Raw genomic sequence first — 62,310 nt, forward strand, 5'->3', positions numbered from 1 at the left:
TCGCATCACTATCTATCCAAAGTACCTGTATCCCAGGTGTCCAATTTCGTCTTGGATGGCAGCGATTGCATCGCAGATGGCCAAGTACCCCATCAAGTATGTCGTGTTCGAATCAGGCATGAATCGTGTTGCCAGGAAGTTGAACAAGTTCCCCACGAGCCCAAACAACGTGATTACCAAAAAGTTTAAAAAGTTTCTTTCACTAGAGAGAAATTTATACGTAAAAAAATAATAGAAATTAGGGTTTCAGGGAAGAATGTATAAAGGAAATCAAATTGTTGATTCGAAATGGGAAAAGAAGAGACTTCAAAAACGCTAGTATTTATACTTGATAGTGACAGAGCTATTACTGTCAACTTATTTGTCTTTTACGTCTCTTCTATTGTGACAATTTGTACAATAGGAAAGCACTATTGATCTTGACAATTAAGTATTTCAAGTTCACTTTCATCATTCCAAGAATCGTTTTGTCAATTGTATAGGTAAGTTAAATAATCCTACCTTTTAGGATTTAGGTGTTTAAATCTATGATCTTTTTCTCAACAATGCCAATGCTCGTTCTCGAGTGAATCTCCCGTCATGGAAATTGACTCGAACCGCTGAACTGTTGATATAGTGATTTCTCCTCTGTAATGAGTTGATGTTAATAATGAGACTGATAAGTCAGTACGCCCTTAACACAGCAGAGGGTCAAGGTTTTAGGCTTTACAACAGAAGTTGTTCTAATCACTGACCAATATTTGAACCTCTGGCAGGGAGGTAATATTTAGTTTTACCAGATTTTTGAATTTTAATGAGTTTTAAGGAAGGCATTGATGTGCATGCTCTGCTAGTGGGCAGCAGATTTTACCAATTTCAGAGACTTGCTCTTGTTGTTGGTAGATACGTCGCTGTTATCACAAGTCCTAGCTCAGTTAGAAGTCTATTTGTGCAAGCCTCTAAAGTTTTTCCCCTTCCGATTGTTTTGAAGAAATACAGATTGATTGCCTTTCACTTAAACCTGGTTTCAAAACAGCTAAAACTGGTTCACCTAAAACTGGTTCACTTAAAACTGGTTCAAAATTTGCCGATTTTTGTTAAATTCTGGCGTTATAAAATATAATTGAACAAGATCAATTGATAATTGGATAAAATTTTGATGAATGTATTTTTGAGCAAAAAATTTTTCTGTTAAATTATATTGTATATTGAATCTCAACCATTAATTTAATTCAAGGGTCTATTTTAAATTGTCTTTTGCGCCTTAATTTGATTTTGTTAATCTGTTCGTGAACCAATGTTTCATGAATTTCCTTTAGATTTTTACAATTCAAAGAATTTGAATTGTATTGGGGCGCTGTCTTTTTTTTAAGATCTGTTCACATTTTCATGATTTTTGAAGTCAAATTGGAGTAGTGATTCTGGTCACGCCGAAACAGGAAGTGGAGCGAAAAAGGAATTGGTTTTGCGTAGTGCGAAAATGGTGTTTGAACAAAAATTCGGTTTCTCGGTAGTGGTTTTTTGTTCACATGCGGCAATTTCACTATTTCACGATTTTTTGGATCGCTTTTTTTCTAAATGGTTTTCCCAATCCATTCACAGCTCATTCTAGGCCTAGTTATTTGTTTGAATTAAATTTTGATTTCTCGCTAGTGGTTTTTTGTTCACATGTGGCATTTTGACATTGTTTTTTTGTTTTTTTTTCTTATTTTTTGATCTGATTTTTTAAAATGGTTTTCTCAATTCACTCATAATCCATTCTAGGTCTAGTTGTTTGTTTAGTTAATGAAAATTCTTTGAATAGTACGTCAGGACTTGTCCTGCTATGTTTTTTTAGTTCGCGTAGCTCCACGCGTTTGTTAATAACCTCGAGGTTGAACTATGCTTTTAATGGTCTTTATGATTACAAATTTAACCTTGTTTAGACCTTTTGTTTTTATGCACTTAACAACTATTTGAGGTAAAGTCTGTTTGATGTAATGCTGAAACTGCCCCATTTGTGGATCGCTCTTATTTTTTAATGCTTTTTACAGATTTTTTCGAATTTTATATTTTCATTTGTTGCTCTAAATTGTTGCTTTTATATCTGTAAGTGCCTAAGCTGTTCAAAAAAAGTTGATTAAGTTTATCGATGCAATGATAGTTAGGAAGAATGTATTGGCAGTATTTGATTTTTCTGTTGAAATTATAACGAAATATCAAAATATTAATATTTTTATTTTAACAGCAGAGCGCTCATATCAACTTGTAAGAGTTAATTTTCTTGTGAGTTGAAATAAATTTCATCACGCCGAGCCTGCATGTTGCTATTTTGCGGAATTGTCCACTTAACATGACTATCGGTAACGTAATTTGGCGATAAGAAACTTCTAATTCTTTTCCCGGATAGTTATCACTGTCAAAGATTTTCCGCGTCAAAAACAGAAATTAATATTGGAAGATCTTATAGGTTTACCTTTTTTGCAAGAATCTTTTAAGATCTTAGAAGATTAACATCTGTTTTCGACTAGGGTTAGCAAACAATTCTTACTAAGTACGAAATTAAACTTTAATAAATTCAACGATTTTCTTTCGCATACTTTAGAGCGGTTCCTGACATGTCTTACAATGTTTTTGGATTTTTAGAACAATATTGGGATTCGAATCATTTCTATGTGCCGGGAATCAAAATTGCATTCATAAAGTTGGATTAAGAGAAATTTTTCAGTAAGACGATGCTGACTGAAAAACTTTCCGACGTAGAGTGGTTGAAACAAAGGTAGATTATGAGATTTAAACTATTTTCATACAAATTGATTAAAGGTACAACTATTTTTTTCCTTGCTGAAACACGCTTAAAGATAAATAAAAAACTTTAAAAAAATCAGAGAAAGTCCTCCATGTGCATAAAAAAATCAGAGAAATGGGCTGAAGTTCTCAATTTCAGTTTTTTTCTAAAATCTCTGCGTTATTTTGGTCTGTCACTGCTCCTCACTACTCTTTCTACAATTATTAATAATAAGAAACAAAGAGAATAAAGTGGTAGTAAGCATATTGATTTTTATTTGCATATGTAATCTACATTCGTTTCATGAAATTTTTGAATTCATCACTTTTTTATGACTATGAGAAGAGACTATTGGGACGATGTCCGTTTTCATCGTCTAAGCAAAAATGCACATTGACTGATTAAAAAAAATGAAGAGTAGCTTGAATTCAATCAGATTCCATGAAAAAAACAGGCCAAACTCCTAACTAAGTCGTCCTTACGTATCAAATAATTAATAAAAATTGTTTACATCTGCAGTTACTGGACTTTTTTGTTTTGGAATTATAATTGTCTAATTCTGAGTGCCAACTTTTTGAGATAACTTTGACGCCTCAAACGCACTTGTAAAATCGGGCCACTTTTTAGTTAAACGTTTTACAGCCGTCTTTTGACTACGGTCGTTTCAGCACACTTCAAGTTCGTCTATTTTTTGCAAAATAGATTTGTTCCGAAGAATAAACTTAACCGACTAACATCTGGCAACTTGCTCTCAAACGACCGGCGAGCGGTTGGTTTGTGGTAACCAGCTGTGACTTAGGGGTGCTAGATTGGGGCCCCAATTGGGGGCGGGGGATAGGTGAGCGGAGTTGGGGTCTCAGTGAGAGCCAAGATTTGAGGGTTTAAAGCCAAGGGAGTTGGGTTCGGAGGACTGGACGTCCAAGTCGCCAGGTGGAGGAGTGACGAAATTCTAGATTATAAGGTATAAGACTTGAAGAGATATGCTCAGTCACCCAGTGCTGCGCAAAGATTAGCGGTTGCGGAAATAAACCCCCACGGAAAAAAACCCCACTTCATTTTAGATAGGAAATAAACCCCCACGGAAATAAACCCCCACGGAAATAAACCCCCACGGAAAAAAACCCCACTTCATTTTAGATAGGAAGTAAACCCCCACGGAAATAAACCCCTTGTTTACTATTAAAGAGCTGCGCATTTAGCGCGTTTGGCCATGCCTCGCGGGCCATGGCCATGCCTCAGCGGCCCGTGGGACTTGATATGAAACTATCACAACCGAACAACCGAAACTCGATTTTAAAATGGGGTTTATTTCCTTGGGGGTTTATTTCCGTGGGGGTTTTTTTCCTATCTAAAGTTATAAGTGGGGTTTTTCTTCCGTGGGGGTTTATTTCCTAGGCCCAAGGGTTAGACGACAATCGGTCAAGCGAAAAATTGCATACAAAATAAAAGAGCGCAGGACTATTATAAATGCTACAAACTTTATTTGAGAGAAACTGATTATACTGTCCTCTTCAAAATCTGCTAAATTGCTCATGGGTTTCTCAGTTTTTTTAAACATTTGCTGCAGATGAACGCTTCTTTTGAGTTGTGTTCAATTTGCATGGATTGTTTTTATTTAATCGATATTTTCTTCAAAAAGTTAGTAAAAGCTTCATTTTGATCGCAATTTCTAGCGTGAAGCAAAGTATTGTTTGTCGACGAGTCAATTAAGATTGCTTCGATCACATGACCAGCTGTTGACTGCGGCTGCTTTTCTTATGATTTTGATCAAAGCATTCTGGCCATAGTAGTGTTCTCTTTATCTCTTTCTCTCGTCGTCTCTCTACAGCCTATGTAGACACCCTGTAGCCTATGCTATTATGTCCAGACTAACCAGACCAATTTTCACGTCCGGCGCAGTTTTATCTCAGTGTTTTCAATTCGTGGATTTGCTGTAATGCTGCTAGCCCACATGTCATGAATGTCTCCACTGATCTTAAGACTTCAAGCATCGAAATAAAGGGGAGTTGCATTCATTTTCTCCTCACTTAATGAGAGGGGAGGTGAATAACTCGTCTTCAATTTAGATTCGCCCAAAAGCGGGGAGCACTGCAATGATTTGTGGCGTCTCAGTTAGATTGCACTCACCCAAGAAGAGGGGAATTTGAAATGAGCGTCTGGTTAATTAACTGGGCTGCCAATGTTGGTTGATGTAGTTATCGGTCGAGGTTAATCTTAACCATGACATTATTTATTCAAATTTTATATCCCTAAAAAATTTGTGTCGTAATCAGATAATTAAGAGCCCTCATTAAATTATCCAGTCACTCCGGTTGGCCACTTGATTGAATTTTCCAGAGCCCAGAAACGATGTAGGAACTCAGTGGGGCAAAACTCACAAATGTTATATTTTGAATTTTTACACTTAAAAGTCTGTTAAAATATGGTTGTTGGAAAAGATAAATTAGGACAGTTTAAATGAGCACTCGGTTTCTTCAAGGCAACTTTTCGTTTCGTCCGCACCACAAGAATTACTATGTGGGTTTGGGACTATATGCATGAGCAATCACATTCAAGTTCTATAGCATCAAGTTTCTCGTAACCAGTTGCCAATTTTAGTCAAAGTTGTGCGACTCGATCTCAAAGTCCGCGTGTGGAACTGAAAGGGGCGGGTCATCGTTCGTAGAGTAAGAGCCGTGCCTCTGAGATGCTCGGGGGGTTGGCTGTGGTGGGTTGGGGTCCTCCGAGTAATCAAATCGAGTTGACTTCTCTGGACCCATGTAAGCAGAGTAGTCATTGTCCTGCACAAACTCGGAAGTCAGTGGAGGCGGTGGTGGAACGTAGTTGTCCATATCGTATTTGCTGCTGCCTTTGTCTTCATTCAATCGGTAACTGTGTCCGCTGCAATCACTTTCGCTTTTTAGTAAAAACAAGTCAGTCATTATTTGCCAAAATTGTTTTAAAAAAATGTTGCCCTAAACTGCAACATAAGAGAATATGGCAGCAACAATGGTAATATTCCTTGTATGACAACTAAGATTCATAAAAATCATATGCGTCTTACTATGCTCACAAAGAAGAAAAAAAATTATGTCCTCTTTTCGACCAGCATAAATTTCTCAGTTTTCGTGATTATTCAAATTTTATAGTAACCATACGAAGACCTTTCGTATGGTTACTATGGTTCGTGATTATTCAAATTTTATAGTAACCATACGAAGACCTTTCGTATGGTTACTATGGTTCGTGATTATTCAAATTTTATAGTAACCATACGAAGGCTTCATAGTAACCATACGAAGACCTTTCATGGTCTTCGTATGGTTACTATGAAGCCATAATCACATATATCGTTGAGTATAATTAATATGATGTGTTTATGGTGTTCAACCCGGGATGATAATTTTTAAGGGTCCCATGTAACAATTAAAACCCACTCTTTCCTCTAAATAATTTTAATACTACTTCCTCTTTTTAGTTTTCCTAATTCCGCGATCCTTTTTGCATGTTTCACAGGGGCCGAGAATTTTCGTTTCTTATTTCAGTAATGAGGTTTTTCCGTTTCCGTTAACCCCAAATCGTTTTGTAAAAGTTATGGCACATGCGTTTCCTGGGCGCAAATAAAATGCACTCACTAAGCTGGGGAGGTTGGTTGTTTTTTTGAGAAATAACAACTCATGTTAAGCTGTCCGATAAAATTATGTTGCTCTCATGACACTCAGCAGTTACCCAACCATCATAACCACAGCCACAAAAATTAGATAATGAAATAAAAATGACGGCCTTGTGTAAAGATAAATTGTGATTGAGTCCAATGTGTGCAGTATATTGATATACATATCGGGTGAAAAAGTTATAGACTTTTAAACCAATCTGATTAGCCACCTTTGTAACATTATGGGCCGCCGGATAAAACTCGGCTCTGTTATGATACTAAACATTTAACCGACACTCAGCATTGTCTAAACTTTTGAAAAAACCTTTAATGCATTTGGCGGTGTCTCGAGGGTCACGGCCATACCTCGGCGAAACGTGGGACGTGATATGAAACTATCACAACTGACAGTGGGATTAACACTCACATAAAATACATTTGTCTCTCTTCAACAATTACCCCCTTCGGTACCTAGTAGAGAATCGCCACATTCTGTGCTATACTTTGCCACAATATTACGTGGCCTACAATTTAGGTAGCCAAATGTTAGTCAGCGCAATTGTGGTCCGCTATTCACCACTATGCCTCCCATGCGTTGTGGCATGTAAACCGGAAATCGCGGGTCGGTTATCGTGGCGAAGCCGCATGACGCGCAAAGCTCGCCCACCTACTCGTCATTCGGATTTTTTTTTCGTTTGGTATTCCAATTCGTCTAACTGCCATAGCGTGACATATTTTATTCAAATTTGTTTAACATAGTATGCGCATACGTAGAAAATTATTATAAATCTCTGATTGGTTAATAAGTCGCTCGCTTCAAGTCTATTCAAGACTTGCCCTCCCTTTGCAAAAGGGGGAAATTGTTGAAAACATTCATATATTTTTATTTTCTTTTCCATTGTCGTGACTTTTAAGCATATTTGTGGTAACTTGCAAATGATATCCTAAAACAAGTAGATTTCAGTGAGCAATTTTAAGCACCCAGTCAATAATCAGAAGCAAAAACTGTATTTTCCCTCTCTCTGATGGGCTATTCCGAAAAATTTAAAATTTGGCTAGTCTGTTTTTTCATTAGCGTCAGATATTTTATTGTTCAAAAGCGTTCATTATTGCGCTTTTTACAGTTTGTATTAACATATGGCGACGTATGTGGATATGGCAATATAAGCAATCAGATTGCACTACTGTGCTTGCATCCTAGGTCAACATTTTTGAGAGCATTAATTTGAGCTGTGGTATCACTCTTGATCTCTGCGCGAATGCAATCAATTCGCTTGCATTTCAAACCCAGCAGCAGAAAAATAGCGGTCCTAACTATCATTTAGTTGATTTCAACGGGGCGGCCAAAACTTTGCCTAATTAATTGAGATATCAATACATACAATTATTTACTTATGTAACTGAGCTAATAGCTTTATTAATATACTTTACTCCAAACGTTGCTCTGAAAGTTGCTTCTCTAGAACAGTTTAAAAAATCTATGAAGCGAAAGTGGAAGCAGGAGTATTCCTCTGTTTAGGGTCATCCCCACTGATGTAGTATGCACTGCCATTTTCACTCGTTTCCCAGTCATACTTGTAGCAACAGTAGCAGATAACCAACAATACTATGATCAGCAGAATTGTCGTAAAAACTGCATACACTATCAGAAATATCATCCACTTCCCTGAAACACTATCAATATGAACTTATTTGGCACTTCCTATCACCATGTCCCAGGATAAGGTCGCCGACGCAAGAGAGGTCTGCACCAGACGGACTTGGGTCTCGAACAGGGGTCCAGTGCGACCCAGCTCAGGGACTGGACCTAGTTGCGGTGGCGCCGCCCCCATACTTGCCTGTTCTATCTGGCGCACACCGAATTTCGGTCTGTTTGATCTGGCCCTTGTTCAGACTTTGCATGGTTATACCTCAACCATAAAAAGACACCAGGGACCTAAAAAAGACCGCGGGTAGCAAGTTCATTATTGTCTAAAAGCACATAATTGAGCATCCTAGTTGAAGTCAAGCAAAAGCTTTCGAGTATAACAGCCTATTTATCACCAATTACGGGAAGAGCATGGTCTTTTCATTTCCCAGTCAGCGATAAAAGAAACCAGTATTTAACCTATAATGCTCAAGCATGAAAACAGAAATACAAATGATAAAAAAGGAATCAAAGCCTATTTAAAATATTTACTATGACTAATGTAATTGTCACTGACCACTGCTCAATCGAATGCAATTTAAAAGAGAGTTAAGAGTGTTCTTGGAGTCCGAACCGTTAATGAAGTTCAAATATTACTGCTATCCTTACGTTTGGATCTTTAGAATACTTGAACTGAATCTAAATCTCCCCATATGTAGAGGGCAAACCCAGCTGTTTTGGTTGTTTAATTCATTGTTATTATTGTTATTAATTACAGCATAATAAAGGTGGCTCCTAGAGCCACATAGAGTATCTTTCTCTCTCAGATCACAGCGAGCACTTTCAATCAAGTAAAATTAATCCAGCCTAAAGACAGCTTGGCACTTAATTCAATCAAAAAGTGATTGCTCTAAAAGCGAACAAGAGCTCTTCAACAGAAAATAGACATCTGCTTGATTAGTTAATGCCATCACATTTACTTTAAGATTTCATTCAATTGGCTGGCTAACCATTGATAGAAGTAAATGTCATTTATTTCTGCAGTCACCATGCTAAAATATGCCATTGTTTCTTTGTACAAAGTAATTTATATAATTTGAAGAAATTTATGAACTAATCACGAGCCCCAATTATTCTACAGCGCAAATGTAGACGGAATTCTGTAAGCTTGACATGTGGCTCTTTAAAATTAATGAAGCTTTAAACTCAAATTTCAGAAAATTGCATATTGGATATTTGCATTTGGAAAGATTCCAAGAGAAAACTGTCAGTTTCGTCCAAAAATTGGAATAATAATATCAAATTATTTGAACAAAAAGTAGCTGTTTTTTTTTATAAAACTTTAATGATTTTTCTAAATAAATTTAGGCTAGGAAAAAATAGTAGAAGTAAGAATTTTTCAAACAAAAGAACTGAACATTTCTTCAACTCGATATAAAAGTTCAACAAGGCGGATTGACACGAGCTGTGCTTTGCACAGGAAGTGTTCCAACCTAATAAATAACCTTTCCTTAGAACGGCTGTGAGTGAAGAGACATGACCAACGGGTAAAAATTTGAAATCCAAGTACAGCACAGAAAAAAAGTTTATCGTTCCTTTCGCAACTACCAGCAAAGAATGAAAAAAAAAATCTTTTGCTCTCTATTTTCTCCAAAACATCCTTGACAAAAAGCAGTCTTCCGAAAAAAAAGACAGAATGGAATTGCAAAAATAAAGAATCCTATCATTCTCAAAACCTTTCATCTGAAATTATTGTCTTTCAGTGTCTTTCAGGATTAATGTCTTTCAGTTTTTGAGATTGTTTTTTAAACTATTATGTTTAACTTTTTATAGCTGCAAAGCTGTCAGCTGACAACTACAAAGCTGTCAGCTATAGTATAGTACTGCTGATTTTTGCTTTTGCTTAGTTGTCCCACACTTCTTTTATTGTACATTATTTCACACCGCATTTCTGAAAATATGGGTTTTAATCCTTGAGCTGCATTTTTGTACTTGACGATTAGAAAATTGCCTTAAATTGAGTTATTTTAAACGGATTGCAGGATTCTTTGTTGTTCATGGATGATTAACCTTAACCTCTAATTGAATTATTATTTAAATTAGCACGGTTTAAGTTTTCTATCAGGGTAAAAAGGACTGTTACGTAACCTAGCCAGCACGAGTAAAATCAAATGAGTACCTTTAATTTTTCTTGAAGCAACTATTTAAAAGAAATTTAAATGGGCTTTGTATATACATTGAATCAGTAACTTCGTCAGTTCATATTTCATCTGTTTTTTTTTTTCTATATTCTAGAGCATGTAAGTTTAATTTGAAATTTATTCTTCAGTCTGCGGGCTATGTTCTCTTGAAGCTCATTAACCGTCAGACAAAGAGCTAAAAAAATTCAAGTCAGCCAACGACATTTTCTGCTGGTCATTTTCTAGCACAACCACAGCTTCGAAAAGGTTTCTGAAATCAATGTTAAGAAAATTTTCTTACTAATGGAATTTGATAGAAGCTCTAGTATCGCAACATTCAGCAATGTTTGTTCACAAATAAGAATTATCAGCATTTATTAAACTAAAATGAGTTTCAGCAATTAAAATTGAATAAAATTCAAGTCTCCAAATGAGAAATCTATGCAAAAGCTTGCTGAAAATAAAAAGTTTTTTAAGTGGTGCTACAAAATTATTAAATTCTTTCTATAAATCACAATCTTAAAATTAACAAAAATAGAAAATTAATTTTACAAATTAGAAGGAAAATATATAAATATTATCGATGGTAAAAACTACTTTGGTTTGCATTCAGTCATCGTGTCATCATATCAAAAAATAAAAAATAAGCAGTTCTATGAAACATTTTCTTGCTTATCGGAATATACTGATCTAAGAGGTGAGGCAATTTGTCAACTGAAAGTCGCCGAAAAAGAGGAAAAAACAGAACAATTATTTTACAGTTCTACAGGTTTATTCAAGACAACTCATTAGCTGTTTCGTTGAGAATTTTAGGTGTATATATACAGCTTTTGAGAAACTCGTCACGAGCCCCAAACTCCAAAAAAATGCTTTTTTACAAAAAGAGCTTTGCCCGAATGGAAAAATAGAACATTGGTAGCCAACAGACAATTCACGGATTATTTTCAAAGCGAATTATTCAAAGAGCTATCAATGATAATTTCGGTTCCCCGAAATTCTAATTAAAATAAATTTCGCGTGATATTAGTTGAATCTTGAAAACTGCTAGATTATAATTGGTTGCTTTGAAAATAATTTTTGTTTTCTGTATTTGCAACTTAAGCGAGAAAAATAGTAATACAAAGGAAGCCTTTTGACAAGTTTTGGATTTAACGAACTAAAAATTTTCCACATTAAACTTAAAAAATGCAGTATTTTGAGTAATCTGGCCAATACTTATGCCGGCAGTTTCAAAGAGTTTAAAGTTTTTCTTAATACAAAAACTTTCAATTCAATGTTTGATTTTCTGTCATTGCATAAAAAATCTGAAAAGAAATAATCTGAGAAGTCATTGCACTGTTGAATAGACCTAAGTTCGCTCATACAGTTTCATCCATGATCAGGAAAAACAACGCTGAAAACGAGAAAGAGTCTTGAATGAAGCCTTCTAGAAACATTTTCTCCTGTTTATAATAATTAGATATCAAATCCTCTCTGAATGAAACCAGTTAATTGCAACTCAACCACATGGTTCACTTCAACTCATTTTTGTGGTTAATAGTTGTATATAAAACTGACGCAACTAAAAAAATGAAGAAATTCTCAACAGCATTCTCAACATTTAATCTGTGTTGTTTTCGTTTTTTTTTTCAATTTAATTGAAAATATTATATTTCGTACAATGGCACAATTAGCCGGCAAAATTTATCAACTGGGTAATTTGACCTAATTTTTTGTGTTTTAAACGTACAATTACAATTATAAAAAGGGAAAATAAACAGAAGCAATCATTGGAACATTAAGTTTATCGAAATCATACAGTTCTTTAATTTATTTTAAGGCAAGACGGCTAGTTCGAGACTGTCCGTAGCACAAAATCCTCCAACATACGAGTCAAAAGTATGAATAGTTTTTTTGTCCGGAGAGGAAACGCTCTTTTAACTGTCATTATTGCAAAACTCAAATTGAAACAAGTTTTGGAGCAACTCTCACTGCAATTTTTTGAAATGAAACGTCAGAACAAATAGCACACGACTTTTGATTTGATTATAAACCACATCATTTTTTGCAGCTCCTGGAAGCTTAAAGTTCAGCAAGAGCATTTAGATGCAAAGAAAATTTACCTTAGAAAACGCAGATAGAATTTTGCGAAATTTGAAAGGAAGTGATCCGTTTCCAGTGCTAGAAGTGCCAAACAATTAAAGTGCGGATTTTTTTCTCATTTTTTTAGTGAAAATAAGTCACAATCTCATCAGGTTTGTCAATTAGTTCAACTCAATATCTAACTGATTTTTTTTTCATATAGGCCACAGAAAGCCTATAGATTATTTAAAATTAGAGATGTTGATGTCAATTCAACAAAGTTGTTATCAAAAACACAATATTTGTGTTTTTGATAACAATTTTGTTGAAAGTTATTTTCGTTTGCCCTATTTTCTTACGATTTCTCATTTCAAACAGTTTATGTCCATTAACTCAAAAAAGATCTATTCAATTTTCGGGCGAAAATTTGAAGAAAGGTCTAAAATTAAAGCTTCTGTTACATTATTCGTGAAGAGATACTGAAATGTATCATAGTTTTAGTACCTCACTCAGATGGATTCTAAGTTCTGGCCATTAAACCAAATTTTAGTGAACTGGAGAAAGTACGTTTTATAGTCAACTAAGCATAAGTTTGACAAGAGTTTTTCAATGTTGACAAATATAACAAATTTATATATTTTTTTCACATGACTGTTTTTATTCTTTTGTTCTAATTCCCATACAAAAACAGTTGGTTAATCAATAATCTTACAGCACTTTTGATTAACTGGCGGACTTGCTTCTGGCCGGAAATGTGCAGCAATGAACATAGGTTTGAACAAAAACTGAAGTTTCCTTCTGTCACACCACGTTTTTTTTGTTGTTCTGGTTTTAAATGTTCGGTCTTCAGAAGATTCTATGAAAATGAATCAAATAAATACGCAAGTTCATCTTAGTTGTTGTTTTTTATGTTTAGCGCAGGTGTCCAGAGGAAGTCTCAGAAAAAGGGTTATTTTCATTAGGAGAGTCTATGAACTTTCGATATGTTTCTATCTTAACTCTACAAAATTCGTTTAATTTACCAATCTTTTGTTGTTGATTTCAATCGTTTCTGATTAGAGATCTCAATTAGCACTCTAAAAAATTGGTTCGACAGGGCAAGAAAAACCAGCAGAAAGGTAACTAAAATATTTCAATTTTGTTTGGTTGTTTCTTTTTCCTATAGAAATAATGTTTTCTAGCTTTCTTTTACATAAGGCGGCTCACATAAGCTTAATCATTTGGACGGTTTTTTGTCAAATTTTAGACAAATTGCTTGTACGGCAACAGATAGGTTTGAAATTTCAGCTCAGATTTGAGCGATTAAATAAATTACATGTTTTTTTTTAAATTTTTTAAAATCATCTGTTCAATTTTCAATTCCCATTTTCTTTAAATTTTTCCGTTTTGATTTACTTGAACATTACTTGATAATGAAGTGAACAGCAAAAAGTTCTAAGTACAGCTCTAATTAGGATAAAGTTTTTTTTTGTTTTCTCTAATGGAACATGTTTATGAGGAAATCTCTTTGTTTTGTTTTCAAATAAATTTGTATATCCAACCTATTTATAGTTATATAATTCAATGACACATTTTCACTCAAATTGATAATTTCCTCAAAACCCAGTTCAAAACTTTTCCCCTCATTTTCTCAAACCAGCTCCCCTTTTCTTGGCTACAATATATTTTGTAGATTTTAAAAACAAAATCAAAGCTAGCATCTAAGGCCTACAAAATGATGTTTTTTTCTATGATACAAAAACAAAAAGAAAAAATGACAGAAGCAAAAAGCCAATGTCGCAAGGATATTCCTTGATTTCCAAAAAGAGTTGGAAAAATATAGCATTTGCTCTAGCTGAAACAAAATCAATTGTTTGCAACAACTTGATTTCTTCTGTTGATATCCTGCAACTAAATTTATAGCTGTTTTACAGTCCTAAATAGCCAGCATTAACATTTTGCTAAACATTTTTTTTTGCTTCCTGCAGTTGTAGTTGTATAGTGACAAGATTTAAATTATAGGGCAAAATTTCAAAATTCATTTTTAAATTTCAAGAAAACCAACTAGCTTTTACAGATTGAGCGTCATCATAAACTTTTAATTTATTTATTACAACTTAGGTTTGTCATTAATTGAAAGCATGATTGCAATGAATAAAAGTTGCCGCAATTTCATGTTTTATAAATGAAATTCAGTTTATCTAGCAGAACATGGTACCATTATCCCTCATCGTAATCGAAAAAGACTCAACAATCAGTTTTTAGTGCAAGGCAGGGCAATGTTTTATGAAATACGGAGAAAATTAGCTGAAATGGCTGCTTTGGCTTCTTTAATTTGAAGAAAAGGGTAGAAGAAAATGTCAGGTCAAACGGTTCCGCAATCTATCTTCATCTCTTAAACTAAATGCAAATTGACTCTGCTTGAACTTTTTATTTTTAACAAAAAGGAGGAAAATCTGAGCAAAAAATACGGAAAGTAAACAAAAATAGTGAAAATTTATAGATGAGTGGACATCTTTTTTGAAAGGTTTGTTGGGGGGTTTGTAGGGTTGCTTACCATGTTTTCCATCATTCCAGTCGTCTTGCTCAGCTACTGCGCATACTGGGCATGGTATTTCATACACAAGAGAGTCATTATGAGTGCTGCGATGGGATTTGAAGGTGGCCCATACTGTGAAATCGTACCTTTTTCCATGTATGAGAGCTTCTACCACAGCAGATTTTGTTGTTGTTTCCCTGCACAAAAGAGAGAACAAAAAAAATAAATCCAGTGTTGCGTGCAGAAATTTTTGCAATTTAAGAGACACAAGATTGATAAATAAACATATATGGTGACAGCAAAAGCAGTTCAACTGTGTTCTACTAACAAAACTCAATTACACCTTCGCCCTCAAAATTTATTTAAAATATTTTTTAAGTCCAGGCTGCTTGGGGAGACGGTGGGGGGGGGGGGGGGACGGTGGGGGGGGGGGGGGGACGGCTTGTAAGAAAAGACACAGCTCTACAGGTATCATCCTTTTTTTACTCCGTTAGGTAGGTAAGTGCGTGCTACAACACTAGAATGAGAATAAAAAAGGATATTTAATAAGCCACCTTATCTATAGGTTAATATAAGTCTCACTGACTTAATTTTATTTACTCTGATTTCTGAACAAAAACAATTAGGAATGTTTTAAGGAAAGTTTGAGACGGATAGACCACAATTGAAGGGTGTTTTCCTCTATTTTAATTTTTTTGGGGTCTAATGTTTAGTTTTACAAATAATCCATGTTCTTGTAGGATGATTCTGAACTTGTTATGCCTTAGTTAGATTTAAAAAATAGCAGACTAAATACGCTGCTGAGTTTCTGATTCAATGGAGGAGAGAAGATATTGCTGCTTATAGCAATTGGGGTCATTTTTGGAGCCGGCGAAAATTAGTCTTTCGGCTAAAATTAGTCTTTAGTCATCTTTTTCTGGCTTAAGTATCCTTTCCTCAGTTTGCATATCAATAGGAGCAGTGAAAAAAAAGCAAATCATTATGGCCTTAGAGTAATTTACTCTTTTCGTCTAACGTAAGGCAGCGCAGATCTCATTTTATTCTCGTCAGATATAGACTGGGTCTAAAGTATTGGGACGGCTAAATAAGTCTAATTGGCCTGATATTTATTAGTCTTTGGGTGGAATTGATACTTGCAGCGGCATTTATCTTTTTTGGCAAACTACAGCTCAGCTCATTGCAATTAAAAGAAACATTGTCCTCAATAAAGCATAGTTTACAATTAAGGTTTAAAAATCATTAAGAAAAACATTCCACAAAATGTTTTGAGTCCAATTTAAAAGTTAATAAGGTAAATACCGAATAAATTAGAATGCCAGTGTCATTAAGACTGTCAGTAAATATCTAAGATGACAGACAAAATGCATACAATGAGTGCATTTGAGTTTGAATCATTTTACTTACAAAAAAAGCACCGTGCTAAATGTCGAAACAAACCGCTGCAGGCAACCTTAAAAGCTACAACTACAAACGTCAAACAAACGAAAAAACTATAACTGGGGGTATAAAAGTTCCTCTGGTTTTAAAAAGTTACAAAACATTATCGAAGTTAGGATTTTAAAAAGACAAAAATGCCAAACTGTTTTCAAAAAGAGAAACTAACTGATTGCTGGGAGTAGAAGCGTATCAATAAATTCATAGTTTGTGCAAGCATGTGAGGTTGACCTCTGACAATCACTTTTTTAGAAGGATTCAAGAGTTGACGATGTAGCTTCCCTTTTCTGTGACTAGTTATTTTTTACACGAAATCCTTCTAGTTGGCCCCTTTTGTCTAGAGGTTTATCAGTGTATTCTCTAACCCCCGATAATATTTTTAGGATTCAGAGTTTTGATAACCATCTGATTAGCTCTGCTTGGTATTTTCTTATTTTTGTTGCTGAAGAGGTTTAGGAAAGTATTGATATACTCGGAATGTAACATAGAACAAGCACTAAGATTATATTGAAAAATTCGCACTCGATAACCTTGACTGCTGATTTCTTTGGATCAAACTCTTCGTTAACATGTTAACATGTGGACACCCAAAAATGAGATATACGTTTCGTCCACTGTTACATAAACAATTCTCGCACCAAAAAAGTATTGAAAGACAATCCTATTCTTTTAAAGCTACCAACAGTTTAGTACTTGGACAGTTAAAAAATCAAACTTTTCAGTATAATGCTAAATAGTTTTCGCAGGTGTTGAAAAATAACAAAAAAGGGAAAACCAAAAGTAGAAGAGCTAAACCTGAAAAAGATCTGAATAATAATAATAGCGAAATTTATTGAATTTAAACAAAAAAGTTTCTAGAGGTTTGCAAGAGACATCTTTACTTGTGTCGGATTTAAAAGTCAAAATTGTGTTTCAAATCTGCTGGTTCTCACTAAGCTGCCTCATCAACCCGTGCCAATCAGTAATTATCATATTTGAATCTGGAGTGGTAGATGAGGATCAGTAGCGCTTCAATGAGAAGGACAATCAGTATCATAACCCAAAATAGCAAGAAGGGTTACATGACAATTTACCCAATTCCATTTTACCCAATGCCATTTTACCCTACGCCATTTTACCCAATACCAACTTACCCAATGCTCTTTGATCTTTTCGATCAATTATCCGATTACAAATTAGCAGTCGCAATTAGAAAGATGATTTAAAACATTTGTGGACAATATAATCCCTCGTTCGGTTGTGATAGTTTCATATCACGTCCCACAGGCCATTTATTTTATAGTCGGCTAAATTCGTTCTGGTTAATTTAGCAATGGGGTAAATTGGGTAAGTTGGCATTGGGTAAAATGGCAGGTTGGGTAAAATGGCATTAGGTATAATGGCATTGGGTAAAATGGAATTGGGTAAATTGTCCTGACACCAGCAAGAAGTATGTAAACAGAAATGAACGGGGATTCATTTTGTGAATTGGTGTACCAAATAATAGAGTTGTAAAAAAAGTGAGAAATAGCGCAAGATATTGATGGAGGATTGAACACAGCTCTTTTCTTCTTTGCAGCGAAAAAATAAACGAAACTACTAACCCGCTAAAATTGTGTATACTTTTCTGAGGCATAGAAGGGCATTGCGGTCCGAGGAAGGCAGAAACAGATTTTTGCTACATTAAGTGCAAACTAAGTGATTGGTCCTCAATTTTGAGTGGGATGTGATTTCTTAAAGAAACAAATGGAAAAAATTTAAAAAACAGGATTTTAATTACGGTATCCACAAAAAATGAGCTTTATGACGCAAGTAATAAGACAAATTGACCAAACGATTAAACAAATGCCCTCATAGGATCAAGCAGAAGCTTAGGTTGTGTCGTTTTCGAGTGTAGTTGTTACTATAATGTTAAAAACTTTCAAATTTCAGATTGTCGATTTCTCTACTATAAGAAAAAAATTACAATTCCTAGATAATGGGGCAATTGTTATAGAAATAAATTAATTCAAGGAAAGAATGAAAATCAGTCGATGGTTGTCACTTTCCACAAAGGAACGGTGAATATTTGAGAGAAAGGTTAAATATTTAAATCATTTTGTTGTTTTTTGATGAGTCCTTTTGCAACTTCTGAGGACTATCTGCTCAGATTTAAAAGCACTTTAGTTAACGGTTGTGGCGATGACTTATATTTGGATTTTTTTTCGGGCGCCAGCGCCTCTTAAATTACTCAAAAGCATAGCCTGTTGTGTTGACGCACTTTACAAGACGTTGTCTCAGTACTACAAAGTGTTCAATCGAAACCAAAAACATCTTTGACAGAAGCGCTACGCAAATTTTTGTAGTGTGCATTTAAAAAAAAAATGAATAAAGTGAGACATTTTCAAAAAACTGCGTATGAATGGTTATCGAAAAGTGAATTAGATGACAATGGTGGTTCTGAATATAAAATTAAGATACAGTTTTTAGTTTCAGAAAAGCCAAAAACTTTGCCGACTACGTGGTAAAATTTTGAAAAAAACGCTGTTTATTTTATTTTAATTACCTCTTTTTTGGACAAACCAATGGTCAAAGGGTCACGACTCTGTTGTAATAGGTGTAAAAATGAGATCCAGTAAGGCGATAATACTACAATTATAACAGTGCAATCTTCTCAAAATTCGACACAATCAAAAAATTTTTCTATTGCTTTCGTTTCTTAATAGGGTGAACTGAATAGTGAAAGAGTTGCGCATCTGATAGTGAATAAGTAAATTACCTTCGTAACAAAAACCCATTCTTGTCATTCTTGTCATGTTCGTGCAGTTCAAAATGTTTGCTATGTTTGAGGAAAAATGAGGAATCAAAAATGCTTCGGGAAAAAAGAAGAATTTTTAATGAACGAAACTAGACGCAACAAGTGAATAGATATTCATACAAAACGTACAAAAGGTGACAAAATAAAAAAAACATAGCAGGACAAGTCCTGACGTACAGTTCAACGAATTTTCATTGACTAAACAAAAAACTAGACCTAGAACGGACTATGAATGGATTGGCAAAACCATATGGAAAAAATTAAAAAAAAAACAGTAAAAATTAAAGTGAAATTGCCGCATGTGAACATAAAACCAATAGCGAGAAATCGAATTTTTGTTCAAACACCATTTTCTCACTCTACTTTAAATTTCGAGCGAATAAATTTTACGCCGCAAAACCACTCGCTTTTTCGCTCCGCTTCCTGTTTCGGCGTGACCAAAATCACTACTCCAATTTGACTTCAAAAATCATGAAAATGTGTGAACAGATCTTAAAAACATAGCTAGAAGAATTCCGGAAGCGACTCGAAGCGTCAGAACTTCAAATAAAAAACCGTAAATGCAGCGGCAGCAATTACCATTTGTATTGAACCATTCATTACACTCGTTACCTCCCAGGGTCTTTTCTGAAAATTGGTGTCTTAAACCACTGTCACCAAGAGAAACTGCAGCAAAACTTTATATTGAAAACGTTTGGTCACGTTAAAAAAGTCCGAAATAATTAACATGGTCAAAATACTGATAGGCTGAAAAAACTGACAGGTCTATCAATTGCCCTCAAATAATTCATGATTCTAATCTCAAAGATCACTAAAGCAAACGGCAGATAATAATCTTAGAAACTAAGTTGAATCTTTTCAAAAAAGAGTGCTCAAATTAAAGAATCAGATAACCACTACAATACACTCCTAATCACTGAAATTAAGACAAAAAACAACACATACTTCTTCCTTGTAGTACATATGCTAGACAACATGATTTCAAACTGATTCAAAAATTAAATTGATCATAAAAAAACATAAGCAGAAGAAGAATACTTAAAGGCAAAAAATCGGTTAAATTAAAACCAAGAGCGGACGAAATTTGCAATAACCAAGAATAAGAAGAAATTTTGGAGAAGGCTTGCTAGCAGACTCTCAGTACTGCCTTATGTCGAATGAAATCAATTGCAAACCAAAGAAATGACGAAAATCTAAGAAAAAGCTGAAATGATTCGAATTTTTAACAACTGAAAAAATCAAAATATCGAAAATAAATGTAGCTGCCAGCACAAACCTAGAATGACACTAACTAGAATATAAAAAATATGGACACAATGTAAGGAACACCGTAACAAAAAGACAATCTTGATTTTTTGAAAGTTAAAAATCAAATTAAAAAAAATCAAGAAACACGAATGCTTTTCTTGTTCAGCATTTGAGACATAGAAAAGATAACGAGGCATCCAACACGAAGATCTATCCTCTTGAAGAGAACAAAGAAATTGTAAAATAATGAAAAATACGAAACATCGTAACATTTTGCAAAAAAATGGTCAAAAAAAATTTTAAGACTGCATTGTTGAAAAAGTTTCAATTATTTTTCAAAAACTTAACGCCAAAAAATGATTGACTTTTTATTGAAACGAAATTTTAGTACCTCATGGGCTATTTCTAGTAAGTAAATCCAAAATACAAAAAAAAATTGACAAAAATCGGAAAAAACTACCAAAATGGGATTCTCATATGTACAATTTTATAAACCAAAATTACATCTAGGTAGAAAGAGGCGTTTAGTATATGAATTATCAAAAAAATTTGCCATATATACTGATTTTTGACAGAAAGACGGTTAAAAGATCCAAAAATGAAGAAATTAATAGAAAAAAAAAGCCAAAAGTTAACTAAAAATCAAAAAATTTGTGCCAATTTTGAACTTGAAACGCATATTCAGGCTCTGCAAAACACTGCGGTATCAATTTCTGAGGTTGACATTCCAATAGAGCATCGAATAAAAGTTAATTCCACAAAAAACCAAATTACAAGCAAAAAAGGTTATCTATATGTGCCATTCAAGTCAAAAACTACTTTCACAGTCCAAAAGTCATTCACTAAACGCGGCGCATGATCAAAAAACTTCTCTCGCTCAGAAAAAATTAGTTCACGCGGCAATTTTACTCACTTTCGCTTATAGGTCAAAACAGCGTCTGAACGAATAGTACTTCCGGTGAATAAAAAACCTTGAGAAAACCAATACTCCTCTTCGAGTCGTAAAAAAAAGAACATAGCCGGAAGAATTCCGGAAACGACTCGAAGTGAAAATCCATTTAACGCCATCCAATTCTCACCAAACTAAACATGCCGTCACTAATTTATGATTATCTTGAAACAAAACCATGAAACAAAAAAAGTAAAAACAATAAAATCAAATCTGTTAAAATATGATAAAAAATCTGATCAAACTTTGTTATAAATTGAGATCCCATTAAAACTATCTCTGCCAAAATAACTTCATCAAAACAACTAGTACTTACAAAAACCACTTATGTGAATTTTGAAAAAAAAATACTTTAGGCTAAATTATAGAAAAAAAGCTCTTTAAAAACAACTTTCACTGAAAAACTGGAAAAAGTTACTAAATTTGTTAATATTTCAAAAGCATATAAATCCAAAGAAAAATTCCCTTCAGTCAATAGGGTATCCAGATGCTAGCAAAACAATAGCCAAGTTATAATAGGCTAAGAAACTTTGGCTAAAACAAAATAATCGTCGAAAAAACGCAAAAATTAGCCCGAAAATCAGCAAAATACATTAAAAATCTCCGAATTATCATAAAATTCATATGAATTTCCAAAAAACTTCAAACCACTACCGAAACAAGCCTAAAATTAAAACAAAATCATAAACAAACCTCTTAACCAAAATAAATGAACAAAAAAACTGCTTCAAAATGCCGCACGTGAACAAAAAAATTTCGCTCGCTTAGAGAAAATTTTTTCACACATCAATTTCTTGCTCTCTCAAAGCGGTATGAACAAAAACCACTCTCTTTTTGCTCCACTCTTCACTTTTGTTCAGCACCAAAATCACTCCAAATTTTTTCATGCGTTTCATTTCCCGCTTCAAAAATCACTCCAATAAAATTGATTAAAAAAAAGGACTTCTCCAATACTCCTCTTCGAGTCGTAAAAAAGACAGCGCCCCAATACATTTCAAATTCTTTGAATTGTAATAAGGTTCAAGGAAATGAAAATCTGCTTTAAGAAACACGCTTAACTCAAAGTCTAACACAAGACTTGAATATGAGTTGAAACCGTTTATCATATTTCCGACGTCTTGGCTGACCTGATTACAAGAGTAGTTTTTAAGATAACTGAACCTAAGCATCTAATGATAAAAATTAGCCTTCTTGAGCATGAATTTCTACAGGCTTGTGAAACAGGTCACCGCCAAGTAGATATATGTCATAAACTGAGATGACAATTACAAATTTAACCAGATATTGGGAATTTAAAACGGCGCACTTCTAAACGCCATTATACATTTCAGAGAAACAAATCTTAAAAAATATTTTAAAAAGCAGAGACCGCGATTAATGAAACTAAATGGGATTAAAATAAAGAAATCTTTAAACATAAGTTGATTGTTTTTACGAAGTTTCTAAATAAGTTTCTTTTTTGCATTTTTGTGCTTTACACAGCCAGTTCGTTTTAAATAAACTTTTTTTGCAAGTTTAGATGCCAAAATTTTAATGGTTTAAATTACGAAAACGTTTTGGAGGCTTTATCTATATAACTGTAAATGATCTCAAGCAAAAACTGAAGCATCATACAATAGGTGTATATCATTGGTTTCAAACGACATTCATTCAAATACTCATTACATGTTATTGAAAGCCCTGCAGGCTTTACGGTATAAAATTACCGATCAAGTAAACAAATGCACACTTATTTTTTGTCTGATTTGTTTCTCTCATGGCTCACATAAACAACCCGGCAAAACCCCTCCAAATTCCTGTGATTTGTTTGCAGTAAAATGTCGTCTCGTTGACTCCAATTTAATTAAAGGAGATGAAATGAAGGCATACTGCTGAAATTAACATGATGATAATCAAAATATTAAGAAACAAAACAAGCAAATTAAAGAAAGCAGAACTGTTTCACGAAATACCAACCAAAGCTTCTGGCGTTGTCAAATTGACGGGTAAATGAATTCCGGAGCACTCATAAATTTGAGCTCCCTAAGAAAGTACACATTAAAGCTAAAACTTCAGTGTAATTTCAAATTTTTAGATTTCATTTTTGAAGAAAAAAGTTGACCATTGTTGCTGGTGAGTATTAGAGGTGCAGATAGTTTGTTTATTATCAGAACATTTAATGTCTGGTTGATCTTCAAGAAACAAACCCATTTAGAAAACCCCTTCAGTGGCCCGTTCTGGATTCATCAAGCTATGTCTAGTTTTGCTCCTCATTGATGTTAAATATTACTCACTGAGTAAACGAAGAACTGCCAGGATCATCCAAGTTGGTAACTTCAAGTAAGAAATTATCAAAGTTGCCTATATGTGACCAAGTCAACTCCACATTCCCTTCATCTCTGTACCTAATGTCAAGGTTAAAAGGTGAGTTTGGGAGAGTGAAAGACTGGTTGTACAATGCTGTGCTCTCGATTCCGTTTGCAATTGCAATGATCCACACATCATACTCAGTCGCGGGTTCCAAGTTGTCGAGGGTTTGGGTATCTGAAGGCGTTGACGTTGTAACCTTTCCTGGAGTGCTGCTGGATTGATCAGCACCCAATTTTTGAAATGCTAAAGCACATAACAGATCTTTTGTCGTCAAGAACATGTTTGATAGACGGTAGAAAGAACAACCACATACAAATTGTGCATAAAATAAGTCTCGGGCAGCTCATTTTAGAGGTTAAAATTTATTAAAAAAATAAACTTGGCTTGATCAGCTGATGATTTGAGGAGCCACAAAACCAAAAAAAAACCTGTCTAAAGAGTCATCCAAGTGCAGGAACTTAGAGGCAGTTTGGGTAATGGTGTAGCACATTAGAATTTCGAGTTAAAATTTCTGGTTATCCTAACCCCCCCCCCCCCCCTAACACATTTCTGCTAGTCCTCGAATGAATAGGTCGAATGGGACCCATTGATGACATGTAAATGTTAAGTGGGTTGCTTTTCTTGTGATGAATAGTTTGTTCAGAATAATAGTTGCGTACCTGAAAACAGTTTACTGTTAATTATTATTATTATCATTCTTTCGAATCCAGCTGCGATTCATTTGTTGCACCTGCTTAGAAACCCGATAGATAGTATTCATTTTATAAACACGGAATAATCAATTATAAAAATAATGTTCGAAGAGCGTAGCTTTTGTTCGTCAGACCTTTTAAACAAAATTGTTTTTTTCACAAAAGCGGAAAAGCTGATATAATAATAATAATAATAAATTGTTTACGGATTACGCAAGTAGTGTGTGTTTCTCCGTTTGACTCCACGACGCAAGGACGCATTGGCCGTCCAACCTGGAGTGAGAGTTCATCGCTCGCTCACTACTTCGTAGCTCACCGTTCGTGCTTCGCACTCACTCTCGCTCAGAATTCCCACAACAACTTGAACAACCTCACCGTCCTCACCCCATGAAGTCAATGCGAAGAAACACACACTACTTGCCTCGCCGGCGGGCCAGCTACGCATATTGTAAAAATTAGAATTATTATTGATTAAATATATTCATATGCTGATAAAAATAATTGAATAAATATGTTCACATAATGATAAAAAATAATTCGAATGCCTGTGTATCCGCACTTTGGCAAGCATATAATTTCTGCTATACTATGATAGATACCCCCTTATTCGTAATCAAGATTCTCGTCATTACATTCAATTAATAAGGTTGATAGATATTCTTTAATCTTGAAAAGGTTTGATATTATATAATCTCTAGGAAACAAATTATTCAAATAACTTTTTCATACTGTTTAATTCTTCAATCATATTTCTAATAGAGTCAGGATTTAATTTATAATAACATGCAGTTTCATAGATTAAATGATTTATCAAAATCTTATCACTAAAATGTAATATAATACTAGGAGTAGTTTTCACAGCTGCAAGAACGACTGTCTCATCTTGTTGTAGTCTACTACTAGCATAGTCTATAAACATACAACTATGTTCAACCGCTTTCAAAACAACTTCCTTATTATCTTTTAATTCATCACTTGCAAATTCAAACCATGCACAATTTCTATCAATTAATTTCAACATTAAATCTTTATCAAAAATTATATCTTCTTCATCATCGTTCTCATTCATATTTAAATAATAATTAATTATTGTTTCTTCTTTTGAATATGTAAAATTACTTCGTTCATATGGTTCTTCAATATCATCACAATATTCATTCAAACATTTTTCAGATATTTCACACACATTAACAAATTCAATAAATTTTCGATTTATAGGTGAAGTAGAATTCGAATCAAGCCATTCAACTAAACATTTCTCTTCATACATATAACCATCACTACACATAACAGGATTTCTGATTCCAATACTATTGATAGGACACTTCGGTATCATTTATATATACACAATTATTTGAATTAAATATAGTTGAGAGTAAAATTGAAATAATTATATTAGAAATTGATAAAAATACTAATAATACAGATATTAAATACATAGCCAATCTAAAATTATAAAATTCATTATCAGTTTGAATCATCATTTATAATTAAATAAATTATCCAAATATCAATGAAAACGAAATTATATCCAAAATCTCCAGTACGAGTAGTAATATCAGGTCCATCAGGCTGTGGAAAAACCTGTTTATTAACAAAATTAATAACTGAAATAATTAATGATTATAATGAAATATATATTTATTCTCCATCAATCTATCAAGAAACATATTCAAAATTGATAGAATGTTTCGAAAAAAAATACCACCAAAATCAATTCCCAAAGTATTGAAAAATAATAAATCTATTGATGACATTATTAGTGATGAAAAATTTGAACCTTCTGAAATCCATATATTTCCCTATCAAAACATTGATGAATTAAAATATCCAGAAGAATACGAAACCGAATCAACTGCTATTTTATTTGACGATCTCAATCAAAAAGAAATGGAAGATTCAAGAGTAGCAGCACAATTCAAAAGATCACGAAATAAAAATATTTCTGTTTTCATTATTAGTCAAGATTATTATGAACTACCAAAAAGAACAATAAGAGAAAACAGTAATGTTTTTCACTTATTCAGACCAAATAATAGTAGGAATGTTCAAAGTCTATATCAAGATAAAGCCAGTATGGATATGATTATTGATGAATTTAAATACTTATGCAATAGCTGTTGGCAAACTAAATTTCAACCATTGACAATCGATATGTCGAAAGATAAATATTGTGGAAGATATAGAGTAGGATTAGATACTATTTTTGTTCCTAATTCTGATCCGTTGTTTTGAAATTATAAATGACGTTTTATTCTCCTAAGAATGATGAAGAGTTAGAAAAAATCAAAACAATTATCGAACAGAAAAAAAATATCAAAAAAATGAATCTCAATAAGAAAATACAGAAACAAACACTAAATTATGATTTAGCTGAGCAATATGCTCCCATTACAAATCTCCAGAAAAAAACAACTGAAGATATTAAGAAGGGTCAACAGGAACAAAAACTAGCTATTGAAGACCAAACAAAAGCAATTAGAGATCAAACAAAAATAATGACTAATATGCTTCCAGAATTACCAGAAGAAATGCCAGCAATACCAGATAACGAAGTACAAATAAACGCTATTGATGGTGGTATTTCCGATAAACTTAATCGTATAACAAACAATGGTAGCTATGCTAAATTTAATTTTATAAAAAATGATTTAAATAATTATTCTATTAATGAAAAACCTTTTCAAATCGTTGACAAAAAATAAAAATTTGATAATAAAGAATATGAAACATCCCCAAATTTCTTCGAATTATTTAGGCCTAACAATAAAATAACTGCTAATAATTTATCAATAATAGAAAGAGAAGCTCTCCTAGGTTTTGTAGAATATGCGGGTGGGTTAGGTAGAGATGTGAAATCTAAATTATATCAAGCTATTAAATTAACAGAAGCATCAAATGAAGATTCAGATTTCGATGGAAATGCAGAAAATTTTGCTGATATAGAATTACAACGCGAGGAAAATGCTTTCAATAGAGCACTTGAAGGTAGAGGTGTTACTAACTATGTATTCTTATCATCAAATCCCGACTCTCTAGTTGAAAGATTAGAAGTCCTTGTAGGTGAACATTTTGCAGGTAATAAAAATGCATACAGAGAAGCTTCAGCAATTTTACATGAACTCTTAAGAATGGGTGAACTTTCAAAAATTGAATATGAGAACGGAATGAATATTTTCATTGAATAAATGAATGAACTTCTACCAGTTTTAGATTCTTTTGAAAAAAATACTCGCCCTTTACCACAAATTACTAATGAAGTTAGTTTCAAGACTGATTATTTTAAATTAACTTTTCAAGATAGTATTGACGTTTCAGATGGTGATTATATTATGGGAGTTACTTCTTTTAATACTTATAATTCTATATTCATCGTAAATTCTAAAAATAATAAAACTGTTTATCATGATGGAGTCGAATGGAGAGAGATAATTTTTCCCTATGGAGCTTATGAGATTGAACAGATTAATGATGAAGTTAGTAGACAACTTTCTCTCAAACTTGAATTTGAAGAAAGCCCCATAATTATTGAAGCTAACACTGCCACACTTCATTCTATTATTCATCTTAGTGATAATTACAAAATTGATTTCACACAACCTAATACTCTTCGAAATCTTCTAGGATTTGAACCAAAAATCATATCAAATACATTTAATTATTCTAAGAATAAAGTTAATATTATCGATATACATCGTATTCATTTGTGTTGTGATTGTATAGTGGGATCTCTGCAAAATGGTCAACCCTCAAATATTTCATTCACAATTATTTTAAATGAAGTTCCTGGTGCAAAAATTGTTCGTGAACCTAATCTTGTTCTTTATAAACATATATATAAAGATAAGATAGACAATATAGGATTTTGGTTTGAAGACAACAATGGAAATCGAGTTGAAATGCATGGAGAATCAATAGAATTTACTCTTCATATGAAAAAGAATTCTTAATATATAAATGACTCTAAATCCAAATCCAAAGTCAAAAACAAAACCTATAATCCAACCGAAACCAATAAAAAAGACTAAGCTCACTAATGAAAATTATACTAAACTCAGGAAACTATCGGGAGGTGGTTTTGTTCGAACTTATAAACAATGATTTTGTCAATATAAATGGCTGAAAATTTTGTACAAATTACTACATCAGAAAACTACCAGTTGGATAGACCTGAAATAATCGATAAAACGAAATATAAATCAGATTTTGTTGCATATCGCCCGACTTCAATGGTGGCTGTTAATGGAACTTCCCCTTTCAATATTGTTATTCCTAGAGAAGATGTCTATTCAGATCCAAGAGATTCATATATAGATTTAGAAGTAGAAATTGTTAAAAATGCACCACCCGTACCACCTGCAACTGATCGGTATGCAGATGGAGACAATATACAACCGAATAATTTGTTTGGTATTAGTTTATTCAGAGAGATGTCATTAAAGTCATTTGGTTCAAAAGCATTAGAAACTATTGATAATGTTTATATTGCTAGTCTGATGTACAAACTTTTATCTGATAATGAAGAAGATATGATGATTATCTATAGGAAAGATTCGGGTGATGGAACAGCAATTGATGAAACAAAACATGATAGATTAATCAACGATACACCAGAAAAAGGTACAATTTTTACTAGAATCTATTTGAAAGATGTTTTTGGTTATATAGCTCATCTCGATAAAGTAAATTATGGTCTGGGATATACTCTAACAATGAAACGAGCAGATATTGGCCAAAGTATATATAATACAATCGCTGGTGATGCTGCTGCTAGTAATGCTAAAATAGAAATTAAAGATATTGTTTGTTATGTTAGACATGATACCCCGTCATTTGATAATATCTCTCTTGTTAATGAACATATTCTAGCAAAAAAGAACACAGAATATTCATATGCAGCAAGAACGGTATCATCAAAACAAGTGAATTCAAATAATAAATGGAGAATGGAAATTGGATCTTTATCTGGTATTAATATTCCGATATATGTTATTGTAGGATTTCAATCTCAAGCAAGATTAGGTCCCAATCAACGACAAAATAATGCAATATTTGATAGGCTAGATGTTATTGAAGCTTCTTGTAATATTGTTTAAGTTAGGTATCCTTAACATGAATATCAAGTAGATTTTGATCGCAATATGTATAACGAACCCTACAATGAAATTCGAAGATTTTACAAAGACTATATTAAAGGTGAAGGATCACCAAACATTTCATTTAAAGATTTTAAGAAACTTTATAACCTTTGGGTATTTGATCTCAGAAACCAAAAAGATAATCCTTCATCACAACCAATTTCAGTTGATTTCAAATTTAGAGTAGGATATGATGCGGTAGGTGCAGATTATCAAGCAACAGCTTTAATACTATCACAAAAGATTATTTCAGTATCAAGCGATGGTCAACGACAATTTGATATTATCTAAATGAATAATTTTATGAAACAACACAATCTACAAAATAAGTCAACATCAGCAAAAAAAATAATTGAAGTTGCTAATAATATAGGTTTAACAGACTTCAGAATATATATTAGAACAGATAAATTAAAAACAAATCAAGGTATTATAAATTTAACAGAAAACCCCAATAAAGGAACTCACTGGGTTGCTTTCTATGTCTCACCATTAAAAGAAGCAGTTTATTTCGATAGTTTTTGTGTTGAGATTCCAAAAAGTATAGCTAATCAACTAATTGAAAAAAATGGGAAATGGTGTGAGTCTTATGTTAGTTCCAACTCAATACAAAATATTAATGAATATAATTGTGCTAGTTATTGTTTATATTTCCTATATTTAATGAATAGTGGTCAAAGTTTCAAAAAGGCTATTATGACGATAATAAATGACTGATAAATTTGGAAGACCAGTTTATAAGGGAAATAGTAATAATGCAAATGGTGTTACTAAGAGTTATGTTCGAGCGAATTATATTGAATCTGAATTGGAAGAAGATATTGATATGAAACAGAAATTTAAAATTAAAAACTTAGTTGAGCCCAGTGATGCAAATGATGCTGCTAACAAAGCATATGTTGATAAAATATTAATGAAAGTACATTACTAAGAATTCCAATATATGAACCACTAACAAATGATTATGTATCCCTAAAAAATACAATGTCAGATAAGGTAGTTGAATTAGCTACTACAATTTATGTCAAAGACGATATCTCAATTAAAAATTATAACAAAAACAAATGATACAATAGATTCAATTGATATTGCTAATCATGATTTTACTCCGGAAATAGTAACTCTACCAACAAAACAACACATGGATGAAAAAATTGATGAAAGATCACTACTACGAATTCCGTATTATGAAAATTTTCAAAACGATTATATTCATCTTGTAAATGGGTTAACTGAAGTTAACTTTGCAACCACTGAATATGTTGATTCTAAGTTAAAGAGAACTAGGAGATCAATAAATGAACATCCTGACATACTGCGTAAAGATTTGGAACACACATTTGGAAGTAAATTTGTATATAATAATTTTTATGAAATTTATTCAACTGGTAGAACTAACGCTAGTAGTGAGATTTCTCCAGATCACAGTTTTCTTGGAATACCATATACTATTTTCACAGTTACAGGACCAAATGCAAAAGTAGCACAAATTCATATTTCTAATCTTAATGTGAATATTGGCTCTCAATACACACTACGATTTTTAATTAGATCACAATCACTGAAAAATATTAAATTTGGATTCTCAAATCAAAGTAGTACTGATCATGCTTTAACTTATGATTTTCAACTTATTGAGTCAACTGCAACTCACACTAATTCTAATGAGTTCAATGTATTTATTGATTTGGCTTCGTTTTCTGTCGGTGAAACAGTAGAAATAGCTGCGTTATATATTGAAGCATTAAACACTTCAGATCAAATAAATGCAGATATAGATTTAAAATTTCAACATAAAGTTATAAATAGTGATGATCCAACAGGTGAATATGATCTAGTTACTAAGCGATATATAGACTCACATAGTAATATTGTTTATAATAACAAAATAAACAACTTTAACAACAATAGACTAACAAATATTGCAACCCCAGTTAACACTAATGATGCTGCTACGAAAAACTATATCGATAATGATAACACAATTGTTAGAAATAACAAAAATAACAATTTCAATAATAATATAATTAGTAATATTGGAAACCCAGTTAATACTAATGATGCTGCAAATAAGAATTACATAGATAACCATAATAATATAGTATATAATAACAAAGAAAATAGTTTCAATAACAACAAAATTACAGATATTGGAAATCCTGTAAATGCAAATGATGCTGTCAATAAAGCATATATCGATAGTGATACAACAATTGTTAGAAATAACAAAAATAACAATTTCAATAATAACAGAATTATAAATATTGGATATCCAGTTGATGATAAGGATGCTGTTACTAAAAGTTATATTGATGATAATGTAAAAGCAGCTATCTCAACACATCCATATGTTCTGAAATATCAATTAGAGAAAATCTTTGCATCACCACACATTTTTGATAAATTTTATAGGTTAAAATATAATGAATTTCCTTTCAATGGTGGTAATAATACAACAAGTTACACTGTTAATGATTTATCATTCTTAGGTGAAAAATACGAACGATATAAGTGCATAGGAGGTAATAGTTTTACAATGCATATTCCAAAAAATAATCTACCAGAATTAATACAAAACAAAACTTATAAGATGACATTTATTATGCGTGGTGTTAATAATAGTATTGGTAAGACAGTTGGGTTAGGAATTTGGAAAGAAGGGGGTATGCAATCTGAAAAAAATTCAATATTGAAGGAATCTTGGTCTTTTGCAGAAAGTGAAGAAGTTATTAATAATGCTAATAAATTCAATTTCTTCTTACGGTTAAATGGAGAAAGTGCTAATCTCGGTATAAACGATGAAGTAGATGTTGCTGCTTTATATATTAAAGAAATTGGTACAATCAACAATTTCAACGACACAAGAATAACCAATGTAAAAAATCCTGTTGCAATGTTGCAACTAAACAATATGTAGATAATCGCAATCGAGTTATCGAAATTAAATCAAAAACTATTATGCTATCTAGTGGAAGAATAATTCGTGCAGGTTTAAGTGGTTCATTTAATACTACTATGACTCAAAATATTATAATTAACGGATCAAGCGTAACAAGTTTTACCAAACCTTCAAATGAAGATAGATCTATAACAGTATTTCAAAATCCTATTGAATTATCAAGTGGTGATGAATTAACTTTCCATTCTAGTAATAGTGTTGATGTTTTTGCAATTTGGGTTGAAGTTGACCTGTAATTTGCTTAGATAAATGGATAACTATTATGTAATTTTCAGAAATGGTAAAATGATCGATTATCAATTGGTAAAAAATGGTGTGTTAAATGCAAATGAAAATGATACAGTTATTGAGTTTAAATTCGATCCAAATCTAACAAAATTATCACTCGACGAAAATAACAATATTGTTCAAACAAATATTATATCGAATGATAAGAGGATATTACAACTAATAATGAAATATTTGCTAACTAATAATATTTTCAAATATGCTAATAAAGTTAACACTGGAGAATTAGATTATGACAAATTTATAAAATATATAGAAAATAGTCTAGATTTTAAACTATTAAATGACTAATACCTATAAAGACTTAAACAAAGATATTGAAGCAGATCTCATCTCAGTTAGAAAGAAAGATAATGATATCCGAGATTTACAATATAATTACCTAAAAATTAATTATGAAGGGGTGATTAAGAAGTTAATTGATGATGAAGAGAAATTCAAGAAAAAATACAAAGCCCTAAACACAAAGAAAGGCATCTCAATCATAGCAGGAATAATTAGTGGAATTTTAGGTGTTAGCTCTGGAATAACACTAACAGCAACAGGTGTAGGTGCGATCGCGGGTGTTCCAGTAATAGCTACTAGTGGTCTATTAATTTCGATCGCAGTTACAGCTATTAACGAATATATTTCTAAATTAAAAGAACGCTATATCAGATTAAGAACTTTTGTTAATAAAATAAGAGTTGATTATGAAAAAGTATTGAAGAAATCGATGGCTGACAAAGTTATTGATGAGAAAGAAGGTTTAGAACTGAAGAAAATATATGAATTTTACTTGAATAATCAGAAGAAAATTATGAGTGAAACTAGAGTTAGTGTTGAAGATATTTTTGGTAATAGGGTTGAGAATGTTATTAGTAATGAACAATTACAGAAATTGAGTAGTTTTTTAGCAACAATGAAGTAAGCATATCGATTAGGAAGTCATTATTCAAGAAAACTATAGATATTAGCTTAAAACCTATTGATAAGTCAGAGCCATCTGCGCCCGAATTACCACTATATGATGAAATTGTTTGAAATTTAAATTATTATATAAAATGATTGAAAAACACTGTAGTAAATGCAATGTTGTGAAATCTATTAATGAATTCTGTTCTGATCAATCAAAACGAGATGGATTTTATTCATCCTGTAAAAAATGTCACAATAATGAATCATTGAGATGGATGAAGGATAATAGGATTCGATTTAATGAAAGTAAAAGAATTCGTGATAAAAACAGATATGCTAACGATATTAATTTTAAACTCGCAACCAACTTGAGAAACAGATTAAGAAAAGCACTATTAAATCAAGTAGCATCAAAAAACGATAAAACTGAAGATTTATTGGGGATAAGTTATTCAGAATTTAAAGATTATATTGAATTCCTAATGACTTCAGATATGGGTTGGAAAAATATTGAATTAGACCATGTTAGACCACTATCTTCATTCGATTTAAAAGATTGCGAACAACTGAAAGAAGCTGCACACTACTCTAATATTCAACATTTGTTAGCAAAGGATAATCGATTAAAAAGCAATCGCATTCACGAATATGATCTATGGTCACAATCAGAAAAACTATATGATTATGAAACATTTAAGTATTATTCTCAGCTACTAAATGAGTGAAACATATTGTGTGGGCGCCACTATTCACCAACAATTAACGAAATAAAAACTGAAAAAGTTAATCCAAAAACTAATAAACTTATCGTAGTCATAAGAGGAAAATGTTCCATCTGCAACAGAAACAAATCTATGATTTTAACCAGATAAATGACTCGTGGTGAAAATTTTCAGAAACGTGGAAAATGTAGAAATGGGCATTGTAGTACCTTATCAGGGGTAGCTTGGACTGATTTGAACAAAAATGGAACAATTCTAAAACTTCGCGACATATGTCCAAATAAAAATTGCAAATGTCAAAAGCAGATAACATTTACTCCTAGGCAATTTGAATTAGAAGGTTTGGGTTTTAAGAATTTCATGAAAAAAGTATTTAAGGGTAGTAAGACAGCATGGAACCGCTTTCTAAAACCTGTTGTTAACGAGGTTGCACCTGTATTTGGTACGATGGTCGCTGCAAAATTGAAAAACCCAAAAGCTGGTCAAACAACTACATAAATATTAAAATCTATTTCAGGTGGTGAAATTTTAACACTAACAGATAATTATGGGGGCGAAGGAGTGAAAATTGGAGATCTAACAACTGGTGGTGCTTTATATCTTTATCGCTGATTAAATGAAAAAGGACTCAATTAAAATTTTCGTTGATGAAATTTATGATAATCCACCTAAAAAGATTTACCCAACTAATAAAACTATTGTTAAAAGTATAGATGATACTTGGTCAGCAGACCTTCTTGATCTCGTAGATTATGGTGTTAAAAATAATAGAGGTTATTGTTATATTTTAGTAGTTATACACAATTTTTCAAAGTATGGATGGACAATTCCACTGACGAATAAATATGCAACTACTATCAAAGAAGCATTTGAACAAATAATAACAACTTCAAAAAGAAAACCAAACTTAATTGAAACCGATGATGGAAAAGAATTCGCTAACAAAATCTTCGAATCTTACCTAAAATCTCAAAACATTAAAAGATATTCTAGATATACATCGAAAGGAGCAGTTTTCGCAGAAAGATTTAACAGAACTATAAGGAATCTTTTGAAAAAACCAGTATTTGAAAATGGTGACGCTAACTGGATTGATACTCTTGACTCAATAATCAACAAATATAATAGCACAATTCACAGTTCAACAAAAATGACACCAATTCAAGCTTCTAAAATTATTAATCAAAAGAAAGTATTAAATAACTTGCAAGATAAGCGGAAAAAACAAAAACCGAAATTTAAATTAGGAGACTTAGTTAGAACCGCTGACATTGATAAAACTTTCTCCAAAGGTGATACTACAAATTGGAGTAATAAGCTATATATGATAACAAAAGTAATTCATGAGACTATACCGAGTTACCATATTGATTTTTTGCCTGAAAGATATAATCAATCAATATTGAAGAAGTCAAAATTAACACTAAGCGAAAATGATCAAGTTATGTCAAAACTAAAAATAATTTGAATAAATTTAACTATAATAAATGAAATACATTAACGGAAATTTTTATAGAGAACTTGAGAATGAAAAATATATAATTCATGATGGTAAAATTATGTTTGAAAGAAAAATACCAAAATCTTTGAAAACGAGATATGAAATTATGTTTGATACAAAACTTACAAAAACACAAACAGTAGTAGAATTAGACGATGGGACACTACAGCTGATGGAATCACAGAATCAAAAAAACTTACCGAAGATGAAATAATTATGAAATATGCTACTATGTGTGTGAGCTGCAACTGAAGATATTTTATTGAATTTCCATATGAATATAGATGTTTAATCTGTAACGCTAAAGCAATAAAACCAAAACGAAAACTAACAAAATTACAAAGAAAAAGACGAGCTAATTTCAGTAATAGATTTAAATTTGCAGAGTTGAAAATATCAGTTATTTGTATGGATGTTATGCAGCTCTATCGTGAGTCAAATCCAAATTTAATTGCAGCAATTTTATTATTACTGAAGAAATCGAAATTAAATTTTAATGATACTTTATTTGAAAAATATTGTAATATGCTTGATAATTTAGGCTCTAGTGTGGTTTTAGATGCAAAAGGTGTGTGGGTGTATGGAGATGAAGCATTAAGGCTCGTTAAATGGTTACAACTCGATAAATATTATGATAACATTAATTATTTTGATTTAATTTACACTATAATGAATAAAGACAAAAACATAATAATAACTTTAGAAGTTTTTGATAGTATAAATGAGCTTACCAAGTGATAGTGATGGAGAGACTATATATAGTGATAGTGAAATAAGCAGTGATGAATCTATACACGATTCTGATTTTGATTTTATTGATGATTCAAGTAGTGATGAATCAGATAGTAGTGATAACTCTGACGATGAAATTTTGAATGATAAATGTACTATTTTCAAGTCTACAGTAATAGTTCGCTAATATATTACTCGAACAAGTTTGACAGCTTTGTTGAGCTTGTAAATAATACTAATTTTGATTTTGATTATGTAGATAAATTCGGCTACCAAGTATACTTATTCAAAGATTCAAAACTATCAAATATTTTACTTTGAAAAATTTATTTGAATAAATTATTTCCTAATAAATGGAGACGCGAAAATGTGATATCTGTAATGTTGAAGTTCAAAGAGCTTCGTATGCAAAACACTTACGGAGTAAAATGCATGAAGATAATCAAAGAATAATTCCTTCTAATTTCTTTAAAGAGAGTGAAGTGAAGCCTAAAACTGTTGTTAGAAAAAAAGTACCAACTTTGAAAGAACTATCAATGAAAAAATTATTAACTATACAAAAGCCTAGTGAAATTGATTCTCAGTTAGCTCAGAAAATGATTAATCCTTATTATTTTTCTCAAAGATTAAATTTAGCCTACAAAATCGAACTTGATTCTCATAACATAAACCATCTCAATAGTAAAATTACAGTTCGAAGCAAATATGATCTCAGAATTGAAGATAGAGATATCAATAATATTTTTAAAGAAATGGCATTAATCTATGCAAGATTGATAGGACAATATAAATTTAAATATCAAGTTGTATTTTCAGCTCTATTTGAGAAAATGAATGATTTTGGTTACATTGAAAATAAAACTGAAATGTACATTAGTTTGAAATTAAATCACGTACTAACTTTAAGTGATTTGGATAACTTAACTATCAATTCTCAAGTTGAATCACAAATCGAAAATAAACAAATGAAAGAATCTGGTTGGGTATTCGACAAATTAGTTTCAATGACTATCTATTTTTATAAAACTAATGAATTAAATGGGTCTTCATATGTAAAATTACCTTTGAAAACTCAAGCATTATTAAATATACAGAATAAAGATAAACTTTGCTTTTTATGGAGTATACTAGCTCACTTACACCCCTGTAAGAATGAACATCCTGAGAGAACTTCTAGTTATGTAGAATATTTCAATGAATTAAATATTGATGGATTCGATTTTACAAATGGATTCAAAACTTCAGATGTTAAGAGATTTGAAACAGCTAACAATCTCTCAATTAATATTTTCGGATTAAAATTTAACTTGGAAGGCAAACATAAATTAGTACCTATTGAGCTTTCAAAAAATGAACATGAAACCACAATTGACTTATTAATTTATAAAAATCACTATGTTCTAATTAAGAAATTGCACCCATTTATAGGTAATTCAAAATGTAAATTTTTTTGTAGAAGATGCTTGAGTTGCTTTGAACATGAACATGTGCTGAAAAAACATAAAGATAGATGTGATCAACAGGATTTCACTGCAATTAAACTCCCACTCGATAATCAATTAAATTGGAAAAAGCATTATCAAAAAATACCACTATATTTTAGAATATATGCAGATTTTGAGTGTAATAACTCACCTGTAGAGTCGAATGTGGGACTTCACACTACTAATATAAATAAACAGAATCCAGTTTGTAATGGTTACTATATTGTAAGCGATTTACCCTCAGTATTACAAAGTGGTTATGTGTCAAATTTTGGTCCTAATAATGTAGATTGGTTTGTAGATGAAATTATTAAATTAGAAAACAAAATGAATTTCTATTTTAAACATACTAATGTTGAACTGAATATGCTTCCTGAAGATGAATATAATTTTGAAAAAAGTGATAAATGCTGGTTTTTTGAGTTACCTTTTGAATCAGCTAAAGTTAGAGATCATTGTCATTTGACTGGTAAATATCGAGGTGCTGCTCATGAAAGTTGTAACATCAATGTTAAGAAACAACAAAGCAATTTTATTCCAGTAATGTTTCATAATTTTAGTAAATATGATTGCCATCTGTTTTTTAAAACTTTATTGAGTAAGTAAAAATCACAGAAATTAAAAGTAATCCCAAAAACAAATGCAGAATACATTTCATTTAATTTTGGTTGTATAAGGTTCATAGATAGTTATAGATTTTTGCAATCATCACATGACTCATTAGTAAAGTCCCTACAAGAAAATGACTTAGTATTACTCAAAAAAGAATTTCCTGAAGATATAGATCTCCTCAACAAAAAATTAGCATATCCATATGAATATTTCAAATCATTTGAAGATTATGAGATTTCATTTGATAATTTACCAAGGGAGAGTTACTATAGTAAGCTTACAAATGGATATCCAAAAGAAGAAGAAATTGAACGTACAAATAAAATAATTGAGGTATTTGGAGTCAAAAATGGTAGAGAATTGACTGAATTATATTTGAAAACTGATGTAATTTTGTTAGCAGATGTTTTTGAAAAGTTTATTAAGGTATCTGTGGTACCAAGGTACCTATCTCCGAATGGAGACGAGAAACTAGTAACCATGCACCTACAAGTATTAGCTATAAACTCTCTTAAACTATACGATAAGTTTATATATTATAATCAAGTGTAGTACTTGATCATAGTGAAGCCACATTACTTTATGTTCATCCTTACTGATAGTTATGAAGTGTTAAGAAGTGTTAACATGATTCTGACAGGTATCTGTCTAGCACCTGACATAGTGCAAATGCATAACAATGCAAAAGCGCAGTTCTGCCTTATTGTGAGTAACGTATAGTATTATTCTCATTCCAAGTGGAATTTACGATTGAATCGAAAAGCAGTTTTCTCGCTCACCACATGGCGCAGTCAACACTAAAATCTCCGATGGGAGTCCCGTTATTCTGGGAAACAGGAGCAAACCCGAATCAAGAATGGGCCCAATGGTTCTCAACATTTAAGCTAGCCGTAATGGCAAAAGAAAATCTAAAAGTGGACAAATTGTTGAGAACAAAACCAACACCAGCCGACTTATTCTATCCGGCAAAGCCAAGTCTAGAAGAACAACGACCAAACGAAACAAAGGAAGAGTTAAGAAAGAGAGATATAAGGAATCAGAGAAGAAAAATTGATTGGGAGAATGAATGTAAGACGATAGAATTTAGAGGACCATATGTGGATAGATACCCATGGGACGAGGCGGACACGAAGATCAAAAAATTATTATATCTATCAATAGGCCAAGAAGGGACACGACAATACCATCAAAATAATCCACACACGAACATAGACACATGTAGCACGTATGAATTTGCACACGAATTAGCCATCACTTTCACAAAGCCCAGAAACACGACCTACGACAGATTCCAAATCATCAACGCACGACAAGAGCCACATGAATCATTAGAAACATTCTATAGTAGACTTCGAGAACTGGGAGCAAAGGCAGCATTTGGGGTTGTAGAACAGGACCTAGTGAAAGACTTCTTCATCGGCAAAATGAATAATACAGCCATACAAATGGAACTCCTTTCGGAGATGAGAACACCTGCACAAGCACTCAACTATGCACTAGCAAGAGAACGAGGACAACAAAACCAAAAAGAAATATTGAGAGGAAATAACTCCACATGGAACACCACGGTTGCACACTTATCAGCACGCAAAACAAAATCAGCAATTCTTCCAACACCACAAAACACAAAACAATATCCACAATGTTGGAGATGCGGAGGATCGTTCACACCAAACCACAACAACAACAGTCCAGCAAGAATCTCACAATGCAATATATGCAAAAAACAAGGACACTTCGCAAAAATGTGTCGTTCACAGATACCATCACTACCCAAAAACAGAGGACGGTACCAACAACGACAATTTCAACAAACAAGAAATGTCAAAAACATCATCGAGGAAGAGGAAGAAACTATTGCACCACCACTAGAAGAAGAGGAAGAGGAAGAAACAATTGACCCAGAACAAACAATGTATATAACAGAACTCATGGAGGATTGGAATAAAATTAATCTGATAGAAAGAGATTTTAAAGAAACAAAAAACTGTGACATAAACAACCGAACTCCACATGGAGAAATTCTCATTCAAACAACCATAAACAAAACACACAAATTAGACTGGCTCGCAGATACAGGATCCCCACGGAGCTTCATTTAAATCAAAACAGCTAATGAAATCTTACAAAACAACAACAAGATGAACATGGAACCATACAGCGGACAAACGAAATTCAAATGTTTTAACAACCAAGACATACCAATCATAGGACAAATCCACATGGAACTACATTCAGGATCCTGGACAGCAAAAAAACTGCAACATACTAGTGGTAAAACACGGCTCACAAAACCTGATGGGAAGGGACATCCTTGCAAAACTGGGACTAACTCTAACACAACAACAAAATGAAGGTAAGAAAATTCTTAACATCAACGAAAACATTATCGAACAAAACATAACAAAATGGATATTCAAAAAATATCCACACCTTTGCACAAGACTCGGTAGAAGTAAAAATCACATCGCAAAATCCATCATGAAACAAGAAAAACACCAACACAACACAAGGGAAGAAGAGTACCACTACATCTAGTCCAAAAAGTGGAAAATGAACTACAAAAACTAATAGAAGACAAACAGATTATCCGTCTGGAGAAATGCCCAGATGATTTACACATAAGTCCAGTAGTAATAACAGTAAAAAAGGACAAGTCAATAAAAATAGCACTAGACTCAAAAGAGCTAAACAAAGCAATTCACAAAAATAAATACCAAATGCAAAGTATTGATCACCTAACTGACTCATTGGCAATGCAAATAGCATCAAACAAAAACAATGAAGGACCATGGTGGTTTAGTAAAATCGACCTAAAATACGCTTACAGTCAAAAACCATTAGACGATAGCATCGCTGAACACTGCAACTTCAACATCCTAGGAGGGAAAGCAACAGGAACATACAGGTTCATAAACGGCTTCTACGGATTAACAGATATGCCGGCTACATTCCAAAAAACTATAGATAAGACGCTAGAAGGTTGCAAAAACTACTTCGCATTCCTAGATGACATACTAATCGCATCAAAAGGAAAGCTAAAAGAACACGAAGAAACATTAGATATAATACTAGACCGACTAAACAAAGAAGGACTAGCAATTAGCTTACAAAAGTGCGAGTTTGCAAAACAAGAATATGAATGGCTCGGATTCAAAATAACTCCACATGGAGTAACACCATTAATAACCAAAACGGAAGCACTACAAAAACTCGATATACCGAAAACTCTCAAACAACTGAGATCATTTATGGGTAGCATTCACCACCTAATTAAATTTATTCCACACCTAGCCAAAATATCAGAACCATTACGCCCATTATTAAAAAAGGAAAACGTCACAGCATCAAATAAATTAAAATGGGAAGAAAAACATACAAAAACATTCGAAAACATCAAAACACAATTAGCAAAAATCGTAGAAAACAAACATTTTGATGTTGACAAAGACACAAGAGTTAAATGCGATGCAAGTAAATTAGGACTAGGGGCAACACTAGAGCAGAAAACAGACAATATATGGCACACCATCGCTTTCGCTAGCCGATTCCTGAATACAGTAGAACAAAGATATAGTACAAACGAATTAGAACTACTAGCAGTAGTCTGGTCTCTCGAACATTTCAAACATTACCTACAAGGATCGGAGTTCACACTCCAAACGGATCACCAGGCATTACTGACAGCACTAAAAGAAAACAGAGGAAACAAAACCTACCAAAGTAGGCTTACTCGCTGGGTTGACAGATTACTACCATTTAATTTTAATATAGAACATATCCCAGGTAAACAAATGGGATTCGCAGTTTATTTTAGTCGAAATCTAAATGGAATAGCAATCCCACCATCCGTAGAAGATACACATTTCATAATAAATCAGATAAACGACTTTAAATTTACACTAATTAAGAACACATTACGCAACAATACCAGCAATGCACATAACAACGATGACGTCATTAATCGTTCTCAACACAAGCACCGTACAAAACACGCTTTTTGCCATTCTCGCCTTAGAAAACAGTCGCCAAATTTAACACGCTATTCAAATACACAATTTCTCCAAACGGAACACATTAACTCAGTCAAATTAAAACATAATCAAATTAGCTCCTTATCTATTCCTTTAAAAAACTTTATAAATACATCTACAAATTTTCATTATACAAACCAATTTATTAACGCAATCACTAGAAATAGACCACATATTGAAACGGCGAATAGACCCATTATTAGAAGAAACAGAGCACCCAACAAAAGAAAAACAACAACACAGAAGATGGACAACCTAACAACCAGACCACCCCTAATTACAATTAGTACCCAAACGGAGGACATTGACAACACAGGCAAAGGACGGGACCCAAAACAACCAGAACTTCACCCAAAAATCTTTCCCCTCAGCAATAGTGAAACAATACCCAACTATAGAAAACATCTTTCACAAGTATTTGGAGAAGAATTCCTCGCGGAGGCAACGCGACAGGACAGAACATTAACACCCATCATGAAAATGATTAAGGAGAAAGATTGGGAGGCACTAAGAAAATCCAACAAGTATTTTTACTCACTGCGAAAAGACCTCTCCATAACAACATCAGGATGCATGCTATACGACAACAAATTAGTAATACCACGAAGTCTAAAACAATTTCTCATCGACGCAATACACCAAACGCACCCGGGTCAAGCAGGAATGCTAAGTTTAGGAAATTTAATTTGGTTCCCTTGCATACATCACAGCCTAACCTCGAAAGCCCAAGCATGCGAAGAGTGTACAAGACAAGGTAAAAATCTAAAACCTATAATACCTAAGCAAAAGTAGGGAAAACTCCCACATTTGGAAAAACCAAATGAAGAACTCCAAATGGATTTCGCAGGCCCCTTCCCTTTTAGAAATCACACAGACAACTATTATATTTTAGTATCAGTGGATAGATACTCTAGATTCCCAACTGACCAAGTCTTTAAAAACTGCGACGCATCAACAGCAATAGAATATTTAGAAGAATACTGTAAGTTCCACGGTATACCACGGTCATTAAGGTGCGACCAAGCACAAGCATTTAAATCTAGAGACTTTAACGTACATTGCAAGAACAATAACATAAAACTCATCCTAGCTCCAGCTGGAGATCATAGAGCAACGGGCATGGTCGAACGCCTTATCCAAACAATAAAACGAAAATTAGGTGTAATGGCTATAGATCCATTATGGTCATCAGAAGATATCACAACAATTGTATCAAATATTATTCAAAATATCAGACTAATTCCAAACAGAATAACAAAAATAACCCCATTCGAAGCACACTTCGGTAGGAAACCAAACACTGCATTATCAAATATAGTAACAAAACCAAACAAACAAAATTTATCATATAAAATGATAAAACATTTCGCTTCAGATCGCAAACTACTCAAGCAACCAGTCCTGTCTCCTGCGACAATCTGGAACATGGATCAGGACTCGGAGCCAGAACTGAACACACAGTATAGAGAAGATGCGAAGAAAGGAACAAGACCAGAGGTAAACATCGCATCAGAAACCGACGACTCCGAGAATGCGCCGCTGCTTAGCCCCACGCGCACCCCGGGTAAGATAATACCTTCTAAACTTGAAGTCACATTCGGAGACAAAACTACAACACTAATATACGGTAAAAAAAAACAAGTAGCACGAAAATCTATAGCACGAAAAGCACCTGAACCACGGGGAACACTAAAACCACAATGGAACATAATTGAAAATGGCACAATCACAAATTACTCACCACACACAATCACACTGGACACTAACAATAGAAAAAACACAGTTATTAGAAAGAGTGACTTAGCAATAGTAACACAACCACTGACACCACATCAAAGACAACCATCACCACCGAAAAGATTAATACACATGGTAGCATGCAAATCACTAAGAGAATACAATAATAACAAAGAAAAAATTAAACAATTTTGTTTAGAAGAAAAGAGACAAATGAAGCAAAGACAGGAACAATTGAAACAGGGAACAAGCACCGCAACAACTTCGGCTCCAAGCGGAGAAAATCTTTACAGCCACGAACAAATAGTCTCGATTGCGAAAAAGAACCAAAGGACACAACAGCAGAAGAGAAGAACCAATAAGGCACAAGAGACGCCTGCAAGGAAACAACAACCACAAAAACAGCATGAAAAACATCAATTCACACCGCGTAGAAACAAAAGACACGTGATGCCCCAGAAAGAAAAACGAAAGAATAAACCAAGCTCAAGCGATACGTTCCGAACGAAATCAAGAGCAGCAGCATTACATCAATCAAAACTCCATATGGAGAAACAAAATCGATCTTTTATGAAAGTCAACGAACAAGAATTATTAAAATCCCCAACAATTGAATGCATAACCATCTCGGACTCCACTGAAAATAGCCCAATAAAGGTGTTTACATCAGATAACAAATACGACTTTATAATTACATCACCGGACAGCCCCGAAATACCCCCACAATTCGAGTCAAGAATTTCAACTCCAAAGTTGGACAAAGCGGTCGGAAAAATACAAAAACTGAAGGCATCCCCTAAGTTCAGCAGCTCGCCAATCCTAAACATAACAACTCCCCATGGAGGCACATCGGAAAAGGAGAAACAAAGCAGCTCAAAAGCCATCACCAATCCAGTTGAGGCATCAATGAAAGACAAAATAGAAAAAGCACAGGACTCAGCACCGGCACCGAAGAACAACCAACAAGAGAATGAAGAAAATAAGCCTACAACTGAAGGTATCTTGGTAAACGAACGTAACGAAGACCATTACACTGCATCACCATCGCCAGCAAAGAGCATATCAAACCAAGCGACTTCTACGAGGAAGAATTACACAAGTGAAATTCTTCACAGTGGCCGGGGGAGTGTGGTACCAAGGTACCTATCTCCGAATGGAGACGAGAAACTAGTAACCAAGCACCTACAAGTATTAGCTATAAACTCTCTTAAACTATACGATAAGTTTATATATTATAATCAAGTGTAGTACTTGATCATAGTGAAGCCACATTACTTTATGTTCATCCTTACTGATAGTTATGAAGTGTTACGAAGTGTTAACATGATTCTGACAGGTATCTGTCTAGCACCTCACATAGTGCAAATGCATAACAATGCAAAAGCGCAGTTCTGCCTTATTGTGTGTAACGTATAGTATTATTCTCATTCCAAGTGGAATTTATGATTGAATCGAAAAACAGTTTTCTCGCTCACCACAGTATCCATAAAGGAATTTGGTATAAATCCACTATACAGCGTGAGTTTACCTGGTTATACTTGGCAATGTGGGTTGAAATATACTAGTATTAAATTAGATACCTTACAAGATAAAGATATGATATTATTGCTTGAAAACAATATTAGAGGTGGAATAAGTAGTGTTATGGGTGATAGATATGTGAAATCTGATGATTACAAGAAAATATTATATATTGATGCTAATAATTTATATGGATATGCAATGTCTCAATCATTGCCTTATCAAGATCTAAAATTTGATTCTATTGATATTGAAACTATACCTTCAACTCCTGATGATTCTGAAATTGATTATTTTGTAGAAGTTGATTTGAAATACCCAGATGAAATTAAAGACAAAACAAAGAACTTCCCATTTTGTCCAGAGAATAAATTTTCATCTACTGATAATTTTACAGATTATATGGATCTCAATAAACCTGAAAGTTATGTTAAATGTAAGAAACTAATTTGTGATTGGACTGATAAGCAAAAATATCTTGTACACTACCGATTGCTCAAATTTTTTGTGAAACATGGTATGGAAATTACGAAAGTTCACGAAGTTATATCATTTAAGCAGTCCTGCTGGTTGGAAAAATATATTGATTATAATACCCAAAAACGAAATAAGACTAATGATGATTTTGAAAAAGACTTCTATAGATTATTGAATAATGAATTTTATGGTAAAACTATGGAAAATGTTAGGAATAGAATCAGAGTTGAATTTCTAAAGAATAATGAAAATGAAAAAATTTTGAAATGGCAATCTAAATTATCATTCAATGGCATTCATAAGACTTATGAAGAGTATAGTTCTTTCACTTTCAAACAAACAGAAGTTCTGATGGATAAACCTATTTATTTAGGATTTGCAGTACTAGATTTGAGTAAATTGCTAATGTATGAAACTTATTATGAAAAACTACAACCATATTTTGGTTTAGAAAATATTCAAAATCACTATACTGATTGTGATAGTATGGTTTTAAGTATTAAGACTGATAATATTATTAACGATTTGAACAATCTTGAAGATTTATTTGATTTTAGCAATTTGAATACTAATAATGAATTATTCAGTAACAAAAATAAAAAAGTACTTGGTAAATTTAAAATTGAAACACCTGAAAGTATTTGGATAGATGAATTTATAGCTTTGAGAAGTAAAGCATATGCATTCAAATGTAATAACAAATCAACTAATAAATTAAAAGGAATTACTAGAGCACAAGCAAAAAATATTAAATTTGAAGAGTATTATAATTGTTTATTTGGAAAAGAATACCAGAAGACTTGTGATAATTATTTAATAAGATCAATTAATCATGATATGTATCTTCAGAAAGTTGAGAAAAAATCATTAAATGCATTTGATGAAAAGCGAAAATATATAAATGAAACTGAAAGTATACCTTGGTAATAATAAATTTATTCATTGAAGTTTATTTGCTGATTCGGTACCTAAAGAGATAATATATTCATGTATAGTTGTATTCAAAATGTCGACAGAGTGTGAATATATAAAACTCAAAATTATATGCTTGCCAAAGTGCGGATACACAGGCATTCGAATTATTTTTTATCATTATGTGAACATATTTATTCAATTATTTTTATCAGCATATGAATATATTTAATCAATAATAATTCTAATTTTTACAATATGCGTAGCTGGCCCGCCGGCGAGGCAAGTAGTGTGTGTTTCTTCGCATTGACTTCATGGGGTGAGGACGGTGAGGTTGTTCAAGTTGTTGTGGGAATTCTGAGCGAGAGTGAGTGCGAAGCACGAACGGTGAGCTACGAAGTAGTGAGCGAGCGATGAAATCTCACTCCAGGTTGGACGGCCAATGCGTCCTTGCGTCGTGGAGTCAAACGGAGAAACACACACTACTTACGCATGATGCAACAGGGCATTTACATAATTTATTTATTTTCAAAGGTCACATGCGCTCCGAAAGGACACCATTGACCCCTATGGATCGTTTTGAGGCGCCTTTGTGAGGAAGATAAACAAAAGAGTTTGTTGGGTTTATGCAGGGAAAAGGGCTTACTATGTGTCTAAAAAAAGTTTCAACTAAAACCAAAACACAATTCTTGGAGTTAAATGGCAGTAAACAGCTTACAAATATCGATGGCTTCAATCAGCCAAAAATATAGTTTTTTATGTCTAAAGAGCCAATAACATAGTTTTTAAGGAAACTTGTGGCAAAAATTTTAGCCTGTTTTTCTTTCATTTTTCTCAGGCTTTTGAAAAAGTAGGATCTAAACCTAGCAAGCAGTAGCATAGTTTTCTCAACCTTACTTTGATTGATTGAGCAGTTACTTAGTTTAGTGTAACTAACTTTAAATTGTTTTTTGTTTTTCTCATCTCATCAATTTTACTCAGCTCTTTTTCTTCGATTGCTTTTTTCAGTTGTTCGACATTGCATTCTTTTCGTATCACTTTTATCAGCAGTTGTAAGATCGTATATCGAGATGAATGCAGGCCTGAATTGTGGATTTAGTTAGAAGCATAGCTGCAAAATAAAAACAATAGTTCATCGTTTTTAAACTGAGGACTTCGTACCCTCCCTTTCTGAAAATTGCGATCAAATTTTTCATTCAAAAGAACGCAGTACAAGAAAGTTTTGTCAAAAGTTATGCCAATCATTATTGGTGAGCGGAAGATTAGGAGTTCATTACAGTGAACAGTTGTTGTTAGAATGCGTGCTAGGACATTAGACTGAAAGAGCAAGAGATTGAAAGGGAAAATTGGGACGATAGAGAAGGAAACTATTCATAATGTTGCGAATTGACTGATCAGATTTAATAAGCTCTCACTTATAATACATAGCATTGCGATAAATTCATATAGCCGAGTGGCGTGATAGCCGAGAGGTAAGGTGTGTGACTCACACTCCAATGATTGATAGTTCAATCCCCTGCCTCCGTGAAGCTGTCTGTGTAAGGATGAGCTCTTACTTAACCATAGCTTCAGGGTGACCATAGCCTGACGAATGTTGGCTGCAATGATGGTACCACGTGAAAGTTTCAGACGCAAAAAAAGTGGCCACAGTCACCAAAAAAGAGCAATGCTGCTCATAAAAAGAACAGTCTGAAATGTGGGAAATAATAAGAACAAGGGCAGCTGACAACAGGCCGCCGTAGCCTAATGCTGTTCCGCTGCGATTACGCAGGAACCAAAAATTATTATATAAAGGCCCACGGGTCGCTAAGACATGCGGCCATGGCTCGCCCGCTTTAGGCATGGTCAGATGTGATTATTTAGAGCCAGCATACAAATAACGCTTAATTTCAGCCAATGAGAATAGAGATAAATTTTCGATTTTTGTCCCATTTTTTTTATCTAATGACTTTTCTATCTATTTTGAATCCGGCCATCGTTTGAACGATTTGAAGTGCAATAATTGTTCATATTTAGAAAATGCTAATCTGAAATGTGGGACTTATCTTACATATTTCGTAAGAATCTGCCCCTCCCTGTGCGTCCAGAGTGAATGCAGCAATCATGGATACATTGGACTCTGGCACCACGTACAGTGAGATGACTGCCTTCGGAGCTGTGAAACCAGACACCTGACTTTTTGGCAGCAACGACTCAAAAACTCCGCTTGTTACTCTCAATTTGAAGATGTACTTAGTCCTAGCGTCCAAGTTTTCGAATTCCGTGGTCGTTCCGGGACTCACTACGGTTTCAGATCGTAGTGAATCGCCATTTTCTGCGCATAGTTCAACGTTATAAGATGAAGATACACCCGGTACCTCCCAGCGAACTTCGATTGAGCTTGCAGTTTGAGTATTAATGGAAATAGATCCCTTTGCGGGGTGTGTCTGGCCATTATTAGTAGCAACGGCGCTAATTTTGCCCTGATACTCAACTTTGACATCAACCTCGATTGAACCTCCGTTTACAAGAGAGCCAACAGCAAACGTTCGGGCAGACGACAATGCAGTTTCTGATCTTACGCTCCCTTGGTTATATCTTAAAGTTAACTGAAACTCGTCAACATTTCCTGTGTACGACCATGAAATTTCCACAGAATCGATTGTGCCTTGGTTATTAACTGACAAGCTAGTTACTGGTTCCGGAACTGTAACCGCAGTCAAATTCTGATCTTCAAGAGACGTTAAACCCGAATCAGCACCTCGATAGACGATGTTGTACTCGTAAATTGTTGCCGGTTTCCTCGACTGTATCACGTGATCTCCCGATGACGTCATATTCGATGTCTCGTTGCTGACTGGATCAATCTGAGTGAATGTAGCATAGTCGGTTTTCTTCGAGTCGAATTGAGCCGAGAACACAATGGTATTGGTAGTTGTAGTCTGCACAGATACTTGAGGCGATGAAGGATACGTATAAGCTGAAGTGACAGCCCACGTACTTTCCAATTCACCCTCGTGGGCTCTGACTGATATATGATATAGAGAATTGGGCGTCAACCCTGTTAGAGTGTGGTCACGTTTACTGGATGACGTAATGAGTAGATCAGTCGGATTCACTCGGGATGTGTCATCGGGGTCGGCCCTGATAGTAAAACTGTCGGAAGTTGTGTTCGGATCAATGCTCCATCCGATTTCAATTTGGGTAGAGGTGTCCGGGGTGGCGACTAAGTTGATCGGGGGCAGCACACTGCAATAATAGCTGTCCTTGTTTTGGCAGGAACGAGTGGAGAAGTCGAAAAGTTCATCAGTGGGGCACGTTTTAGCCACTCCTCCATCTAAACAAGTCAGGATAGTTATTGCAAGATAGCCTTGGCTTATATAAATCGGTTCTGTCTACTGCAAGAACCAGAATTATAAAATACTAAAAATTGAAATATAAAATTTGCTATCATTAAAAAATAAACATTTTTTACATTGATAGTAGTTGGCATAGTTAATTTTTTCTATCCTAATTCCGAGTAAAACTGATTCCAAGTCTGTCCAGAAAAATACCCTAAAACTTGTGTGATATTGGTTGATGGAGTACTGCATGTTTGGGCATGAACGCATAAAAGTCTGGTGAACGCTAGAAAATCTAGACATGAACGCACTGTTATCGACATCGATAATTCTTAATACATTGGTGCTTAGCAAATTTATTGCGAAATAATCAGTGTAAACATAAAAATTTTGATTAATTACACAGGAAATCTAGGAAGCAAAAGGCACGTGAAAACGAATTAAAGATATTTGACGAGGGTTTTTTGAGAAGCAACAAAAGAAGAAAGTCAAAACGATGCCTACCAACCGAGCACCCGTCCTCCCAAGAGGCATCGGTATTGCCACGCGCAAAACTCTGGTAAACGCACAAAAATCTGGACATAAGATCATTCCGTCTGGGACGGTCTGGACTCGGACACTTCACTTCTGAGATGGTCTGGACATACCGGTTTCAGTCTGGCGACTCAACTTCAGCGTTTTGAAAATCGTCAACTGATGATTCATTAAGATAATCATCTCATTTTTCCAAGAGTATTGCAAGATATTTGCTTGTTTCTGCAATTTAAATAAATCCAAGCTTGAGTATGGGCCTTTTCAACCGCTTGAGAATAGAGCCAGCGCACAGTATCAAGGGGATGTCCCCAGACCTTGAAAGGACTATAACGACCGAAAAGCAAAATTCTCACCGAGTTATGTCAAGCAAAAGACACAAGCAAAGTCAAGACTGCTCGAGTAGAAACGGTAAGATGAAGGAGAAAAAGAAAAAAGCTTGACGCAAGATTGTAAAGCAAAGTAACTATAAATGAACTTTCCTAAAAATCCAATAAAAAATTTATTTGGCAGCTCTTAATTCCAATGCAAATCAGCGCTAGATACTGTACAAAAATTATAGGAAAAAAAGTTTAAAAACTTGAAAAAGCGAATAAATAAATCAGATTATGATTGCCCGAGCTCCAAACTGATTGTTGGCGCAACGTCTAAACAGCAACAGAAACAATCAAACGGCCATAAATGTTTCTTGAAACTGAAAAAAAAATAAAATTTGAGAAAACTTAAAAATTACCGAAACTAAATTTGTTAACAGGTTGGGATTGAAAATCTATACTTCCTCCTTTTGGGAGGGGAAACCCTGAGCAACCAAAATCCTTAGCAATTGGTAATGGAAACGTCTAAGCCATCCATGAACCCAACGAACATTTTTGCCCCATATCAAGTTTTTTATTAGTTTTTACATGGTGCAAAAGTGAAATTCTTCATATATTGTCTATTTATAGTAAAATTGCTTAATACGTTTATTATGTGATCTTTTAGATGTCCATTCATGATCAGATGCCATTTTTTTCAAGCATTTGTTGTTAAGCATGTTGCATCCTTGGTTATGTTAACATACGCAAACAGTGTCGTAATTTGACATTTAGTATGTGAATATTGATCTAAATCTCTTTACTTGATTAACCAGTCAGAAACCAGAAACAATTATATTACCAATGTTTTTAACTGACTATTTGCGTTAACCAGTTTGCTTAAAGAGGGCAACCGTATTCTAATTGAAACCATCAGCAAGAGCAGATGGTATTAGAACCATATGTTATAATGAGCAGATGGCTCTCAGTTTGACTATAAATTGATTCTTAAAAAGGGTTAGTCTTTTTTTGTTAAGTTTTACAGGATCGTATAATTGGCACAATTTCTAAGTTAATTCAACTTTTGTACAAGAAGTTAGCACACTATTATCATTGAGTGAAGCTTTTTGTAATTAAAAGCGCTTGTTCATTATGCATAAATCCATAGAGAGGAGCGTGTAAAAGAGTTTTAGAGCCCTTGGAATCTAAAAAAGACGATCAGAGTTGCAGAGTTGTGCGGACTAAAAAGCAAGATTCAATTCGCACTGTGAGAGAAAAAACTCAGATGTTAGACTTAAATGTAAGAGATCTGCGTTCAAAAGAAAAGATCTGCATGTCATAGAGATAGATTGAGAAAAAGCTGTCGATCTGTCTGACTATCTAAAAACAGAACCGGTGGTACTCCGAAGCTCATTGACTTCGGCATCAGAAAATTCCTCATTATCATGCTCAAGTAGGTAACTAGCTAACCACAAATTATAATCGAAATGAACAGAAAAAAATGAAAGGGTATTTTCTACGTGTGTTTTTTAAAGCCTATTGCTGACCTGTCAGATCTGAGTGATGTGTTTGTGTTGAATTAATAACCTGTCCTAAGGTTCTGAAAACCAATATATCATTAATGTCATATTTAAAGAGGACTAATCTGTTAAACAATTCTGATGTAAAAACCAATGTTTATAGTTGCTACTTACCTACTACAATTTGTGACGCACAGTCTACATACTGTTTGTAGCACTTGTATCCAGTTTCTTTTCCCACAGAGTACACTGGCTCATTGCCATCAGCCACTCCGATGCACAGGTCAGTAATTGAGATCTGGTCGTCTTCTGAATCGAAGTCACCCTCACACATGGCAGAGTAGCGACTTCTTTTCAGACCACGTGAACTGCCTGCAAACTTTTGAGTGAAAACGCTTGTAACACCTAACGAGCGATGAGACGCCATGAGATAATAATTTAATTTTGACCCAAAAATGACTAATTTTGATCCTATATACTATATCACTATGCAGAATAATATAGTGGTATCAATGATAAACTATTTAACCAAAACTGAAACGACTTGTTCTTTCTCCAAGAAACACGAGGTTTGAAATTAATTATTTTTTCACTTTTCTGACCGTTTCACATCACAGACATTCACATTAAAATGAAAAATGGTTGTTAATTCAAATTTATGGTGAAATAGAAACTTGATTTTATGGGAATTTTATTAACCATTTGAAACAGAACTGCATTTATAAGCTTCACAGTGGCAAGTATAAGTTGACCAAAAGTTCTATTCTTTCTATTTTCATTCGAAAATTGAATTTACACAGAAGGATTTATTTATTACATAATGGACATAGTAAACATTGTGAAATATCCACAATTGGGAATTTGAGTAAACATGTAATTTGCATGCGAGAAAAATTCTTCTATGGGAAATTACAAGCTCTAAATTTTCAGAGAATTTTATTGTGGGCCTGTCATTAGAAGGCCTGTAAAGCGTAAAAAATATAAAAAGATTTTTCTCGAAGTTTGTTTTTTCCATGGAGTTGTGGAGGCCTAAATTTGTGAACATTTGTGCTGATTTCCGTTGTCATTGTTCACAATTTCAGGCTCTATGCAGTTTCCGTTTTCATTTTTGCTAAAAAATATGTAAAAAGTGTAAACTATAGTGTTAATGGTTTTCATTTTAAAGACAGAGAAATGTTCCTGAATTGTTCCTGAAGTATTCTTTTCTAACTAAATTTTTCAAAAATTTGCATTTTCTCAACAAATAGAACAACAAAAGTCTTCCTTGGCGCACTTTGTTAAAGCTTGCTACATTTACAAAACCAAAAAGTGCTGACGCAATGTCCTTAAACTCCAAGGAGGGCTATTTTTACTTCAGCATCCTATGAGGGTGTTCTGGAACCTAAATTTCGCTGGTTTTTGCTAATTAAACTCAAGAATTCGCAAAAAAGTATGGTTTCATATTGTTTTTTTTCGAAATTTTGATATATTGTCTCCTTCGCTAACAATTGAAACAATTAATTGTTTTTAGGAGAAGAGTAGTAAAAGCAAGGCTAATTTTGGTCTAATGGTTGATTTAACAAATATTTAAAAATGAATACCTTTCGATTTTCATTTTTAAAATTTTGTCTCAAACACTGACAAATTCCATTAAAGTGTAATTAAGTTCTATATATTTTGATTTCAGTGAAGAGCTCATTCTTTTAAAAATGATGGTTCTCCATTTTTTTTTGCCTGTATTTTGGCGTTTTCTTTGTAGATGCGTTTTCTTTGTAGATATTTTCGGAATTTTGACAAATCTCAACGGCTCCTTATGAAGATTTAAATGCAAATATTTAACTATTTCAGTTGACAGCTATTGTTTTGATGCCATTGGAAGAAACAAACTGTTTGTAATAATATTAACTTATCTTTGGCATTGACATTTTCGTCCTTTTTTTTCTATTTGTTGCCTAGTCCCATTAAGGAAAGGTCAAATATCTTCTCTAATGAAGTTCAAATTAATTTGTGTGATTCAGGATTTATATGATGCAATTTTGACTTCATTAATAATTTTTGCATATCTCATTTTTCAAATCAGACCCTGAGTTTTGATAGTAACTAATGTGTTGATGTTATTTGATTTTGTTGTTAGTCCTGCCGCGTAGCCTTGTTAATGGCCAATCTCAATGCCTCATTTGAGTTTATTGTTCCGACCCCACTTGTGGGGGGAGGAACTATATACTCAACTGGGTTTTTTTTTGTTCCGTGAATTTTGGCCGACCGATATATTCATCGTAGAGAAATGTGCATGGTATCATTAAAAAGCTCGTCCAGCGTAGAATTCGAAATTAAAAAGATTTTTTAGAATTTCGTTTTTTTTCGAGGAGTTATCGAGGTTTAAAATTTCATGTGAACACTTGATATTTGGTTCACTTTTACCGTAATTTTCGTTCGAATTAACGTTTTTTCTAAGAAAATTTTAATTCAAAACTAGATTTCACCTCACAGACTAAATCAATTTTAGGTTTTTAATAGACGAACGGAGATAATAAAGACTAGTTCTAGTCTTAGAGGGAAGTTTAATATATAAAAACATTCGAATTAGGTGTGGGAGCTCTTTTTTTTAGAAAATTTTGCATTTTTTTTGTTTTTTCAAGTCGCCTAGAGACTACTAGACACTTTTAATATCGAAGTTCCGTTAACGACAAACCTTTTTTACGATCAAATGAAGCCCAATGAACAAAAAATTTGTTTAAAAGGGATCGCTCATGTTTTTTTTTTTGGATTCGTATCTCAAATTTCGTATTTCAAATGAAATTTTGATTTATTTTTTGAGGTTTCACTAAAGTTTCATATTCCTATGGTATAAACTTGTTGACTAAAGGTGCAAAAGATTTGCTAATGAGCATTAAGTGAACCTATCTAGTGCTGTGAGTGGACAGCTAATGGCTGTTAAGATTTAATTAATTTTCGAATTTTTTTTAAAATTATTAAATCATAAACTTTTTTTTGTGAACTGTAAGTTCGTCTCAGTAAAAACAGGATTGAACTCCTTCATACAACTGCAACATAAGTTAATCTCATTGGCGGCTTCATCAAATAACTATTGGTTATACGTCTTCAATTCCACAAGATTTCAAACTTTTTAAAAAATTTTTTGGACATTTCGTTTTATTGGTTCATTTTGAAATTTTATCACGTCATCCTAAATTGATGACTCCATCTTCCTTTTTAGCGAAGACGTCCAAAGAATCATAGATAAAATTTTCTGGGAGAAAAATATGGTTTAAATGGCTTCAGCACTTTCTTCTCCCATTTTTCTAAAGAAATTATGGTTTTTGCCTGTGTTTGTTGTTTTTTTTTCATAGTCATAAGACATATTGTGATGTCCTATTGATTACCTAGGCATGATAAACATCCTTGTATTCACATCGTGGCATAGCTGAGCGAATTCATTGAATTCCTACGAAAGCTTTTGAGTTTAATGGCTGTTAAGACTTTAAAAATATTCTTTTTTTGAAATTTTTTTGAACATAAATCAATCTTGGATATTCAAAGCTTATTTTCGTGGATTGTAAGTCAACCTCGGTAATGACAGAACCGCTTGTTTTACATCAACAGAATTTATCTAGTTAGCGGTTTTGTCTTCTAACTATTGGTTTTTTTGACTTCGGTGCACGAGTTTTCATAATTTTTATAATTTTTGGATTTTTTTTTAGTAATTTTGGTTCCTTTTGAAATCGTATTACATTATCCTAATATTGATAGCTCCATTGGCTTAGTGAAGACGATCAATGGATCGTTGAAAAAATTTTCAGAGAAAAAAGCTTATGTTTTAAATAGCTTCGACACTTTCTTCTCTCAATTTTCTACCGAACTTTTGGATTTTGCCTGTTTTTGTTGTTGTTTTCATAGTCAATGACTTGTTGTAATGTCTTATTGATAAATTTTGAATGACAAACATCCGAGTCGTCAAATCATCTAGGCATAATTTAGCGTATTAAATGCCTTCCGTTGAAAGCTGTAGAATTTTATGACTTTGATACTATGGGTTTTCTCAAAAATTTCGTGGTTTTGATGTATTTTTTCTTTGCCATACGACTTATTGTGATGAGTTATTGATGTCACATGAATGAAACCTATGATTGCTATTTCATCGAGGCAGAATTTATTTTGTTTAATTAACTCCGTTGAAAATAATTGAATTTAATGTCTTTGATACTAGGGCTTTTCTCAAAAACTTCGTGGTGTTAATATCTTTGTTTATATTTGTTGTTTTTCAAGTCATTTTGTAACAATAGAAACAATCACCTTGCTGTTAAAAAATTAATTGAAAATAGAAGAGTTTTTACTGAAAAGTTCATTCTCTAATGGCTTTGAAACTTTTCTCGCTTAATTTTTGTGAGTTTGCTGTTTTTGCTTTTTTTTTATTTTTAGGTAGCCGTGAAACTCTGATCGGTCTCATCAACCTGTAGTGTTGCCTGTAACGTTGCCCATAAACCTGTAATGGGTAATTTACCCGAATCAGTCAGTTTAAAGCCAATAGTCTTAAAAATTATGATATTATACATCTTCAAAGATTTTTCAAACTTTTCAGTTTTTTTGTTCTTTTCGTCAACTTATTCTCGTCATTGAGAAGTCCACTCCAATTCCTTGAATTTCAAAAAACAACTTGTCTACTAATATTAAGTCGTAACTGATGTTTTGTTTGGTGGACATTATGCGTTTTCATAAAAAATTTTGTGAGTGGTGTATTTGTGTTTCTTTTTTTCTCTTGTTTTAGCTTATTCAGGTAATAACAGATCCCAATGATTTTCAAATGTGGCCCAAATTAACGAGCTTCTTTTCTCTTTCGGTATAACTTTAGCTGAATGAGTATAAATGTAAACTGAAATAAAATTAAATAAAATTCAGATAATAGCTAACGATTTTAATGGCTTCAATAATTTATGTTATTGTTCGTAATTTTTTGAGATTTTCTGCGTCTTTGTGTAAATTGTTCGTTTTTTTGAGATTTTCTGCGTATTTAGTTTATTTCTATGGTTTAGTCTCAGCAAAGACAGGTCCCATTAGTTTCATATTGACTTTTTAGTAAATTTATCAAGAATTATTTTGTTAAAAAGCTAAAGATTTTTTTAGACTTTTGAAATTATTTGGTTTAAGAAATGTTGATTGATCTTTGACTTTAACCTCATTTTTTTCTCTTTGTCAACTTTTTACCTAATCTCATTATGAAAAACATACATCTGCTGTATAGTTAGCAAAAACTAAATTTGTGGAGTTAAGGTTTTATCTGATTGCATTTTGACGTTGTTACTAGGTGCTTTTAAACTTATATTTTTGGTTTCTGCCGTGAAAATTTTGTTTTTGCATATTTTGTTGTTTGCTGTATTTTCTTGTAGTCTTTTTATCGGTAGATCTCGTGAGCGCTGTAATGAGAAATGGCATTATGTAATTCAATTTTTAGTTAGGTTTTGTAGCATTTTTTTTAAAATTCAAACATCTATTTTTGTTATCTCTTCGTTTGGTTGACAATTAAGTCAAAAATGTAGATGAGCTCGGGTCGGAACATCATGTGCGAACGCACATTAACGAGCCGCCTTGTTTGAGATTAAAGCTTTATTGTTATTAATATAACAATTAGTTTTTAATAGTGAAAACGTTTTTAGCTTCTGGTTGAAAATTAAACAAAAATTTGAGTATTAAATAGTTTCTCCTTTGCATTAAATTTATGCTCTTTCTGCTCGATTCATTTTTCCTACCCTAACATGAATGAGTTCTCCATTTTCCTTAAAAATGTGTTGCATATTTGGTCATGTCAGAAAAATTGATAGAATTTGAAACAGAGCAGTTTTCAAATTTCTTGTGCTTTGTGCAAATTATTACAATATCTGTTAACCTATCTCGGTTTTTATTTTTAAAAATTTGAGTCCCAATCGTAGTTTACTGCATATTTAAATCTTTTTAAACCGCAGATATTGTGCCCGTGGTTATTTTTTATAAGTGATCGAATAGCAAAACTTGATCAACAAGGATGAATGAAAAAAAAAATAAAAATTAATATTTTAGGTTAATTTATTTCGAACTTCTTGTTTTTGATCGAAGAAAAAAGAAAATGGCGATTAATTTGACCTTCGATGATCGAATTTTTTGTTAAAAGTGACTAATCAATTTATGAGTATCACGGATAGAGAAGATTCATCTTTTCGGCTTTAGTTTTTTGGCGGGTTAGAACATAATGTGAGAAGGCACAATACCGATGCTCCGCATTCATTTTGCTATCCAGAATACAAGTAAAGATCTGTCCATTGACGACGTCATTTGATAATTGCCAGAAAACCCATTATTATTTTAAAACCAAAATGAATACCCAAAATGGGAGATCAAAGTAGAAAAATTGTGAACAGATTACCGACTGAGGTTCCGCTACATCCCAAAATGTTATTATTGTCACCAGTGAAGGCCTCCAAGAAAGTGCACGACTCCTTCCCTCTACAATTTTCCACCATCTGAACAAAAACATCAGGTGACGAGGAGTTAATGTTGCAGATCTGACTTCCGCTGCAATCTGAAGTTGAGAACAGGGTTGCATGCATGTCATCCAGATTCAGCGTCGTGCCTCGCGCGCATTCGGCAGCATTTTCCGAGGGTTGGAAGCACTGGTTACCTCCGAATTCGCGTTTGATTTGGAAATTGGTGCCGAAAAGGTCGCTTTCTGTCCAACAATAATACTCAACTTGAACATAACCAATATGATTGCATTGAGTATCTGATATAGTGTTGAAATTATAACTACATGGCAATTTAGAATGACAATTCGAGAAAACTCCAAACTTTAAGGCTTCCACGTCTGAATTTGAAACACCTTTGTATGAACAAGTCTCAGCATCGTTTTCTTCATAGCCACAGATTCCTTTGGTTCTCCTTCCGACAAAAACCTCCCGGATATTCACATTTTTGCCGCCTGGACAACTTGGTTGGAATGTTCCCCCACTTGATAGACAAATTGGGTCGCTGTAATGTAATGAGATAGCCCGGATGGATATTTGAAAAGAAGCAATTAAAAATAGAAGAATTATCATCTTTAATAAGCTCAAGTGAAATTAATGAAGCTACTGAAAAAGAAAATGCGTGATCAACTTTTTAATTTCTTTGTTATCTCACTCGCCACAAGTTCATCGGAGCTTGTTTGTTTTCAAAGCATATTCTGCACGGTAATGAATACTTCACTTTTTCATAAAATGCATTGTGGTATTTGATAGAAAAAAAACTATAAGTATTTGTTATTGTAGATGAATAATTTGCACAGTTAATTACAAAAGCGAAAGATGCTCATTGTATTATTCGGCTTAGTACTGACAATAACAAAGAGAGATAACAAAACTCTGCCAGGCAGTTGAAACGGTCTGGTTGCATCGATCCAAAGAACAATTTGAAAGTAACTTTAATTAAACAAAAAGTTATTCAAAAAATGAAACACCTCCATATAAATGCATGTTTTTGTATTTTTCAAATAGCTGTAATAGATTTTCACAAGATTCTTAAAAACCAGCATGATTGTGCACTGCTGATAAATAAAGTCCAGCAATAATGATCAATTTTGAGAATGTTGCCAGAAAAATCAGCCTTGTCTGTGAATTTACATGTTCAAATTTGAGAGAATGAATTGAGCTCTCATAATTCTTGAATTATTTCTTGCTTAATGGTCAAATTGGTTCACTATAGTAAAGATGCTTTAAATGTCTCACCAGGAGTCAGCTTTTCCGTATGAGTAATATAAAGTATAGAAAAAAATGGCATATTTATTATTTTAGTTCATAAGAATGACACAAAAGTATGATTTGCTATACTTCATAAATATTCAATGCAGTAAATTTTATGTTTCGTTGTTAACTAACTAACTTATCACGCTGTTCTATTTTTTGTTCGTAATTTTAGGAGGAAAATTATTGGGAAAACTGAAACCAGTTTTCAAAAAATTATTTTTCTTTGCCTCAGACATTTTTTAGCAAGGCTTAGATTTTTCCTAATCTATTGCTGTCATTTTACACAAAGGAACTAATTAATGTTTCTATTGTGTTTCAGACAAAGGCCGGATTAAGAGAGTTATTCCACAACTTCTTTTTCTGAATAAAGGCGATCACTCGACAGTAAATTTTGACTGCTTAAATTTGTAAGCAAAAAACACAGCTTGAAAATTCCGAAAACGACCCCAAGATTCCAGAAAGTATTCCCGAGTCATCTTTGACAAAAAACAGCTTATCTGCCAGAATCTTGCAAGATAACCATTCACTCTAACAGAATCGTACAATATAACCTTTTTCTGCAGGTAATATTTCAACTAAAAAAGTGAATAATTGCTACTATGTTTTTGAAGAAAAACGTTCGAAGATCGCATTATCTGAACGCACACATACTCTTCGCATCAACCAAAAAGGAAAAATTCAAGAAAATTATTGAAAAGGCATCCCAAATTATTAAATTAAGGCATTTTCCCTGAAGATCTTCCAAGTTAACCATTCTTCTGCCAAAATCTTGATTATTAAGCACTTTTTGCGAGATTCTGACAGAATCTTGCAAGATGACCCTTAGTTTCCATCTATTAGGACTTTAAAAGAAAAAACAATCAAATTCAAAAAATTGCAAAATTTGGCATAATTAAAAAATTGAATTCACGAAATGGAAAAATTGAATTAATTTTTCTGACAATGAGAGTACACATATTAAAATTATCTCTCAAAAAATTGAATTTGAAGTAGAAAAATTAGAAAAATTCGATTATTTCTTATTATAGCTCAGGTACCAATAAGAAAATCTCTTCTCATGCAATAAAGATTATCATATCAAAAAGAACAATAGTTGTTAAGCTATAGTAGGCTTATAAATTTCCATATTTTTACAGAATAGAATAAAAACCTGCAAAACGACAAAAATAATCAAAATTTTCACAATTTTTATCATTTTTTTGAGCAAGAAACTGCTTGATGACAACCAAACAAACCAATTTGTAATTTAATTTTGCACATTGTCTATGCAAGTTACAAATAAAGCAACGAATACAACGATGGGGCCAAAACCAGTTGAAAAAATCCAAGTGTGAACAGAATTTTTCCTCTCTTATAGGAAAATGTTTTCAAATATCAATTTCTCGCTCTCTCAAAAACATTGGTATGAACCAATAATCACCCGCCCTTATTTCAATCAACTTTTAAAGTTTGTTGAGCAGTTACACCTCAAACTTATATTTACATTTTCGTTTATTGCTTTGAAAAAGACATTTCACTAGTACAAACCTTCAAGTTTTAATAAAAAGTTTTTGAAAAACAACTTGCGTTTAAATTGCTCAAAAGTTTTTCTTTGAACTTGAAGTAAGACAGACTTCAGATGTCAAGTCAAGTCCTGATTACACAAACCCAATATTAGTAGTAGTTGACTTAACACTGTTAGAAACATTACA

At 33.1% G+C, this 62,310-nt stretch overlaps 1 protein-coding gene across 1 annotated transcript; it reads right to left on the bottom strand.

Annotated features, from left to right (window-relative positions):
• Window positions 1–5,123: 5,123 nt before the first annotated feature.
• Window positions 5,124–60,182, bottom strand: LOC142337736 (uncharacterized). Its single transcript, XM_075387215.1, has 7 exons — window positions 59,266–60,182; window positions 53,067–53,264; window positions 49,279–50,544; window positions 23,447–23,765; window positions 14,785–14,963; window positions 7,890–8,046; window positions 5,124–5,626 (listed from the first exon to the last, which is right to left on the bottom strand). Exons 1-7 carry the CDS (start codon window positions 59,933–59,935, stop codon window positions 5,341–5,343), a joined length of 3,075 nt encoding a protein of 1,024 aa, XP_075243330.1. The 5' UTR covers window positions 59,936–60,182; the 3' UTR covers window positions 5,124–5,340.
• Window positions 60,183–62,310: the final 2,128 nt, after the last annotated feature.

This window comes from Convolutriloba macropyga, chromosome 1 (assembly GCF_964194025.1).
Source record: "Convolutriloba macropyga chromosome 1, txConMacr16.3, whole genome shotgun sequence".
Taxonomy (NCBI): Eukaryota; Metazoa; Xenacoelomorpha; order Acoela; family Convolutidae; genus Convolutriloba; species Convolutriloba macropyga.

Excerpts from the sequence above, each read along its gene's own strand:
- LOC142337736 (XM_075387215.1), bottom strand. The coding sequence starts at position 59,935 with ATGATAATTCTTCTATTTTTAATTGCTTCTTTTCAAATATCCATCCGG. Across the intron at positions 50,545-53,066 it reads TGCGTCACAAATTGTAGTAG|ATGGAGGAGTGGCTAAAACG; the intron begins GTAAGTAGCAAC and ends TGACTTGTTTAG. Across the intron at positions 8,047-14,784 it reads CTGGAATGATGGAAAACATG|GGAAGTGGATGATATTTCTG; the intron begins GTAAGCAACCCT and ends ATAGTGTTTCAG.